This window comes from Salmo salar, chromosome ssa19, assembly GCF_905237065.1.
Source record: "Salmo salar chromosome ssa19, Ssal_v3.1, whole genome shotgun sequence".
In the NCBI taxonomy this organism is placed as follows: domain Eukaryota; kingdom Metazoa; phylum Chordata; class Actinopteri; order Salmoniformes; family Salmonidae; genus Salmo; species Salmo salar.
This window is the reverse complement of record NC_059460.1, coordinates 7,619,630-7,683,956: the sequence shown is the minus strand read 5'-3', so window position 1 is coordinate 7,683,956 and position 64,327 is coordinate 7,619,630. Positions and strand designations below refer to the sequence as shown.

General features: G+C 41.5%; 1 protein-coding gene across 1 annotated transcript; it reads left to right on the top strand.

Moving 5' to 3' along the window:
* Nucleotides 1-10,747: 10,747 nt before the first annotated feature.
* Nucleotides 10,748-47,092, top strand: LOC106578369 (RPE-retinal G protein-coupled receptor). Its single transcript, XM_014157088.2, has 7 exons — nt 10,748-11,097; nt 11,435-11,591; nt 13,023-13,144; nt 21,382-21,535; nt 31,803-31,920; nt 44,792-44,905; nt 46,851-47,092. The coding sequence occupies exons 1-7, from the start codon at nt 11,019-11,021 to the stop codon at nt 46,992-46,994; spliced, it is 888 nt and encodes a 295-aa protein (XP_014012563.1). The 5' UTR covers nt 10,748-11,018; the 3' UTR covers nt 46,995-47,092.
* The last annotated feature ends 17,235 nt before the right edge of the window (nt 47,093-64,327 follow it).

Here is a 64,327-nt window from a genome sequence, read left to right as displayed (position 1 = left end):
AGTGACTAGTGTTCCGATTATTAAAGTGGCCAGTGATTTCAAGTCTTTATGCTATTAAGTAAGTTACGCTAAAACAGCTACAGTAAATAGGACTCTAGGGGCCTACAGCTCCATGTCATTTCAATAACTTAGCTTCTCAAAGATGCCCTCTAGTGGTCAAACTAGCATTAATGGCAACAATGGCTGACAGTAAAATATTATGACGTCATGCACTACTAAGGACATCTAGCCAACTTGACACAACTGTGGGCTCAGCATCCCCGTGGAACGCTTTCAAGACCTTGTAGAGTCAATGGCCTGACAAATTGAGACTTTTCTATCAAGTGTGCCTTAAAATTGTACCTTATTCAAGCTCAATGACAAACATTTGAAAATCTAAATTAGCCAGATACAATTTGACATATTTTGGGCAGATACAATTTACAGTCCAGAGACATTTGGCATATGTTTTTATATATATACATGGAAAATATCAAAATGTTAAGTGCCCAACAAAATTGCATAGGTTAAAAATGATCAGTGATATATTTTGACAGAGTCAAATGTTGGAAATACATTTTATTTGTGGGTCAGATATAATTAGAGGAAAATATTGTTGGAAAATATTTTTGTTTTTTCATGAAAAATATGTTTTTCATGACTGCCAAAAAAACCCATGTGCAGATGGCAATTTCTCTGTACACCTAAAGCCAGCCATACTGAGGTCAACAACGGACAGATGGATTTGTGAGCTTGGCTTTAATATTAGAGACAACTAAAAGCTATGCTATAAACAGATCAGTTCATAATAACACAAATCTGTGTCAGACAAGTCATATTAGAGACTCATACATAGCCTAGTTTTTATCACAAATTCCATAGCCTCAGATCTGAATAAACATGCATTAAAACATGTAGTGTATTTATTTTGGTCACAGACCAAAACAGACACCGAAAGCACACATCTAAATCAGTTAATTAAAATACACAATACGTGAAACATTACAGAATCCTAATTGACCTCATTTAGTAATGATGATTTGTGTGGTCATATGCAGCCATTTTTATCTCAATATCAAATCCGTTCTGGGTAAAAATGACGTATCTTACTTTGATTGTTTTCTATTAAAATTGTCAAATTAAAAAAAAATCTCTTCTTAGCAAAGAGCAATTTCTCAAGCAAGAATTTTGCTAGGACTGGTCTAACTGGGGACGGGAAAACTTAAAATTAGCTTTTATTGGCAGAGAGGTTTGAAACTCTCTTTCTAATTTATCGCCTGGCGGTGTCACCGGGCAGGCCAAAACTCCATCCCACCAAAACAGGCTTAAATTTCAGGCAGTCTTTTCAAACAGCTCTTACACTAAAAGGGCATTATCATCATTTTCACAATTTCACAGTATTATTCCAACCTCATAGTGTGGAAATAAATATATATAAAACACAGGAAAATCATGTTTTTGGCTGCACTGGGCTTCATGTTTTTAATGACATTTCCCAAGGTTTCCCAATCTGATAATCCAGTTTTGTAGACAAACAATATGACCATTGTTCTCCCCTCTAGCCCTATGGTATGAAAAGCTGCCAATTAGGATGTTGCAATTATAGCATGTTCCACTAAAGAATAGATGGTATAATTTATGGCAAGTTGTGGCTTTTGTATCTCTCACACCTTTGTCAGAAAGCATCTCGTCATCTCGCTCAACTAAGCCTCCTTTTGTATTACGGAACTATAGCAACATTTACAGAGTTGACTTTCCAATTAAATTTGTTTATTCATGAAGTTATGAACATGGATCTCATAACGTTAAATTTTTTTGCAGTTATCTGATTCTCCTGCTTTCTTACAGTCAAATCTAAGAATAGTTAATTGTCTTTCAGTTTCGCAGTGAGGTCAGTGTCTCACTGAGATGAGTGTCTGAAATGTGTATGTGTGTGTGTGTGTGTGTGTGCACATGTCAGTTACCATTTTAAAACGTAAGGGAAAAAATGAATTACTTATTAACTTGTTATGGATAGGGGGCAGTATTTTCACGGCCGGGATAAAAACGTACCCGATTTAATCAGATTATTACTCCTGCCCAGAAACTAGAATATGCATATAATTATTAGCTTTGGATAGAAAACACCCTAAAGTTTCTAAAACTGTTTGAATGGTGTCTGTGAGTATAACAGAACTCATTTGGCAGGCCAAAACCTGAGAAGATTCCAAACAGGAAGCGCCCTCTCTGACCATTTCTTGGCCTTCTTGATCATCTCTATCCAAAACAGGGGATCTCTGCTGTAACGTGACATTTTCTAACGCTCCCATAGGCTCTCAGAAGGCGCCAGAACGTTGAATGATGACTTTGCAGGCCATGGCTAAAAAACAGTAGCGCACTTGGTAAGCGGTCGATCTGAGAACAATGAGACTGGTGCGCGCGTGCATGAAAACAACGACTCCCGGTCGGAATATTATCGCTTTTTTACGAGAAAAATCGCATAAAAATTTATTTTAAACAGCGTTTGACACGCTTCGAAGTACGGTAATGGAATATTTTGAATTTTTTTGTCACGAAACGCGCCGGGCGCGTCACCCTTCGTTACCCTTCGGATAGTGTCTTGAACGCACAACAAAACGCCGCTATTTGGATATAACTATGGATTATTTGGAACCAAACCAACATTTGTTATTGAAGTAGAAGTCCTGGGAGTGCATTCTGACAAAGAACAGCAAAGGTAATCCAATTTTTCTTATAGTAAATCTGAGTTTAGTGAGTACCAAACTTGGTGGGTGTCAAAATAGCTAGCCCGTGATGGCGAGCTATCTACTCAGAATATTGCAAAATGTGCTTTCACCGAAAAGCTATTTTAAAATCGGACACCGCGATTGCATAAAGGAGTGCTGTATCTATAATTCTTAAAATAATTGTTATGTTTTTTGTGAACGTTTATCGTGAGTAATTTAGTAAATTCACCGGAAGTGTTCGGTGGGAATGCTAGTTCTGAACGTCACATGCTAATGTAAAAAGCTGGTTTTTGATATAAATATGAACTAGATTGAACAAAACATGCATGTATTGTATAACATAATGTCCTAGGAGTGTCATCTGATGAAGATCATCAAAGGTTAGTGCTGCATTTAGCTGTGGTTTTGTTTTTTGTGACATTATATGCTAGCTTGAAAAATGGGTGTGTGATTATTTCTGGCTGGGTACTCTGCTGACATAATCTAATGTTTTGCTTTCGCTGTAAAGCCTTTTTGAAATCGGACAGTGTGGTTAGATAAAGGAGAGTCTTGTAGAAACTTTAGAGTGTTTTCTATCTAAATCTAATTATATGCATATTCTCATTTCTGGGCAAGAGTAGTAACCAGTTTAAATCGGGAACGTTTTTTATCCGGCCGTGCAAATACTGCCCCCTAGCCCCAACAGGTTAAACATGTGGCCTATTTTAGCTTGCTAGCTAGTCTACTAGCTACGGCTAACACATTGACGCCCTCTGCACCCTAGACCCACTTCAATTTGCTTACCGCCCCAATAGATTTGCACTGTACACTGCCCTATCCCTTCTGGACAAGAGGAATACATATTTAAGAATGCCGTTCATTGACTATAGCTCAGCATTCAACACCATAGTACCCTCCAAGCTCATCATTAAACTTGGGGCCCTGGGTTTGAACCCTGCCCTGTGCAACTGGGTCCTGGACTTCCTGATGGGCCGCCCCCCAGGTGGTGAAGGTAGGAAAGAACACCTCCACTTCGCTGATCCTCAACACAGGGGCCCACAAAGGTGCATTCTCAGCCCCCTCCTCTACTCCCTGTTCACCCATGACTGCGTGGCCACACATGCCTCCAACTCAAACATCAAGTTTGCAGATGACACAATAGTAGTAAGCCTGATTACCAACAATGACGAGTCAGCCTACAGGGAGGAGGTGAGGGCCCTGGGAGTGTGGTGCCAGGTAAATAATCTCCCACTCAATGTCAACAAAACAATAGAGCTGATCGTGGACTTCAGGAAACAGCAGAGGGAGCACCCCCCTATCCACATCGACGGGACCGCCTTGGAGTAGGTGGAAAGCTTCAAGTTCCACTCAGCGTACACGTCACTGACAAACTGAAATGGTACACCCACAGAGACGGTGTGGTGAAGAAGGCACAACAGTGCCTCTTCAACCTCAGGAGGCTGAGGAAATTTGGCTTGGAACCTAAATGCCTCACAAACTTTTACAGATGCACAATTGAGAGCATCCTGTTGGGCTGTATCAGCGCTTGGTACGGCAACTGCACCGCCTGCAACCGCAGGGCTCTCCAGAGGGTGGTGCGGTCTGCCCAACACATCACCGGGGACAAACTATCTGCTCTCCAGGACACCTACAGCACACGATGTCACAGGAAGGCCAAAAAGATCATCAAGGACAACAACCACCCGAGCCACTGCCTGTTCACCCCGACCTCCAGAAGGCGAGGTCAGTACAGGTGCATCAAAGCTGGGACCGAGAAACTGAAAAACAGCTTCTATTTCAAGGCCATAAAACTGTTAAGTAGCCATCAGTAGCACCTTAGCGACTGCTACCCTATATACATAGTCTTGAAATCACTGGCCACTTTAGTAATGTAACACTAGTCACTTTAATAATGTTTACCAACAATTACATATTTTGCATTACTCATCTCATATGCATTCCAGGTGACTACGTCATGAAGCTGGATGAGAGAATTCCAAGTGTGCAAAGCTGTCATCAAAGCAAAGGATGGCTACTTTGAAGAATCTCAAAAAATATATCTATTTTGATTTGTTTAACCTCTTAGTGATCCCTTCACGCACCAATCCCTTTAGCAGGATCGATTTGACAACATTCGGTGAAATTGCAGAGCGCCAAATTCAAACTACAGAAATATCAATATTCAACATTCATGAAAATATAAGTGTAATACATCAAAATAAAGCTTAACTTCATGTTAATCCTGCCCTGTGTCAGATTTCAAAAAGGCTTTACGGCAAAAGCACACCATGCGATTATCTGAGGACAGCGCCCCGCATATAAACACATGAAAATCCTTTTTCAACCAGGCAGGTGCAACTCAAAAGTCAGAAATAACGATATAATAAATGCCTTACCTTTGAAGATCTTCTTTTTGCAGTCCCAAATGTCTCAGTGACACAATGAATGGTCGTTTTGTTCAATAAATTCCTTCTTTATATCCCCAAAATGTCAATTTATTTGGTGCGTTTGATTCAGAAATACACAGGTTCCAACTCGCCCAACATGACTACAAAGTATCTAATAAGTTACCTGTAAACTTGGTCCAAACATTTCAAACAACATTCCTAATCCAACCTCAGGTATCCTAAAATGTAAATAATTGATACAATTTAAGACGGAATAATCTGTTTCCGATACAGAAGACAAATAACAATGGGCACGCTCCTGTTCACGCGCAACAAAAGATGGGGGACCTTCAGAGTGACACGTACAAAGAACAGCACTACTTCATTTCTCAAAAGAAAAACATTGACCAATTTCTAAAGACTGTTGTTTTGCCTGCCAAATCAGTTCTGTTATACTCACAGACATTATTCTAACAGTTTTAGAAACTTTAGTGTGTTTTCTGTCCAAATCTACCAACTATATGCATATCCTAGCTTCTGGGCCTGAGTAACAGGCAGTTTACTTTGGGCATGCTTTTCATCCGGACGTCAAAATACTGCCCCCTACACTTTTTTGGTTACTACATGATTCCATATGGGTTATTTCATAGTTTTGATGTCTTCACTATTATTCTACAATGTAGAAAATATAAAAAATTAAGAAAAACCCTTGAATGAGAGGTGTGTCAAAACGTTTGACTGATGTATTCTATTCTACTGTGTCTTAGTCTATGCCGCTCCGACATTGCTCGTCCAAAGATTTATATATTCTTAATTTCATTCCTTTACTTTAGATTTGTGTGTATTGTGTGTATTGATGTGACATTGTTAGATATTACTTGCACTGTTGGAGCTAGAAACACAAACATTTCGCTACACCCGGAATAACATCTGCTAAACACATATATGTGACCAATAAAATTTGATTTGATTTGTAGCTGCATTTTCGTTTGTTAAAGCTGTTTTCTATTGACCATTATTTAGATGGATCCATAACAATGAGCTGATGATACCCAATTTTTCCTGGTATAGTGCATTCTCGTCAGGACACTCGTCGACACTGTTCATTATGAGGAGATCACATTGCATATCAAACAATAGGCTACAAGCTTGCTAAATTGTTTGTTGTTAGCAAACCTGCCAATATGACAATATAATTAAAAAATATCAGTTGATGAAAACAGCTGGTCAAGCTAGACATTTCATGTCAGAGAATTTATGTAAAGTGCCACTTGCGCCATGATTACAGTAGGAACCAGAGAACTCCATGTTCATCACTCACCACTCACCACATTAGGTCATCAGATGCTCCAAAAATAAGTTTTTCTTTATTGGACCTGCGTTTATCCAATTTCGGTTTGTGTGATTGTTGCTTTTTGTAACTTTGTTGCGAGTACGGTCTACACATGTTGGCACATATTGCGTCATGATTACAGGGTGTCCTGATACCTTTTCCAACTTTCCCCATATATTTTTGAACGGTCCGTTATCTGGTTTTAATGTCCATTCTAGAAACGAGTATTCAACAATGCTGTGGTATAATATTACTTATTCCATCTGTAGCCTAATAAACTGCATGCTTTACCAGGTTGTAGTGGGAGGACCACACACCATATCATCACGTGACTTCAATATGATGGTTATTATATTTTACTCTCTGTTCCAAACGAGCTAGACGGCCAGTTCGCATAGCCTTTAGCCATACCCTTATCCTATTTCTCCTCTGTTCCTCTGGTGATGTGGAGGTTAATCCAGGTCCTGCAGTGCCTGGCTCCACTCCCACTCCCCAGGTGCTCTCATTTGTTGACTTCTGTAACCGTAAAAGCCTTGGTTTCATGCATGTTAATATTAGAAGCCTCCTCCCTAAGTTTGTTTTACTCACTGGTTTAGCACACTCTGCCAACCCGGATGTCTTAGCTGTGTCTGAATCCTGGCTTAGGAAAACCACCAAAAACCCTAAAAATCTCCATCCCTAGCTATAACATTTTCCGCCAAGATAGAACTGCCAAAGGGGGCGGTGTTGCAATCTACTGCAAAGATAGCCTGCAGAGTTCTGTACTACCATCCAAGTCTGTACACAAACAATTCGAGCTTCTACTAAAAATTCACCTTTCCAGAAACAAGTCTCACTGTTGCCGCTTGCTATAGACCACCCTCTGCCCCCAGCTGTGCCCTCGATACCATATGTGAATTGATTGCCCCCATCTATCTTCTGAGCTCGTGCTACTAGGTGAACTAAACTGGGACATGTTTAACACCCCGGCCATCCTACAATCTAAGCTTGATGCCCTCAATCTCACACAAATTGTCAATGAACCTACCAGGTACAACCCCAAATCCGTAAACACGGGCACCCTCATAGATGTCATCCTAACTAACTCGCCCTCCAAATACACTTCCGCAATGAGGCAGTGATCTCAGTGATCACTGCCTCATTGCCTGCATCCGTAATGGGTCTGTGACCAAACGACCACCCCGTCACTGTCAAACACTCCCTAAAACACTTCTGCGAGCAGGCCTTTCTAATCGACCTGGCCGGGGTATCCTGGAATGACATTGACCTCATCCCGTCAGTAGATGATGCCTGGCTATTCTTTAAAAGTGCCTTCCTCACCATCTTAAATAGCATGCCCCACTCAAAAAATGTAGAACTAGGAATAGATATAGTCCTTGGTTAACTCCAGACCTTTCTGCCCTTGACCAGCACAAAAACATCCTGTGGCGTTCTGCATTAGCATCGAATAGCCCCCGTGATATGCAACCTTTCAGGGAAGTTAGGAACAAATATATACAGGCAGTTAGAAAAGCTAAGGCTAGCTTTTTCAAACAGAAATGTGCATCCTGTAGTACTAACTCAAAAAAGTTCTGGGACACTGTAAAGTCCATGGAGAACAAGAGCACCTCCTCCCAGCTGCACACTGCTCGGAGGCTAGGAAACACTGTTACCACCAATAAATCCACTATAATTGAGAATTTCAATAAGCATTTCTCTACGGCTGGCCATGCTTTCCACCTGGCTACCCCTACCCCCGTCAACTGCCCGGCACCCTCCACAGCAACCCGCCAAAGCCCCCACCATTTCTCCTTCACCCAAATCCAGATAGCTGATGTTCTGAAAGAGCTGCAAAATCTGGACCCAAACAAATCAGCCGGGCTAGACAATCTGGACCCTCTCTTCCTAAAATGATCTGCCGAAATTGTTGCAACCCCTGTTCAACCTCTTTCATATCGTCTGAGATTCCCAAAGATTGGAACGCTGCCACAGTCATCCCCCTCTTCAAAGGGGCGTGACACTCTAGACCCAAACTGCTGCAGACCTATATCTATCCTACCCTGTCTTTCTAAGGTCTTCGAAAGCCAAGTTAACAAACAGATTACCGAACATTTCGAATCCCACCGTACCTTCTCTGCTATGCAATCTGGTTTCAGAGCTGGTCATGGGTGCACCTCAGCCATGCTCAAGGTCCTAAACGACATCATAACCGCCATCGATAAGAGACATTACTGTGCAGCCATATTCATCGACCTGGCCAAGGCTTTCGACTCTGTCAATCACCACATTCTTATTGGCAGACTCGACAGCCTTGGTTTCTCAAATGATTGCCTCGCCTGGTTCACCAACTACTTCTCTGATAGAGTTCAGTGTGTCAAATCGGAGGGCCTGTTGTCCGGACCTCTGGCAGTCTCTATGGGTGTGCCACTAGGTTCAATTCTCGGGCCGACTCTCTTCTCTGTATACATCAATGATGTTGCTCTTGCTGCTGGTGATTCTCTGATCCACCTCTACGCAGACGACACCATTTTGTATACTTCTGGCCCCTCTTTGGACACTGTTAACTAACCTCCAGACGAGCTTCAATGCCATACAACTCTCCTTCCGTGGCCTCCAACTGCTCTTAAACGCAGGTAAAACTAAATGCATGCTATTCAATTGATCACTGCCCGCACCGGCTCGCCCGTCCAGCATCACTACTCTGGACGGCTCTGACTTGGAATACGTGGACAACTACAAATACCTGGGTGTCTGGTTAGATTGTAAACTTTCCTTCCAGACTCACATTAAGCATCTCCAATCCAAAATTAAATCTAGAATCGGCTTCCTATATCGCAACAAAGCATCCTTCACTCGTGCTGCCAAACACACCCTCGTAAAACTGACCATCCTACCGATCCTCGACTTCGGTGATGTCATCTATAAAATATCCTCCAACACTCTACTCAACAATCTGGATGCAGTCTATCACAGTGCCATCCGTTTTGTCACCAAAGCCCCATACACTACCCACCATTGCGACCTGTACGCTCTCGTTGGTTGGCCCTCGCTTCATACTCATCGACAAACACACTGGCTACAGGTTATCTACAAGTCTCTGCTAGGTAAAGCCCCGCCTTATCTCAGCTCACTGGTCACCATAGCAGCACCCACTCGTAGCATGCGCTCCAGCAGGTATATCTCACTGGTCACCCCCAAAGCCAATTCCTCCGTGGCCGCCTTTCCTTCCAGTTCTCTGCTGCCAATGACTGGAACGAACTGCAAAAATCTCTGAAGCTGGAGACTCATATCTCCCTCACTAGCTTTAAGCACCAGCTGTCAGAGCAGCTCACAGATCACTGCACCTGTACATAGCCCATCTGGAAACAGCCCATCTATCTACCTACCTCATCCCCATACTGTATTTATTTATTTATCTTGCTCCTTTGCACCCCAGTATCCCTACTTGCACATTCATCTTCTGCACATCTACCATTCCAGTGTTTAATTGCTATATTGTAATTACTTCGCCACCATGGCCTATTTATTGTCTTAACTTACCTCATTTGCACTCACTGTATATAGACTTTTTGTTTTCTTTTGTTCTATTGTATTATTGACTGTATGTTTTGTTTATTCCATGTGTAACTCTGTGTTGTTGTATGTGTCGAATTGCTACGCTTTATCTTGGCCAGGTCGCAGTTGCAAATGAGAACTTGTTCTCAACTAGCCTACCTGTTTAAATAAAGGTGAAATAAAAAATAAAAAAATAAATATCAATATTTGCCAATAAAGACATTTCCACTGCCATAATACATTTTACAGACACAAAAATATCCCACCATATGGAACAAATAAATTATGATTTTTATACAGTATGACTTTACAAACACAACTGTGGATGGAAACCTGAGTGAGTCTGACCACCAGTCAGAGACCACTATGATGACCCACCAAATGTGTTTGACGGATCCTTTTTGTCTTCTTCTAATGCCTCTTAAGGGGAAAGTAATCCAATAGTAACTGAAAGTAATCCGATTATGTTCGGCTAATCCAAAAGTTACGTTATTTTGGACAGGTAACTAGTAACTATAACAGATTACATTTAGAAAGTAACCTACCCAACCCTGCCTAGGTTATACTGTTTATAGGCCTATACATGTTATGTAGCCTATATATCTGTAAAGGGTGCTGTATATTACTGCCATGCAAACACTTCAGTAGCCTACAAAAAGCCTACAAAAAGCATGAATGAATGGATGTATATGGCTGGGTGCTGAACATCTTTCAACAGAGTTGTAACAGAGTTGCACCAAACATGTGCATTTGACATTAAGGTCATCCTTCTCCAGACGGTGGTCTTACACAGACAGAAAGGCTTGTTGTGTAACTAGTAGAGAGCTTTAGAGTAGCGGTGTGTAAATACGTATTAGGGGACAGCGGGTTGTGTTGTTACGTTCATTAAGACATTCTTGTGCGGATTGGGGCAAGAGAGTGAGAGAGCTTTACATAATTGCATGCATGCTTTTTCATGTGAAATGCCCCTTTAAAAGTGGGATCAGTTAGGTTAGAGGCACATTGTAAAGCAAGCGGACAGTGAAGAGTAAGTAGATCTGTGATTTCTGCACTTTACTGGTGTGAAAAATCGCATTGAAGATGGTGTCTTCCTACCCTTTACCGGATGGTTTCTCAGACTTCGATGTATTCTCTTTGGGATCTTGTCTGCTAGTGGAGGGTGAGTGATGGAATTCATCCATAAATGCGGTAGCTATGCTTCAATATGCTATGTTAGACCTGATGCTCCGTGTTCAGGTTTGGTGGCCTGTTCACGCACTCTTTAACAAGGAGTGGTAGCAGTGCAGTTATGTGACCTGATGCAATATGGATGAAATGCTGATTTTGTCCAGAAAATTGCATGATATATCCTATAATTTCACATTCAATAGCCTGGAATAACACATTATTATTGTTTAAACAGGCTTCCAAAAGAAAACTTCTCATCATGGAATATGTGCTCTGCCATGCACACTGCCACTGTGTTTATAACCTATTCTGTGTTATGTCCCTTAAAGGTCTTCTGGGATTCTTCCTGAATGCTGTGACAGTCGCTGCTTTCCTCAAAATAAGAGAACTGAGAACCCCCAGCAATTTCCTAGTCTTGAGTTTGGCATTGGCCGATATGGGCATCTCTGCGAACGCAACCATTGCCGCTTTCTCCAGTTTTCTGAGGTGAGTGACATAGCATACTAATCCTCTCCATCACCTTATTCACTTTTTACTCAAACTGACTCATTGTTGCAACGTTTTGCCACTGCAAAATACCATGAATTGAATATGGAATATTATATACTGGGGGTTCTCAATACCATAGCGGACCAACTCAAAGGAGAATATGTGTCTCTCTCTCTCTCTGACATATTCCAATCAATAGCCTAATCAATATCTCTGGTTTTAGAGTAGTAGATTGATAATTCCGGGGCAAAGGCCAACGGGGTAGGGTCATAACAGACCTCCCGGGGACTGTGCTGTGATGCATAAAGGCGGAGGATTTAGAACTCTTTAATCGGGGGGATGAACGATGATGCTCTGGGTTGGCGTCTAGGTGGTTTAGGATTAAAACAGGCACCAGATTCACTTCAAATTCAAATGGTTATTAATAGATGACCATGGCCAATGCAAAATATCATAAACAGACACTGGCCTTCCCTGCAGTCTAGTTCTATGCACTGTAAAGTGTTTGCCATTAATCTGACAGTATCTTACAGGCATCTCGGTGGTGAGTAAAATTCTGTATTTCATATTGCTGTACACCTACTGTAATATAAATACAGTATCAAAGCAAGTACTGTGTAATGACACACAGTACACTACCACAAATTGACTGTACACTTGACCATATTATACTATAAAAAAGTAACTGCTACTGTAATCGGAATGAATTAATTAATGGATGAATGAATGAAATTCATTGAGGGGAGGAGTTTGTATTTCACTGTAATTACAAGTGATTAGTGCAAGCAGGTTGGCTGCTATTATATTACAGTATATGAATTTATATTTCATGTTTTATATCACTTGCACTTCTAGAGGCCTTCTCAAAGGCTTCCAAACTGACAGAGACTGCAGGGTAAAACAGACCAAAAGGACATGACATAATGCTCAACACTTAAAGCTTTGAGACTTGCTGCCATTTCAATCTGTCGACTACACATTTTAAATTGGTGGAGCACTATAACCACATACGAGTTAAATTGGTACAGCATTCTCACTCATGGCTGCAACAAATATAGCTTCTTACAAGGTACGCCTCAAAATATGTTCATGAGCCAGAAACAAACATACCATGCATCCCTTAGTGGTCAAAAGGTTTTTAGGGCTCAAACAATACAATACGGTATGGTACTGCATTCTGTGGGGTGGAATTACAGTACCATTTGAAATATGCCAATTTTCCCACAATGCACCATCATTTACAGCATGCTGCAGTAAAATGTTTTAAAGTTTATTTTTGTTGATAATACTAAAAATGGCCATATAAATGACAGTTTTCTGTTACATTGTGCTCTACCAGTCTATCAATTCACTGTTGAACACAATAAAAAGAATAACAATGTTAAGGCCTAATGTATTGTCTTTCCCCCTCTTTACGCTCTTCTCCAGGTACTGGCCTTATGGCTCTGATGGCTGCCAGACTCACGGCTTCCAGGGTTTCGTGACAGCTCTCGCCAGCATCCACTTCATTGCTGCCATTGCATGGGACAGATACCACCAGTACTGCACAAGTAAGTGGCATGAGTCTCATCGGTCTCTTAGGTCTCATACATCTCCATAGACACACGCACACACAGATACACACACACATCCATCCCCAACAACAAATGCACACTAAACTGGACTAATCTTTGTGTACAGCTGTTCTTGGGGCCTCACAGCATCCTAAAAGGCCATCTGGCCTAAGAGTCTACTGGTCTGTGATGAGGTCACTCATCTACATGGTTATAATGACCTCTCACAAAGACATAATCTGCAGATTACACCCACACTGACACACTTTCTATTGTGTTATGACCTTGTCAAACTATACATTGAGTGTACAAAACATTAAGGACACCTGCTCTTTCCATGACATAGACTGACCAGGTGAATCCAGGTGAAAGCTATGATCCCTTATTGATGTCACTTGTTAAATCCACTTCAATTAGTGTAGATGAAGGGGAGGAGACAGGATAAAGAATGATTTTTAAGTCTTAAGAATATTGAGACGTGGATTGTGTGTGTACCATTCAGAGGGTGAATGGGCAAGACAAAATATTTAAGTGGATTTGAACGGGGTATGGTAGTAGGTGCCAGGTGCACCAGTTTGTATCAAGAACTGCAACGCTGCTGGGTTTTTCACGCTCAACAGATTCCTGTGTGTATCAAGAATGTTCCACCACCCAAAGGACATCACAACTGTGGGAAGCATTGGAGTCAACATGGGCCAGCATCCCTGGGGAACGTTTTTGATATATACAGTTGAAGTCAGAAGTTTACATACACTTAGGTTGGAGTCATTAAAACTTGTTTTTCAACCACTCCACACATTTTTTGTTAACAAACTGTAGTTTTGACAAGTTGGTAAGGACATCTACTTTGTGCATAATTTTTCCAACAACTGTTTACAGACAGATTATTTCACTTATAATTCACTGTATCACAATTCCAGTGGGTCAGAAATGTACATACACTAAGTAGACTGTGCCTTTTAACAGCTTGGAAAATTCCAGAAAATGATGTCATGGCTTTGGAAGCTTCTGATAGGCTAATTGACATCATTTGTCACACCCTGACCATAGAGAGCCCTTGGAGAGCCCTTGGAGAGCCCAGAGCGTGACTATGGGGGTGTTCTAGTCATTCTATTTCTATGTTGGTGAGTTGTATGGTTCCCAATTAGAGGCAGCTGGTAATCGTTGCCTCTAATTGGGGATCATATTTAGGAAGCCCTTTCTCCCACCTGCTTTGTGGGATATTGTTTTGTGTTGTGCATGTTGCAGCACGTAGTTCACTTTGCATTAATGCACGTAGTTTCACTTTGCATTAAATATGTGGAACTCAACTCACGCTGCGCCTTGGTCCGTCTTTCATCACGAGCGTGACATCATTTGAGTCAATTGGAGGTGTACCTGTGGATGAATTTCAAGGCCTACCTTCAAACTCAGTGCCTCTTTGCTTGAAATCATGGGAAAATCAAAAGAAATCAGCCAAGACCTCATAAAAACAATTGTAGACCTCCACAAGTCTGGTTCATTCTTGGGAGAAATTTCCAAATGCCTGAAGGTACCACGCTCATCTGTACAAATAATAGTATGCAAGTATAAACACCATGGGACAACGCAGCCGTCATACCGCTCAGGAAGGAGACGCATTCTGTCTCCTAGAGATGAATGTACTTTGGTGCAAAAAGTGCAAATCAATCCCAGAACAACAGCTTAGGACCTTGTGAAGATGCTGGAGGAAACAGGTACAAAAATATCTATATCCACAGTAAAACAAGTCCTATATCGACATAACCTGAAAGCCCGCTCAGCAAGGAAGAAGCCACTGCTCCAAAACCGCCATAAAAAAGCCAGAATATGGTTTGCAACTGCACATGGGAACAAAGATGAAACAAAAATAGAACTGTTTGGCCATTTTGAACATCGTTAGGTTTGGAGGAAAAAGGGGGAGGATTGCAAGCTGAAGAAAACCATCCCAACCGTGAAGCACGGGGGTGGCGGCATCATGTTGTGGGGGTGCTTTGCTGCAGGAGGGACTGGTGCACTTCACAAAATAGATGGCATCATGAGGGAGGAAAATTATGTGGATATATTGAAGCAACATCTCAAGACATCAGTCAGGAAGTTAAAGCTTGGTCGCAAATGGGTCTTCCAAATGTACAATGACCCCAAGCATACTTCCAAAGTTGTGGTAAAATGGCTTAAGGACAACGAAGTCAATGTATTGGAGTGGCTATCAAAAAGCCCTGACCTCAATCCCATAGAAAATGTGTGGGCAGAACTGAAAAAGTGTGAGCAAGCAAGGAGGCATACACACCTGACTCAGTTACACCAGCTCTGTCAGGAGGAATGGGCCAAAATTCACCCAACTTATTGCGGGAAGCTTATGGAAGGCTAACCGAAACGTTTGATCCAAGTTAAACAATTTAAAGGCCATGCTACCAAATACTAATTGAGTGTATGTAAACTTCTGACCCGCTTGGAATGTGATGAAAGAAATAAAAACTGAAATAAATCACTCTACTATTATTCTGACATTTCACATGCTTAAAATAAAGTGGTGATCCTAACTGACCTAAGACAGGGAATTTTTACTTGGATTAAATGTCAGGAATTGTATATAAAAAAATATTTTAAAAAATATTTTAAATGTATTTGGCTATGGTGTATGTAAACTTCCGATTTCAACTATATATATATATATATATATATATATTTTTTTTTGAGGCAAAGATGGGGGTCGAGTGATAAATGGCAGATATGTGAGGGCAGAACTAATAAACGGGCTCTGCCCGATCACTAAAATGGCCACCCCGATCAGAACTACAGATCACAAAATGGCCAACTGCCAAAACTACAATTCCCAGAAGCAAGGGGAACCCTCAGAAGGTGGAGCCGACCCACAGATAAAGGGTCAAGAAAAACCAGGAAGAGCGAGAGAGGGCGGGAAGGTTCTATGAACCATAGAGAAAGAGACAATCTACATTGGCTGGATTTACCGTGTATGAGCTGGACTGTTTTGGACTTACCTGTTGGCGTTTAGACCTGGACCTACCGAGAACCAGATTTGTGTACCGAACCCTGCTATCCTTGACCTTACCTGCGGCCTGGGTGGACCAGGACAACGAAACAAACACACAGGTACTGTCATGTTCGAAAGAACTTTCATTCTGGGCTGACTTTGGTGACAGTTTCCCACTTAATTTGTGACAAACGCTCCTAACTTTGAAAAGGTTTGCCACAATCTATCTATCTATCTATCTATCTATCTATCTATCTATCTATCTATCTATCTATCTATCTATCTATCTATCTATCTATCTATCTATCTATCTATCTATCTATCTATCTATCTATCTATCTATCTATCTATCTATCTATCTATCTATCTATCTATCTATCTATCTATCGACAAGGTAGAGAGGGTATAAAAAAATATAGTATACAGAAGACCAAGTCCATATTATAGCAAGGATAGCTCAAATAAGTAAAGAGAAATGACAGTCCATCATTACTTTAAGACATGAAGGTCAGTCAATATTGAAAAGTTCAAGAACTTTGAAAGTTTCTTCAAGTGCAGTTGCAAAAACCATCAAGCGCTATGATTAAACTGGCTCTCATGCGAATTGCCACAGGAATGTAAGACCCAGAGTTACCTCTGCTGCAGAGGATAACAATCTGGACCCTCTCTTTCTAAAACTATCCACCGCCATTATTGCAACCCCTATTACCAGCCTGTTCAACCTCTTTCGTATCGTCCGCGATCCCTAAAGATTGGAAAGCTGCCGCGGTCATCCCCCTCTTCAAAGGGGGTGACACCCTAGACACAAACTGTTACAGACCTATTTCCATCCTGCCCTGCCTTTCTAAAGTCTTTGAAAGCAAAGTTAATAAACAGATCACTGACCATTTCGAATCCCACCGTACCTTCTCCGCTGTGCAATCCGGATTCCGAGCCGGTCACGGGTGCACCTCAGCCATGCTCAAGGTTCTAAACGATATCATAACCACCATCGATAAAAGACAGTACTGTGCAGCCATCTTCATCAACCTGGCCAAGGCTTTCGACTCTGTCAATCACCGTATTCTTATCGGCAGACTCAATAGCCTTGGTTTTTCTGACTGCCTCGCCTGGTTCACCAACTACTTTGCAGACAGAGTTCAATGTGTCAAATCGGAGGGCATGTTGTCCGGACCTCTGGCAGTCTCTATGGGAGTACCACAGGGTTCAATTCTCGGGCCACAGGGTTCATTTCTCGGGCTGACTCTTTTCTCTGTATATATCAATGATGTCGCTCTTGCTGCGGGCGATTCCATGATCCACCTCAATGCAGATGACGCCATTCTGTATACTTCTGGCCCTTCCTTCGACACTGTGCTGACAAACCTCCAAATGAGCTTCAATGCCATACAACACTCCTTCTGTGGCCACCAACTGCTCTTAAACTCTAGTAAAACCAAATGCATGCTTTTCAACCGTTCGCTGCCCGCACCTGCCCCCCCCGGCTAGCATCACCACCCTGGACGGTTCCGACCTAGAATATGTGGACAACTATAAATACCTAGGTGTCTGGTTAGACTGAAAACTCTCCTTCCAGACTCATATTAAACATCTCCAAACCAAAATCAAATCTAGAATTGGATTTCTATTTCGCAACAAAGCCTACTTCACTCACGCCGCCAAACTTACCCTAGTAAAACTGACTATCCTACTGATCCTCGACTTCGGCGATGTCATCTACAAAATAGCTTCCATTACTCTACTCAGCAAACTGGATGCAGTCTATCACAATGCCATCCGTTTTGTTACCAAATCACCTTATACCACCCACCACTGCGACCTGTATGCTTTAGTCGGCTGGCCCTCGCTACATATTCGTCGCCAGACCCACTGGCTCCAGGTCATCTATAAGTCTATGCTAGCTTAAGCTTCGCCTTATCTCAGTTCACTGGTCACGATAACAACACCCACCTGTAGCACACGTTCCAGCAGGTATATCTCACTGATCATCCCCAAAGCCAACACCTCATTTGGCCGCCTTTCCTTCCAGTTCTCTGCTGCCAGTGACTGGAAGGAATTGCAAAAATGGCTGAAGTTGGAGACTTATTTCCCTCACCAACTTTAAACATCAGCTACCTCTGCTGCTAACCGATCGCTGCAGCTATACATAGTCCATCTGTAAATTGCCCACCCAATCTACCTACCTCATCCCCATACTGTTTTTTATTTTATTTACTTTGCTGCTCCTTTGCACACCAGTATTTCTACTTGCACATCATCATATGCTCATTTATCACTCCAGTGTTAATCTGCTAAATTGTAATTATTCGCTCCTATGGCCTATTTATTGCCTACCTCCTCATGCCTGTTGCACACACCGTATATAGACTTTATTTTTTTCTACTGTGTCATTGACTTGTTTATTGTGTTATTGGCTTGTTTATTGTTTACGCCATGTGTAACTCTGTGTTGTTGTCTGTGTCACACTGCTTTGCTTTATCTTGGCCAGGTCGCAGTTGTAAATGAGAACCTGTTCTCAACTAGCCTACCTGGTTAAATAAAGGTGAAATAAAAAACATTTAAAAATAAGTTCATTAGAGTTACCAGCCTCAGAAATTGCAGCCCAATTAAATGATTTACAGAGTTCAAGTAACAGACACGTCTCAACATGAATTGTTCAGAGGAAACTGTGTGAATCAGGCCTTCATGATTGTATTGCTGCAAAGAAACCACTACCAAAGGACACCAATAAGAAGAAGAAACTTGCTTGGGCCAAGAAACACAAGCAATGGACATTAGATCTGTGGAAATTTGTCCTTTGGTCTGGAGTCAAAATTTTTGGTTCCAACTGCCCTGTCTTTGTGAGATGCGGTGTGGGTGAACGGATATATTTCCCTCCATAAAGCATGGAGGAGGTGGTATTACGGTGTGGGGGTGCTTTGCTGGTGACACTGCTATTTTACCAAGAAGGAGAGTGATGGAGTGCTGCATCAGACTACCTGGCCTCCACAACCCCTCGACCTCAACCAAATTAAGATAGTTTGGGATGAGTCGGACCACAGAGTGAAGCAAAAACAGCCAACAAGTGCTCAGCATATGTGAGAACTCCTTCAAGACCGTTGGAAAAGCATTCCAGGTGAAGCTGGTTGAGAGAATGCCAAAGCTGTCATCAAGGCAAAGGGTGGCTATTTGAAGAATCTCACATGTAGAATATAATTTGATTTGTTTAACAGTTTTTTTTGGTTACTACATGATTCCATATGTGTTATTTCATAGTTTTGAATGCACTATATATACACATACACACACTACCATTGAAAAGTTTGGGGTCACTTAGACATTTCCTTGTTTCTGAAAGAAAAGCACATTTTATGTCCAATAAAAAACATAATTGATCAGAAATACAGTGTAGACATTGTTAATGTTGTAAATTACTATTGTAGCTGGAAACTGCTGATTTTTAATGGAATATCTACATGGGCGTACAGAGGCCCATTATCAGCAACCATCACTCCTTTGTTCCAATGGCACGTTGTGTTAGCTAATCTGTCACGAGCGTCGTAAGGAGTGGACCAAAATGCAGCGGGTATATTTATCATCTTCTTATTTATTGAAGGAAAAACACTTAAACAAAACAAACGATGAAAACACTCCCGTTAGTTGCACAGACTATACAGGAAACAACCACCCACAAAACACAAGTGAAACAAACCCCAACTAAATATGGCCTCCAATTAGAGGCAACGACAACCAGCTGACTGAAATTGGAGGTCCTACCAAAATCCCAACACAGAAATAGAAAATGTAGAACATAAACCAAAAAAACCGAACCACACAAAACAAATACCCCCTGCCACGCCCTGACCAAACTACAATAACCAATAACCCCTTTTACTGGTCAGGACGTGACATAATCCAAGTTTATCATTTTAAAAGGCTAATTGATCATTAGAAAACCCTTTTGCAATTATGTTTGCACAGCTGAAAACTGTTGTTTCTGATTAAAGAAGCAACAAACTGGCCTTCTTTAGACTAGTTGAGTATCTGGAGCGTCAGCATTTGTGGGTTTGATTACAGGTTCAAAATGGCCAGAAACAAAGAACATTCTTCTGAAACTCGTCAGTCTACATTTACATCATTTAGCAGACGCTCTTATCCAGAGCAACTTACAAATTGGTCTAGTCTTGTTCTGAGAAATGAAGGCTATTCCATGCGAGGAATTGCCAAGAAACTGAAGATCTCGTACAACGCTGTTTACTACTCCCTTCACAGAACAACGCAAACTGGCTCTAACCAGAATAGAAAGAGGAGTGGGAGGCCCCGGTGCACAACTGAGCAAGAGGACAAGTACATTAAAGTGTCTAGTTTGAGAAACAGACGCCTCACAAGTCCTCAACTGGCAGCGTCATTAAATAGTACCCGCAAAACACCAGTCTCAGTCAACATTGAAGAGGTGACTCCGGGATGCTGGCCTTCTAGTCAGAGTTCCTCTGTCCAGTGTCCTTTTGCCCATCTTAATCTTTTCTTTTTATTGTCCTGTCTGAGATATGCCTTTTTCTTTGCGACTCTCGTGGGGCCTCCCACTCCTCTTTCTATTCTGGTTAGAGACAGTTTTCAACTGTGCTAACATAATTTCAAATGGGTTTTCTAATGATCAATTAGCCTTTTAAAATGATAAACTTGGATTAGCTAACACAACGTGCCATTGGAATGCAGGAGTGATGGTTGCTGATAATGGGCCTCTGTACGCCTAATGTAGATATTCCATAAAAAAAATCTGCCGTTTACAGCTACAATAGTCATTTACAATATTAACAATGTCTATACTGTACATCTAATCAATTTGATGTTATTTTAATGGACAAAAAATGTCCTTTTCTTTCAAAAACAAGGACATTTCTAAGTGACCCCAAACATTTGAATGGTAATGTATTTTTAATCAATTTTAGAGTAAGGCTGTAAAGTAACAAAATATGGAAAAAGTCAAGGGGTATGAATAATTTCTGAATGCACTGTACATATGTCTAGTCCTGGAAAGCCATATGCCTGATGGAATATTTCATTTTTCCATTGGCATGATGGAGAGTAACTGTGTTTGTTTCTAATAGCATAGCACACACTTTTACTCTCCCTCTCCATTTCAATTGGAAATAGAAATTCCCAAAATATAATCTATTCTAATCGTTCCACTTCCATGGCTTCTATAGATTATTGAAATAGTCTATCATAATCATTGTATTTCTATGGTTGTGCTTTTCATCAGGGACAAAGCTACAGTGGAGCAGTGCCATCACTCTGGCTATTTTCATCTGGCTGTTCACCACCTTCTGGTCTGCCATGCCCCTCATCGGCTGGGGAGAGTATGACTACGAACCCCTCAGGACATGCTGTACCCTGGACTACAGCAAAGGAGACAGGTGACAAACACACCCACGTTTCAAGTTTCAGGTTTCAAGTTTTAAATGTCACATGCATAAGAACAGTTAAATGCCTTTCTTGCAATCTCTAAACTCAACTTTGCAGTAATCAATAACAATATAATACTACAAATAACAAGGTAGAACAAAAACACACGAGATATAAAAATAATAAAATTAATAATAACACAAAGTAAGTAAGCATATTATATACATGGTCAGTTCCAGAACCATATTTATAATGTGCAGGGATACTGGAGTGATAGAGGTAGATATGTATAGGGGTAAGGTGACTAGGCATCAGGATATATGTAGAGTAGTAGCAGTGCATATGATGATTGTATGTGAGTGGGTGTGTGTAGATTCAGTACAAGTGTATGAGCAAATTATGTAGTGAGTGTTGAAGTATCAGTGTGCGAAGTGTATAGGGCCCTGTGAGTGTGCATAGAGACAGTGCAAGAGTAAAATACAAAGGTAGACTCAGTCTGTGTAGCCATTTTGTTGGCTACTTCGTTAGCTATGTAGCTGTCTTATGGAATGGGAATAGAAGCTCTTCAGGAGCCTGTTGGTGTCACTCACTCACATGCACACAAACCCATTCTGGTGGGAAGCTGCTATAGACCACCAAGTGCTAACAGTCAGTATCTGGATAACATGTGTGAAATGGTTGGTAGTGTGTGTGAAATCAATAGAGTTATATTTTCTGGGTGATTTTCTGGCTACCCACTCCAGAGAAAGCTTCAAACTGCAACCTGGTTCAGGTTATCATTCAACCAACCAGGGTAGTTACAAACAGCACAGGAATGAAATCATCAACATGTATTGATAACATCTTTATTAATGCTGCAGAAATTTGTTTGAAAGCAGTATTCAAATCCATTGGATGTAGTGATCACAATATAGTGGCCATATCTAGGAAAACCAAAGTTCCAAAGACTGGGCCTAATATAGTGTATAAGAGGTCATATTTCGGGTGGCAGGTAGCCTAGTGGTTAGAGCGTTGGACTTGTAACCGAAAGGTTGCAAGATCAAATCCCTGAGCTGACAAGGTAAAAATCTGTCGTTCTGCCCCTGAACAAGGCAGTTAAACCACTGTTCCTAGGCCGTCATTGAAAATAAGAATTTGTTAAGTGACTTGCCTAGTTAAATAAAGGTCGTATTTATTTATATATATATAAAATTAGGTTTTGTAGCTATTCCTATGTTTTTGAAAGGCAAACCCCACTCCATTATTCATTGAATCAAATGATTCAATCATTACAAAACCCACTGATATTGCCAAATACGTTAATGATGTTTTCATTGGCCAGATTAGCAAATTTAGGCATGACATGCAAGCAACAAATGCTGACACTTCACATCCAAATATACGGTATCTGACCAATTAATAAAAGACAAACATTGTGTTTTTGAATTCTGTGAAGTATGAAGAGGTAAAAAAATGATTGTTGTCTATCAACAATGACAAGCCACATCTTCGATGGAAAATTACTGACGATAATAGCAGATTATATTGCCACTACTATTTGCCATATCTTCCATTTAAGCCTACTAGAAAGTGTGTGCCCTCAGGCCTGGAGGAAAGAAAAAGTTATTCCCCTACCTAAGGATAGTAAAGTCCCATTTACTGGCTCAAATAGCCGACCAGTGAGTCTGTTACCAACCCTTCGTAAACCTTAGGAAAAAATTGTGTTTGACCAGATACATTGCCATTTTACAGTAACAGACTTTTTGCATGAAGGACATTCAACAAGCACGGCACTTACACAAATGACAGCTGAGAGAAATTGATGATAAAAAGATTGTCGGGTTGTTTTGTTAGACTTAAGTGCGGTTTATGACATTATCGATCATAGTCTACTGCTGGAAAAATGAATGCGTTATGGCTGTACACCAACTGCTATTTTGTGGATAAAGAGTTACCTGTCTAACAGAACACAGAGGGTGTTATTTAATGGAAGCCTCTCCAACAAAATCCAGGTAGATTCAGGAATTCCCCAGGGTAGCTGTCTAGGCCCCTTACTTTTCTCAGTCTTTACTAACGACATGCCACTGGCTTTCAGAATGGGTGGCAAGGAATAAGTTTGTCCTAAATATTTCATAAACTAAAAGCATTGTATTTGGGACAAATCATTCACAAAACCCTAAACCTCAACTAAATACTGTTATGAACAGTCCCTTCTGGATTTATCAACATTTTGTGATTTCTGCAGCCAAAAATGCTTGATTTTGCGGCAGCTTTTCTGAAATTCTGTGATACATTTCACAATGTTTTTTTTATATAAAGCAATAAAAGTCAAATGTGCTCAATTTTAGGATGATTTTAAGCAGAATACATAATATTAAAAGTGCAAAAAGGCAAGTGTTTATGTTTCTGAATAACAATGAGCAACAGCTAAATGTGCATTTTAAAGTGAGGCATGGGGAGGGGCTCTATGCAGGGTTTTCCAGCACAGATAGTCTATGATGTTTTGAGTGTGAGGATTTGGGGCATAAGAGCTTTGCGTGCCCACATAAAGGCCGTAGACAAGGTGAGGGCACAAGCGCCAGTGGGGGAAATCTAGGTCAATGGGCAGGGGGTAATGAGATGCAGACAGCAGAGGCTGGGCCTAGTCATGCCAGGGATGATGGTGTAGATGAGGCTGGGCCTAGTCATGCCAGGGATGATGGTGTAGATGAGGCTGGGCCTAGTCATGCCAGGGATGATGGTGTAGATGAGGCTGGGCCTAGTCATGCCATGGATGGTGGTGTAGCTGAGGCTGGGCCTAGTCATGCTATGGATGGTGGTGTAGATGATGCTGGGCCTAGTCATGCTATGGAGGGTGGTGTAGATTAGGCTTGGTCTAGTCAGGTTATGCTAGTGGACAAGGAGAGTATAGTGGGGAAGTGTAAGAGACTAGGGGGAGGAGGGGGGTGTCAAGCGTAAAAGGAAAAAGGGTGTGGTCAAAGGCACCATGGAACCTTTTGCCTGGTGCTGGCGGGAAGGCCCTGACCAGAGAGGAAGGGCAGGTGGCCAGGATGGGAGATGGAGATGAGGAGGAAAGTGAGTCTGAGGAAGAGGAGTTATTTTTTTTCAGACTCCTCTTCAATGGGTCCGGAGCTGACAGCCAGTCAAGCAGAGGGTTCAAAGTACATGTTGAGAGAATTGACAAGGTTCCTGAATGAGACCAAGGGGAAAAAAGTTAATCTTGAGGCTTTTTTTCTGATCCGGGAAAGTTTGTAAGATCAGTACAACATGCTATAAAAAATCAGGGGCATGATGTCCTCTCACCCAGGAAACGGTTTAGGTTGAGGAAGTGGGTCACAACAGTGCGTAACGGTCTACCTTCAGAGACTGTTTAGATGTATAGTTTCTTTCTGACACTGGGGCTTTTTGAGCTTTGCTATTGGTCTCTTTCTTTGCTGGCTTTTCTCCCACTTCTTATGGAGACTCTTTGGGTAGGCTCGCTTAATATAAATGGCGCCAGAGATGCGGGAAAGAGTGTTGGGTGAATATGTAAAACAAAAAAAAGTACTGGTGTTGTTTCTGCAGGAGACGCATGGGGGGGATAGGGCCCCTCTGCTTCCTGGGGGTTTGCAGTGGGGTTGTGAAGGGTTTAATGTGTTGGGGGTGTACCTGGGCTTGGAGAGGTGGGTCAGGAAGAACTGGGAGGGGCTGTCACAGGCAGTGGTGTCAAGACTGGCCAGGTGGAGTTGGCTCCTTTCCCAAGTGTCATATAGAAGGAGGGTGCTGATAATCAACAACCTGGTGGCATCTTCCCTGTGGCATAAACTGTCTGTCTGCTCGCAGACCTGCAACACAAGCTGGTGGACTTTTTCTGGTCGGGCCTTCACGGGCTGAGGACGGCAGTGTTGTACATGACCGTCCACGAAGGAGGACAGGGCCCAGTGGAACTGGAGAGCAGGGTGGCTGCTTTCTGACTAAAGGCGGCGCATAGACTGCTGTACCATACTGATGTTGACTGGAGGAATCCAGCATGCGCACTGCTGAGGAGAGCTGGCGGATAAGGGTTGGACCGGCAGCTGTTCCTCATGAAGCTGGAGAGGCTGAGAACAGCAGGTCTCTCAGATTTTTTCTCTGCAGTGCTGAGGGCCTGGCAGCTGCTAAGGCCCACACGAGAAGGGGGTGTGGAGCCTGGGGTGTGGGAGGAGCCTATTTTCCACAATCCAGCCATCCCTTTGAGATCGGTTCAGTCGGCCACCCTGCAGAGGCAACTGATGACCTGCGACTGCTGGGAGAGGAGGGGTGGAAAACCCCGGAAGTCCTGGCAAACAAACAGGAATAACGTCTCTTAGGCTGCTGGAGAGATTCCTGGAGAAGGTCCAGGAGGCACTGTCTGAGCCGGTAAGGGGGGGGGTGTTTGAGCGGCCAAAGGGGGAGGGGCCACCAATGTTTCCGCCACTGCAGGTGACGGCAGATACTGGAGACTGGCAAGGGGGTCTGGAGGACTTGTTAGATTTTTACACTCCGAACCTGTGGGAGTTTGAAGGGGTGGGAGGTAAAGCCCTCTACAACCTCTGTGTTAAGGTAAGGAACATTAGGAGCCTAACAGGGGTGAAGGCACATCATTGGCAGGGGGTATGTGGGACGGAGAGTATGGTGGGTTTTAGATGGAGGGGGCTTTACAAGTACCAAAGTGGTCAGGGGACCTCCAGTGGAGGGTTCTTCATGGAACCCTGGCCACTAACAGCTGGTTGGTACAGGTTGAACTGGGAATCAGGCAGGGGTGTCCTTTCCGTGTTATGAAAGAAACTGTGACTCATTTTTCTGTGTGCGCCAGGTAAAGCCCTTGACGGTTGCCTAGGATACGGGGCGCTACAGCGATTTAAAAAAAATAAAAAAAAAAAGTGCCCATTTTAAATGGCCTCCTACTCAAACTCAGAAGCTAGGATATGCATATAATTAATACTTGTGGATAGAAAACACCCTAAAGTTTCTAAAACTGTTTGAATGGTGTCTGTGAGTATAACAGAACTCATATGGCAGTCAAAACCCCGAGACAGATCGTAACAGGAAGTGGAATTCTGAATTGCGGACTCAACTTCATCACTTTGCCTATAAATCACACCATGAGCAATGGTTCATTGAGCACTTCCTATTGCTTCCACTACATGTCCCCAGTCTTTACAAAGTGGTTTGAGCCTTCTACTGTGAAAACTGACACAATGAGTCTGTGGAACGTGGTCACATGAGGAGGGCCATCACCATTATGACGCCGGCGCCCCTGGCTACCCTCCCCTTTCGAAACGTTTTGAAAGACAATGCAACCGTCCCCCTTGAATGTTATTGGAGCTCTGGTTGAAAAAGGCCCTAAAGATTTATGTTATACAACGTTTGACATGTTTGAACGAACCTAAATTTAAAAAAAAATGCATTTTGTTGAAAGAGGAGTCCTGCGCACGACGGAGCTTTTGGAGCAGCCTTCAGAACGCGCTGCAAGAACAAGCTATTGGAACATAAAGGATTAACTTTTTCAAACGAAAATACATTTGTTGTGGACCTGGGATACCTGGAAGTGCCTTCTGATGAAGATAATCAAAGGTAAGGGATTATTGACAATAGTATACAAGAGTAGATTTGATATGCGATTGTTCCAAGATGGCGCTGACCTGTAACGGTAGCCTATTTTTCTGAGTATCGCATCCCCTTTTATCGCAAAGTGTGATTACCCAGTAAAGTTATTTTTAAATCTGGTATTGCAGGTGCTTTCAAGAGATATTCATCTATAAATCTTAGAATGACAATATTACATTTTAAAAATGTTTTCGAATAGTAATTTAGTAAATTGTAGCGCTGTTTCACCGGATGCATTTGAGGGAAAATAGTTAGTCAACGTCACGCGCCAATGTAAAATGCTGTTTTTATATATAAATATGAACTTTATCGAACAAAAGAATGCATGTATTGTGTAACATGATGTCCTAGGAGTGTCATCTGATGAAGATTGTCAAAGGTTAGTGCTGCATTTAGCTGTTTTTTGGTTATTTGTGATGCATGTGGTTGGTCGGAAAATGGCTATGTGGCTACTTTTACGATATACTCCTCTAACATAATCTAATGTTTTGCTTTTGCTGTAAAGCCTTTTTGAAATCGGACAACGTGGTTCGATTCAGGAGAGGTGTATCTATAAAACGATATAACATAGTCCTATATATGAAAAAAATATATATATTACATTTCGTTATGCTAATGGCGATAGGATTTTTCGCATATGGGACGGAGCCCGTCCTGAGGTTAATGCCATTAATGTCTCTGTTGGAATGTCTGTGTGAGAGGTTGGGGGTAGTTTTTAACTGTTGGGATGTTTATAATGGGGTACAGGTATTCGAATAAGGAGAAGGCCAAATGTCTTTTGTTGAATTTTCTGTTTACTCATGCGAAGTTGGCTATTTGGCTAACAAGGAGGAACAGGGTCAAAGGTGGGGGGATAACAGACCCTTTACTATTATTTAATGGGATGGTCTCTGCGCGCCTTCGGGTAGAATTTGAGTTCTATAGAATGATAAAAAGTTTGGAGATGTTTCAGGAGATATGGTGTGTTGGGGGGGCTGTCTGTATAGCTGGGGAAGATGTATTGGACATCTTGTACAGTTGTAAAAGTGGCAAGGTTTTTTGGTTATTGTGATGTGTGGTGTTGTTTTGTATCGTGTGGTAGAGGGAAAGGTGAGTATGGTACATGTATGCAGTACAGGATATATTTGTGTTTTATTTTTAAGGGGGGGGGTTTTTTATGAAATGAGAATGTTTCATTAAAGAAAGACAAAAAGTCTCTCTCTTAAAAAAACAGATTCAAAGCTGATGAATCACTTTCAATTTGAGGATCGATATTCCTTTCTAATAAATTGTCTTCAAAATTCTTGATTGTGATTTTTTTTTTTCTGAAAGGGTTGTAAGGGAGATAAAGAACAGAACACGGAAAAATAGAGTTGTGGTTGATTTATTTTTTTTTAAAATCCAGAAAGATTGTGCTTTCGTGATCTGTGTTAAATTTTACAGAGTTCAAAACGGCAATGCTGACAAATTGCACTCTGTGATTTGAGCAGCGCTCTCCATAGTCAGAATGGGGAGAGCAGAATGCAGACCACCCTTCTTAAGCCAAGGTTAGCAGAGTAAAAGTTTGAGTAAAACGCCACTCCAAAAAAAAACGGATAAAAAAATACACCTTATGGAACAGTGGGGATTGTGAAGCAACACAAACATAGGCACAAACAAACGATAACATACACATGGATTTTGTGTTGTAGATATGTGGTAGTAGGGTAGGGGCCTGAGGGAACACACTTAATATGTTGTGAAATCTGTTATGAATGTAGTATAATGTTTTTTTTAAATGCATAACTGCCTTAGTTTTGCTGGACCCCAGGAAAAACACACACACACCTTCACATATTGCAAAAAGACTGACTGATGGACACACACACACACACACACACCATTGCCAAAACCTTCAGCCCTGCCATGTCTAGCCAAACATCAACCTTAGTACAGTACCTGGTTTTACAGATACATATCAGACATACAGTGCCTTGCAAAAGTATTCATCCCCCTTGGCGTTTTTCCTATTTTGTTGCATTACAACCTGTAATTCAAATGGATTTTTATTTGTATTTCATGTAAGGGACATAGTCCAAATTGGTGAAGTAAAGTGAAAAAAATAACTTGTTTAAAAAAATCTACAAAATAAAAAACGGAAAAGGGGTGCATGCATATGTATTCACCCCCTTTACTATGAAGCCCCTAAATAAGATCTGGTGCAACCAATTACCTCCAGAAGTCACATAATTATTTAAATAAAGTCCACCTGTGTGCAATCTAAGTGTCACATGATCTCAGTATATTTACACCTATTCTGAAAGGCTCTAGAGTCTGCAACACCACTAAGCAAGGGGCACCACCAAGCAAGCGGCACCATGAAGACCAAGGAACTCTCCAAACAGGTCAGGGACAAAGTTGTGGAGAAGTACAGATCAGGGTTGGGTTAAAAAAAAATATCAGAAACTTTGAACATCCCACGGAGCACCATTAAATTCATTATTAAAAAATGGAAAGAATATGGCACCACAAAAACCTGCCAAGAGAGGGCACCCCACCAAAACTCACGGACCAGGCAAGCAGGGCATTAATCAAAGAGGAAACAAAGAGACCCCTGAAGGAGCTGCAAATTTCCACAGCGGAGATTGGAGTATCTGTCCATAGAACCACTTTATGCTGTACACTTCACAGAGCTGGGCTTTACGGAAGAGTGGCCAGAAGAAAAGCCATTGCTCCCACGCTCAGGCAAAACTCACCCAAAAATCAAAACTCAAATTTTTCAAAAATACAACTATGTAACATCTCCTTAATCTAAATCAAAATTTAAATTTTTAAAGTTTTACCTACTTTTACCCCCTAGCATTATAATTTTTGTAAGCAGTACATTTTACAGCCAAACTAAACCAGTAAATAACCTTTTACAATCTTTGAAGTTTTTTTCTTAATCATATTTATATACAAAAACGTTATTATATTGCCCAAATCTTGCCAGATTTAAAAATAACCTTACTGGGAAATCACACTTTGCAATAATCTGAGCACTGCGCCCAGAAAAATACGCGTTGCGATACAGACTAGACGTCATGTTGGGGAGATCTAAAATCGAAAAATACTATGTAAATAATCCATTACCTTTGATTCTCTTCATCAGATGTCACTTCCAGGTATCACAGGTCCATAACGAATGTAGTTTTGTTCAAAAAAGCTCATCATTTATGTCCAAAAATCTCCGTCTCGTTAGCACATGATGTAAGCCAGCCGGACTTCTCGTCATGAACGAGGGGAAAAATATATTTCCGTTCGTTCAAACATGTCAAACGTTGTATAGCATAAATCATTAGGGCCTTTTTAACCAGAACATGAATAATATTCAAGGTGGACGAATGCATAGTCTTTTATAACGTATTGGAACGAGGGTACCCAACATGAAGTAGCGCGCCAGGTGTCTAATGGGACATCACCGTTCCATGGCTCTTGTTCGGTCAGATCTCCCTCCAGAAGACTCAAAACACTTTGTAAAGGCTGGTGACATCTAGTGGAAGCAATAGGAAGTGCCAAAATATTCCTAAACCCCTGTGTTTTTCAATGGGATAGGTTTAAAGTCAATACAACACATCAGGTATCCACTTCCTGTCAGAAAATGTCTCAGGGTTTTGCCTGCCAAATGAGTTCTGTTATACTCACAGACACCATTCAAACAGTTTTGGAAACTTTAGAGTGTTTTCTATCCATATATAATAAGTATATGCATATTCTAGTTACTGGGTAGGATTAGTAACCAGATTAAATCGGGTACATTTTTTTTATCCAGACGTGCAAATGCTGCCCCCTAGACCCAACAGGTTAACGAAAAAAAATAAGCAAACATGTTTGGTGTTTGCCAAAAGACATGTGGGAGACTCCCCAAACATTTAGTCAGATGACACTAAAATTGAGCTTTTTGGCCATCAAGGAAAATGCTATGTCTGGCGCAAACCCAACACCTCTCATCACCTCGAGAGCCCCATCCCCATCGGCAGGACCTGGGAAACTGGTCAGAATTGAGGGAATGATGGATGGCACTAAATACAGGGAAATTCTTGAGGGAAACTTTGTTTTCAGTCTTCCTGAGATTTGAGACTGGGGCGGAGATTCACCTTCCAGCAGGACAATGACCCTAAGCAAACTGCTAAAGCAACACTTGAGTGGTTTAAGGGAAAACATTTAAATGTCTTGGAATGGCCTAGTCAAAGCCCAGACTTCAATCCAATTGAGAATCTGTGGTATGACTTAAAGATTGCCGTACACCAGCGGAACCCATCCAACTTGAAGGAGCTGGCGCAGTTTTGCCTTGAAGAATGAGCAAAAATCACAGTGGCTAGATGTGCCAAGCTTATAGAGACATACCCCAATAATTGCTGCAAAAGGTGGCTCTACAAAGTATTGACTATGGGGTGAATAGTTTTGCACTCAAGTTCAGTTTTTTTGTCTTATTACTTGTTTGTTTCACAATAAAAAAATATTTTGCATCTTCAAAGTGCTAGGCATGTTGTGTAAATCAAATGATACAAATCCCCCCAAAATCTATTTTAATGCCAGGTTGTAAGCCACAAAATAGGAAAAATGCAAAGAGGGGGTTAATACTTTTGCCAGCCACTGTAGAGTATTGTCTCTTTCTGTCTTGTGAAACATTCATCTTTGCTCCCCAGGTGCACTTGTTTCATAACATCATGTGTTCTTTCTTCTTCTAAACAGCAACTATGCATCCTACCTGATCCCCATGGCCATTTTCAACATGGCCATCCAGACCTTTGTTGTCATGTCCTCCTACCAGTCCATCGGCCAAAAATTCAAGAAGACTGGAAACCCCAGGGTAAGAAGCATGTCTGCTATTATTTTCATTCATGGCTAAGCCCTGTTCCAATACTGTATTTTTATTTGTATTTATTATGGATCCCCATGCCAAGGCAGCAGCAACTCTTTTTATTTTTTATTTAACCTTTACTAGGCTATTCAGTTAAGAACAAATTCTTATTTACAATGACGGGCTACCAAAAGGCAAAAGACCTCCTGCGGGGATAGGGCCTGGGATAAATAAAGAAAATATAGGACAAACACGCATCATGACAAGAGAGACAACACAACATAAAGAGAGACCTAAAACAACAACATAGCAAGGCAGCAACCAATGACAACACGGCATGGTAGAAACACATGATAGCAGCACAACTTGGGGCAGCAGCACAACATGGTAGCAGCACAAAACATGGTACAAAAATTATTGGGCTCAGACAACAGCACAAAGGGCAAGAAGGTAGAGACAACAATGCATCCTGCAAAGCAGCCACAACTGTCAGTAAAAGTGTCCATGATTGAGTCTTTGAATGAAGAGATTGAGATAAATCTGTCCAGTTTGAGTATTTGTTGCAGCTCGTTCCCTTCACTATTGACTTTGAGACTGGTGTTTTGCGGGTACTACTTAATGAAGCTGCCAGTTGAGGACTTGTGAGGCGTCTGTTTCTCAAACTAAACACTAATGTACTTGTCCTCTTGCTCAGTTGTGCACCGGGGCCTCCCACTCCTCTTTCTATTCTGGTTAGAGCCAGTTTGCGTTGTTCTGTGAAGGGAGAAGTACACAGCGTTGTACGAGATCTTCAGTTTCCTGGCAATTTCTCGCATGGAATAGCCTTCATTTCTCAGAACAAGAATACTGACGAGTTTCAGAAGAAAGTTGGTTTCTATCCATTTTGAGCCTGAAATCGAACCCACAAATGCTGACGCTCCAGATACTCAACTAGTCTAAAGAAGGCCAGTTTTATTGGTTCTTTAATCACTAACAGATTCTGTGCTACCATAATTGCAAAAGGGTTTTCTAATGATCAATTAGCCCTTTTTTAAAATTATTATATTTTATTTCACCTTTATTTAACCAGGTAGGCTAGTTGAGAACAAGTTCTCATTTACAACTGCAACCTGGCCAAGATAAAGCAAAGCAGTGTGACACAGACAACAACACAGTTACACATGGAATAAACAATTAACAAGTCAATAAACAAGTCAATGACACAGTAGAAAAAAAGAGTCTATATACAGTGTGTGCAAAAGGCATGAGGAGGTAGGCAATAAATAGGCCATAGGAGCGAATAATTATAATTTTGCAGATTAACACTGGAGTGATAAATGAGCAGATGATGTGCAAGTAGAGATACTGGTATGCAAAAGAGTAGAAAAGTAAATAAAACCAGTATGGGGATGAGGTAGGTAGATTGGGTGGGCTATTTACAGATGGACTATGTACAGCTGCAGCGATCGGTTAGCTGCTCAGATAGCTGATGTTTAAAGTTGGTGAGGGAAATAAAAGTCTCCAACTTCAGTGATTTTTGCAATTCGTTCCAGTCACTGGCAGCAGAGAACTGGAAGGAAAGGCGGCCAAATGAGGTGTTGGCTTTAGGGATGATCAGTGAGATATACCTGCTGGAACGTGTGCTACGGGTGGGTGTTGTTATCGTGACCAGTGAACTGAGATAAGGCGAAGCTTTACCTAGCATAGACTTACAGATGACCTAGAGCCAGTGGGTCTGGCGACGAATATGTAGCGAGGGCCAGCCGACTAGAGCGTACAGGTCGCAGTGGTGGGTGGTATAAGGTGATTTGGTAACAAAATGGATGGCACTGTGATAGACTGCATCCAGTTTGCAGAGTAGAGTATTGGAAGCTATTTTGTAGATGACATCGCCGAAGTCGAGGATCGGTAGGATAGTCAGTTTTACTTGGGTAAGTTTGGCGGCGTGAGTGAAGGAGGCTTTGTTGCAAAATAGAAAGCCGATTTCTAGATTTGATTTTGGAATGGAGATGTTTAATATGAGTCTGGAAGGAGAGTTTTCAGTCTAGCCAGATACCTAGGTATTTATAGTTGTCCACATATTCTAGGTCGGAACCGTCCAGGGTGGTGATGCTAGTCGGGCGGGTGGGTGCGGGCAGCGAACGGTTGAAAAGCATTAATTTGGTTTTAAAATGATCAACTTGGATTAGCTAACAACATGCCATTGGAACACAGGAGTGATGGTTGCTGGTAATGGTTCTCTGTATGCCTATGTAGATATTCCATAAAAAATCTGACGTTTCCAGCTACAATACTAATTTACAACATTAACAATGTCTACATTGTATTTCTGATCAATTTTATGTTATTTTAATGGACCAAAAAAATTGCTTTTCTTTGAAAAACAAGGACATTTCTAGGTGACCCCAAACTTTTGAACGGTAGTGGACATCCAAGGGCAAGCCGTGCTGCCCTGTTCTGAGCTGATTGCAATTTTCCTGACCACACGACTGAACAGTGGTTCAGGTGCAACAAAACTAGGGCCTGTAGGACCTGCCTTGTTGATAGTGCTGTAAAGAGTAACGTTTCATTATGGACAGACTTCTCCCCATCTTAGCTACTGTTATATCAATATGTTTTTACCATGATCGCTTACAATCCATGGTTACTCCAAGCAGTTTAGTCACCTCAACTTGCTAAATTTCCATATTATTCATTACCAGATTTAGTTGAGGTTTAGGGTTTAGTTAATGATTTTTCCCAATGCTTTTAGTTTTTGATATGTGACTCACCACCTGGATTTGGTCTTATGTAGCAACGTTTGAATTTCAGTTTTTTTTTTACATCGGATAAAAGTAGAGACTCAGAGCTACAAAGTGATATATCATACACTGCATTTGAGGAAACAATGGGAAAGTAATTCTGCTTTGAAAGTGGATCAACTTGTAAACTCACTTTTGAGAACTGTCTTTCAATGTTTTGGTACTGCTATTGGAGAGCCCTTTGTCTACACCCATTCAGCATTGTTCACACCCTCTTAAGCCTTAGCCCACCCATCTCTTTAAGGGTTGATCCGAGCGTTCTGTACTAACTTGCCAGTTTCTCTTAAATGTCTGGAAGTGAGAGAGAGAGAACAGCTCACTGAACATTACTCACCCTAGCAGAGCTGGTTAGGCTGTTATGTTATCCAGAGCGTTGGTGACTTCAACTGTGCAGTCAGATTGTCCGTTTGTAAATGCAGAGCGTTTCGCGTTCAAGGCACACACTGGACGCTCAGGCCAATAAGTAGGGTTGAGCCGAAAGCTCTGACCCCACGATGAGAGTCAAGCACCCAAGCTAACTGGCTAACATTGGCTAGCTACTTCCAGACACATAATGAGAGAACACCCCACTCTGACCATTTTACTCACCCTAGCAGAGCTGGTTAGGCTGTTTTCATGTTATTCATAGCATTGGTGACTTTAACAGTGCTGCTGGCAACAATTGAATTACGCTTTGTTTGCCGACGTTTAGTGACACCGAACATATTCAACGGGTGTTCAGCGTTCAAAAATTAATCAGTTATTCTGCACTCTGGCACACTAAGATTAGTTTTTGTTAAGAAGTGTAGCTAGATAGCTAGCTAGGTAAACAATGAATCCCAACGCATGACAATGTTAGTTAGCGAGTCAACCAGCTAACATTAGCTAACTAGCAGTACACTTGAAATAAATACTTTGTCAAAATTAGAAACGTGTAATATCTGAAAATGTAGCAAGCTACATTATCTTATCCGTGGTCTGAAATCGGAGTAGATAGCCAGAGCCAATTTACCAGCTAGTACATCTAACAGTTGCAGTGACATTGTACTGAAATAGATACTTGCATGGTGGAGTCTTTGTTTATAAGACATGTAGCTAGCTAGCTAAACAATGGACCATAATCACAACTCATGATGTTACTACCCTGCATGAATTTGCAGGTAGATAACCAACCAATTCTATGGCTATAACTTGTCAAGCAAATGTGTCTGAGATACAAAGATCATACACATAACGTTAGCTAGCGACCCAGCCAGATGACATTAACTAGCTAACAGAACACTTGAAATTAAACCACTCTCTGTCAAAATTAGAAATGTGTAATATCGGAATGTAGTTAGCTAGACTATCTTACTCGTATACATCATGGTTGGATGCGTCTCCTGTCTGATGCCATGCATGGTTGCCCTTAGTTTGAAGATGTAATCCAGACTGGTGCTTTCTCCATCTCCTTAGCTATCATACTCGAATTCCACTGATTTTCAAAACTCGGTCCTCCAGACACATAACATTAGCTCGGTCCTCCCTACACATAACATTAGCTAGTGAGCCAGCCAGCTAACGTTAGCTAGCTAACAGTACGCATTAACTTGACATTAGGTTTATGCAGTTTTACTACGTGATACATTTAAAAAAAACTTGTTAGACATGATTACCTAGACATACTGACCAGCTCCAATAGACAGGTGCGTGCTACATGGCAGACCAATCCAAACTCATCTCTCAGCATGTCCAGCCCACTTATCTCAGCCAATCATGACTAGCGGGAAGGTTGCTTACTTTTTCTGTGGCAAAACCAACTAGGCTCGTAATTTAACCAGGTTACTGAAAAAGTAATTGCCCCCTTACACTCAATAACTGGCATAAAAGTTTGATATTAAGGCACATGAAAGTTCACATGTTCGAGAAGGCATTTCTGCCCAAAAAAAACGCATTGAAAAAAACATTTTTTTACCTTCAAACTGCTCTCCTGCGAAGTCATTACTTGCAACATATGCCTAGTTTCCTGAATCGGGTCACTAATTTAGGACTAACTTATTCCTTGCCACCCATTCTGAAACTAACTGCATCGCTTTGTTAAGTGTAGCAGTCATTTCAATCACTGTATTACCTCCCGAGTGGCGCAGCGGTCTAAGGCACTGCATCTCAGTGCTAGTGGTGTCTTAACTTCTCTAGGGTAGGGGGCAGTATTTTGACGTCCGGATGAAAGGCGTGCCCAAATTAAACTGCCTGCTACTCAAACTCAGAAGGTAGGATATGCATATTATTAGTAGATTTGGATAGGAAACACTCTGAAGCTTCTAAAACTGTTTGAATGATGTCTGTGAGTATAACAGAACTCATATGGCAGGCAAAACCCTGAGAAAAATCCAACCAGGAAGTTGAAAATCTGAGGCTTGAAGTTTTTTTAATTGATTCCCTATTCAAACTACAGTGACTTAGGGGTCATTCTGCAGTTCCTAAGGCTTCCACTAGATGTCAACAGTCTTTAGAACATTGTTACAGGCTTCTACTGTGACCTGGAAGGGAATGACAGTCATTTCAACCAGGTGTCTGGCTGAGTGCCATTAAATCATTCATGCGTGTGGCCGTCAGCATGAGGTGCTTTCTTTTTCCTTTCTGAAGACAAGGATTTGTCCGGTTGGAATATTATCGAAGATGTATGATAAAAACATCCTAAAGATTGACATGTTTGACATGTGTCTAAAAACTGTAGTATAACTTTTTGGACTTTTCGTCTCAACAAAATGCGCTAGCATGGCGCATTTGGATAACTCGACTGAACGGGCGAACAAAACAGAGGTATTTGGACATAAATATGGAGTTTAGGGAACAAAACAAACATTTCTTGTGGAAGTGGGAGTCCTGGGAGTGCATTCCGACGAAGATCAGCAAAGGTAAGTGAAGATTTATAATACTGTTTCTGACTTTTTTTTACTCCAGAACTTGGCGGGTAACTGTATAGCTTGCTTTGATGGCTGAGCTCTGTACTCAGAATATTGAAAAATGTGCTTTCGCCGTAAAGCTATTTTGAAATCTGACACAGCGGTTGCATTAAGGAGAAGTGTATCTATAATTCTTTCAATAACTGTTGTAAAGTTTATCAACGTTTATGATGAGTATTTTTGTCAATTGATGTGCTCATTCACCGGAAATTTTGGAGTCTATACATTTTCTGAACATCACGCGCCAATGTAAAATGGGGTTTTTGGATATAAATATGAACTTGATCGAGCAAAACCTACATGTATTGTGTAACATGAAGTCCTATGAGTGCCATCTGATGAAGATCATCAAAGGTTAGTGATTCATTTTAGCTGTATTTCTGGTTTTTGTGACACCTCTCCTTGCTTGGAAAATGGATGTGTGACTTTTCTTGTTTACATGCTGTCCTAACACAATCTAATATTATGCTTTCGCCGTAAAGCCTTTTTGAAATCGGACAATGTGGTTCGATTAATCAGAATCTTATCTTAAAAATGGGATATAATAGCAGTATGTTTGAGAAATTTGAATTATGAGATTTTTGTCGTTTTTGAATTTGGCGCCCTGCTATTTCACTGGCTGTTGAATAGTGTGTCCCACAGGTGGGACGGTCACGTCCCACATACCCCAGAGAGGTTTTAACAGACCCTGGTTTGATTCCAGGCTGTATCACAACCGGCCATGATTAGGAGTTCCATAGGGCGGCACACAATTGGCCCGATGTCGTTAGGGTTTGGCCGGGGTAGGCTGTCATTGTAAATAAGAATTTATTTAGTTAATTAACCTCTTGAGCGTCTCGTCCCGCAAGCGGGATCAACATCCAGCGAAGAACTCCTAGCGACATTAGCATAACGAAATTTAATATATATTTTTTTCAAATATAGGCCTGTCTCATATCGTTTTATAGATACACCTCTCCTGAATCGACCCACGTCGTCCGATTTCAAAAAGGTTTTACAGGAAAAGCAAAACATTAGATTATGTTAGAGGAGTACATGGTAAAAGTAGCAACATAGCAATTTTCCGACCAACCACATGCATCACAAATAACCAAAAAACAGCTAAATGCAGCACTAACCTTTTACAAACTTCATCAGATGACACACCTAGGACATCATGTTACACAATGCATGCATTCTTTTGTTCAATAAAGTTCATATTTATATATAAAAACAGCAGTTTACATCGGCACCTGACGTTGACTAACTATTTTCCCTCAAATGCATCCCGGGAAACAGTGCTACAATTTACTAAATTACTATTCGAAAACATTTTTAAAATGTAATATTGTCATTCTAAGATTTATAGATGAATATCTCTTGAAAGCACCTGTCATACCAGATTTAAAAATAACTTTACTGGGTAATCACACTTTGCGATAAAAGGGGATGCGATACTCAGAAAATTAGCTGGTAAACCAAGCTCGGCGCCATCTTAGAACAATCGCATATCACATCTAATCTTGTATACTATTGTCAATAATCCCTTACCTTTAGTTGTCTTCATCAGAAAGCACTTCCAGGTGCTGCATACATTTTTTAGTCATTTGGCAGACGCTCTTATCCAGAGCAACTTACAGTAGTGAATGCATACATTTCATACAATTTCATTTTTTTTTTTCTGTGCTGGCCCCCCGTGGGAATCGAACCCACAACCCTGGCGTTGCAAACACCATGCTCTACCAACTGAGCTACAGGGAAGGCATACTGGACCCTATTCCAACTAAACTACTGAAAGAGCTGCTTCCTGTGCTTGGCCCTCCTATGTTGAACATAATAAACGGCTCTCTATCCACCGGATGTGTACCAAGCTCACTAAAAGTGGCAGTAATAAAGCCTCTCTTGAAAAAGCCGAATCTTGATCCAGAAATTATAAAAAACTATCGGCCTATATCGAATCTTCCATTCCTCTCCAAAATTTTTTTAGAAAAAGCTGTTGCACAGCAACTCACTGCCTTCCTGAAGACAAACAATGTATACGAAACGCTTCAGTCTGGTTTTAGACCCCATCATAGCACTGAGACTGCACTTGTGAAGGTGGTAAATGACCTTTTAATGACGTCAGACCGAGGCTCTGCATCTGTCCTCGTGCTCCTAGATCTTAGTGCCGCTTTTGATACCATCGATCACCACATTCTTTTGGAGAGATTGGAAACCCAAATTGGTCTACATGGACAAGTTCTGGCCTGGTTTAGATCTTATCTGTCGGAAAGATATCAGTTTGTCTCTGTGAATGGTTTGTCCTCTGACAAATCAATTGTAAATTTCGGTGTTCCTCAAGGTTCCGTTTTAGGACCACTATTGTTTTCACTATATATTTTACCTCTTGGGGATGTCATTCGAAAACATAATGTTGAATTTCACTGCTATGCGGACGACACACAGCTGTACATTTCAATGAAACATGGTGAAGCCCCAAAATTGCCCTCGCTAGAAGCCTGTGTTTCAGACATAAAGAAGTGGATGGCTGCAAACTTTCTACTTTTAAACTCGGACAAAACAGAGATGCTTGTTCTAGGTCCCAAGAAACAAAGAGATCTTCTGTTGAATCTGACAATTAATCTGGATGGTCGTACAGTCGTCTCAAATAAAACTGTGAAGGACCTCGGCGTTACTCTGGACCCTGATCTCTCTTTTGAAGAACATATCAAGACTGTTTCAAGGACAGCTTTTTTCCATCTACGTAACATTGCAAAAATCAGAAACTTTCTGTCCAAAAATGACGCAGAAAAATTAATCCATGCTTTTGTTACTTCTAGGCTGGACTACTGCAATGCTCTACTTTCCGGCTACCCGGATAAAGCACTAAACAAACTTCAGTTAGTGCTAAATACGGCTGCTAGAATCCTGACTAGAACCAAAAAATGTGTTCATATTACTCCAGTGCTAGCCTCCCTACACTGCCTTCCTGTTAAGGCAAGGGCTGATTTCAAGGTTTTACTGCTAACCTACAAAGCATTACATGGGCTTGCTCCTACCTATCTTTCCAATTTGGTCCTGCCGTACATACCTACACGTACGCTACGGTCACAAGACGCAGGCCTCCTAATTGTCCCTAGAATTTCTAAGCAAACGGCTGGAGGTAGGGCTTTCTCCTATAGAGCTCCATTTTTATGGAATGGTCTGCCTACCAATGTGAGAGACGCAGACTCAGTCTCAACCTTTAAGTCTTTACTGAAGACTTATCTCTTCAGTAGGTCCTATGATTAAGTATAGTCTGGCCCAGGAGTGTGAAGGTGAACGGAAAGGCTGGAGCAACGAACCGCCCTTGCTGTCTCTGCCTTGCCGGTTCCCCTCTTTCCACTGGGATTCTCTGCCTCTAACCCTTTTACAGGGGCTGAGTCACTGGCTTACTGGTGTTCTTCCATGCCGTCCATGGGAGGGGTGCGTCACTTGAGTGGGTTGAGTCACTGACGTAGTCTTCCTGTCTGGGTTGGCGCCCCCCTTGGGTTGTGCCATGGCGGAGATCGTTGTGGGCTATACTCGGCCTTGTCTTAGGACGGTAAATTGGTGGTTGGAGACATCCCTCTAGTGGTGTGGGGGCTGTGCTTTGGCAAAGTGGGTGGGGTTATATCCTGCCTGTTTGGCCCTGTCCGGGGGTATCATCGGATGGGGCCACAGTGTCTTCTGATCCCTCCTGTCTCAGCCTCCAGTATTTATGCTGCAGTAGTTTATGTGTCGGGGGGCTAGGGTCAGTCTGTTACATCTGGAGTATTTCTCTTGTCTTATCCGGTGTCCTGTGTGAATTTAAATATGCTCTCTCTAATTCTCTCTTTTTCTCTTTCTGTCTTTCTCTCGGAGGACCTGAGCCCTAGGACCATGCCTCAGGACTACCTGGTATGATGACTCCTTGCTGTCCCCAGTCCACCTGGCCGTGCTGCTGCTCCAGTTTCAACTGTTCTGCCTGCGGCTAAGGAAGCCTGACCTGTTCACCGGATGTGCTTGTTGCACCCTCGACAACTACTATGATTATTATTATTTGACCATGCTGGTCATTTATGAACATTTTAACATCTTGACCATGTTCTGTTATAATATCCACCCTGCACAGCCAGAAGAGGACTGGCCACCCCTCATAGCCTGGTTCCTCTCTAGGTTTCTTCCTAGGTTTTTGGCCTTTCTAGGGAGTTTTTCCTAGGGAGTTTTTCCTAGCCACCGTGCTTCTTTCACATGCATTGCTTGCTGTTTGGGGTTTTAGGCTGGGTTTCTGTACAGCACTTTGAGATATCAGCTGATGTACGAAGGGCTATATAAATAAATTTGATTTGATATGATTTGAAGGCTGTATCCAAATGCTCCGTCGGGCGCAGGACAGCAATTTCGAAAAATAACAGAACTCCTCTATGCACTCGATATGTCCGATTTTAAAATAGCTTTTTGGTGAAAGCACATTTTGCAATATTCTAAGTACATAGCCCAGCCATCACAGGCTAGCTATTTAGACACCCGGCAAGTTTAGCCTTCACCAAAATCAGATTTACTATAACAAAAATGTTATTACCTTTGTTGTCTTCGTCAGAATGCACTCCCAGGACTTCTACTTCAATAAAAAATGTTGGTTTGGTCCCAAATAATCCATTGTTATATCCAAATAGCGGCGTTTTGTTCGTGCGTTCAAGACACTATCCCAAGTGTAAATCAGGGTCGCGAGCATGGCGCAATTCGTGACAAAAAAATTCTAAATATTCCATTACCGTACTTCGAAGCATGTCAACCGCTGTTTAAAATCAATTTTTATGCAATTTATCTCGTAAAAAAAGCGCTAATATTCCGACCGGGAATCTCCTTTTCGGTAAACAGAGGAAAAAACACAAAGACGGGGGAGGCCAGTGCACGCGCCTAAGCCCACAGTCCCTTGATCGGCCACTTGAGAAAGGCGATAATGTGTTTCAGCCTGGGGCTGGAATGACGACATTCAGCTTTTTCCCGGGCTCTGAGAGCCTATTGGAGCCGTGGGAAGTGTCACGTTACCGCAGAGATCCTTTTTAATGGAATGAGATGTCAAAGAAAGACAATAAATGGTCAGACAGGCCACTTCCTGTAAAGGAATCTCTCAGGTTTTGACCTGCCATTTGAGTTCTGTTATACTCACAGACACCATTCAAACAGTTTTAGAAACTTTGGAGTGTTTTCTATCCAAAGCCAATAATTATATGCATATTCTAGTTACTGGGCAGGAGTAGTAACCAGATTAAATCGGGTACGTTTTTTATCCAGCCGTGTCAATACTGCCCCCTAGCCCTAACAGGTTAACGAGAGTCTTGTCTTTAAATAGCTGCAAAATAGTCATATGTTTGAGAAATTGAAGTAATAGGATTTTTCAGGTATTTGAAAATCGCGCCACTGGATTACACTGGCTGTTGCGTAGGTGGGACGAATTTGTCCCGCCTAGCCCAGAGAGGTTAGAAAGTAAGGGGCCTAGACAGCTTCCCTGGGGAATTCCACCTGGATTATGTTGGAGAGGCTTCCATTAAAGAACACCCTCTGTCAACATGCCCAATCCCTATAGTGCCAATGTTAATCTATTTAGTTTTTTTGCCCTGTAACGTGTAGAGCATCAAGGCCCCCGGGAGAAGGGATTAGGTGAGTTGGTTTGAAATGCAACCACTGTGCCGTAAAGGAAGCCACTGTACTGTTAAATAAACACAGTAGACTACACTACTATACATACGTCCCGCGGGACTGGAGCGACTGAATCAGGTTGCCTCTTCCTCTATATGTTGCATAAGCCATTTACTCATGGTGCTGTAGCTAGGTCTAAGACCGCGCTAGTCGGAGCATAAAGGTGACTATGCTGCAGGAAAGCGTGAGCTTTTCTCACTAAGGCAGCACTGTTACTGTTATGTAACCTTCAAATAGCATCACTCACACAGACATGCTCTCTCTGTGTCTCTCTCTCACACACACACACACACATCCAATACCTGAAATCCACGCATCACCTCATCATTATTTTTGAAAAACAAAGCCCCCTCTCCGCTCAGACGCCCCTGACAAACAGTGTTGGGTTTCTACTAGAAATGTCTACAAAACTGTAAACTATGTTATTAACATTCCTTTATGGATACGAAGGCTGTACACATGGCAATCCAGTCTTTGTGTCATGTGTACTCAAAAAGAACACATACACAAACAAACCTGTTACCCAAGTATATTGCAGTATGAATATGAAACTTGGGATTACTCAATGGTCAGTGAACAACGTTTCCCTGTGTACCTGTTTTGGTGCATGATGTCTTTGTTTACGAGCTGAACTCGGAATGTAGTTCATCATGAAATTATGGTAAGCTAGATATTGTGTTTCTATCCCAGCCGTTATCCCATGCTTGTGACCAGACCATCACATGCATGTAAGCCCCATGATCCGAGATTGTTTTTTTTCTTTTTTTGTTCTCTTCATGGCTGAACAGTAACAATTCCTTCTTTCTCTCCCTCACCATCTCTCTGCTCTCTCTTTCTCCCTTTGCATGTTTTGGAATGTTTTTTTATTCTGTACAGGCTGTCTTCTTTTCATTCTGTCTGTTAGGTTAGTATTGTGGAGTAACTACAATGTTGTTGATCCAACCTGTATCTTTGTAGCGACTGGGTGTATTGATACACCATACAAAGTGTAATTAACTTCACCATGATCAAAGGGATATTCAATGTCTGCTTTTTTTTAACCCAACCATCAATAGGTGCCCTTTGTGAGGCATTGGAAAACCTCACTGGTTTTTGTAGTTGAATCTGTGTTTGAAATTCACTGCTCCACTGAGGGAACTTACAGATAAATCTATGTGTGTGGTACAGAGATGAAGTAGTCATAAAACATTATGTTAACACTATTGCACACAGAGAGTCCATGCAATTTATTATGTTACTTGTTAAGCAAATTTTTACTCATGAACTTATTTAGGCTTGCTATAACAAAGTGGTTGAATACGTATTGATTAAAGACTTTTCAACTTTTCATTTTAAATACATTTGTAAACATTTCCCCTTTGATATTATGGGGTATTGTGTGTAGGCCAGTGACAAAAAAAATCAATTTAATCCATTTTAAATTCAGGCTGTAACACAACAAAATGTTGAAAAAGTCAAGGGGTGTGAATACTTTCTGAAGGCACTGTAAGTAATATACTGTCAATCTCTCTACAGTTTAACACTGCCACTCCCCTGAAGACATTTTTGTTCAGCTGGGGACCATATGGAGTCCTGGCCTTCTACGCTGCTGTTGAGAATGCCAACTTGGTCTCTCCCAAAATTAGGATGGTAAGGACAACACACACACATACGCGTGCGCACACGCACTGCATCTAATCTGACAGTAAACTTCATATAGATTTCTCAAGGTCATATGACTTTGTGTATGCCGACGGTCTTTTACTCCATTTACCAAATATACTAACTCCCTACAGCAAATGCAATACTCAGGGTTTGTGTAATATAGTAGTTATTAATCGCACTGCTTGATTATATACAGTGCATTCAGAAATTATTCAGACCCCTTGACACATTGTCACGTTAGTCTTATTTAACTTATTTTTCCCCCCTCAATCTACACACAATTCCCCATAATGACAAAGCAAAAATAGGTTTTTAGAAATGTTTGCAAATGTATTAAAAATTTAACTGAAATATCACATTTACATAAGTATTCAGACCCTTTACTCAGTACTTAGTTGAAGCACCTTTGGCAGCGATTACAGCCCGAGTCTTCTTGGGTATGAAGCTACAAGCTTGGCACACCTGTATTTGGGGAGTTTCTCCCATTCTTCTCTGCAGGTTGGATGGGGAGCATCACTGCACAGCTATTTAAGTCTCTCCAGAGATGTTTGATCGGGTTCAAGTCAGGGCTCTGGCTGGGCCACTCAAGGACATTCAGAGACTTGTTCCGAAGCCACTCCTGTGTTGTCTTGGCTGTGTGTTTAGGGTTGTTGTCCTGTTGGAAGGTGAAACGTTGCCCCAGTCTGAGGTCCTGAGCGCTCTGGAGTAGGTTTTCATCAAGGATCTCTCTGTACATTGCTCTGTTAATCTTTCCCTCAATCCTGACTAGTCTCCCAGTCCATGCCGCTGAAAAACATTCCCACCGCACCGTAGGGATGGTGCCAGGTTTCCTCCAGATGTGACGCTTAGGATTCAGGCCAAAGAGTTCAATCTTGGATTCATCAGACTAGAAAATCTTGTTTCTCATGGTCTGAGCATTTTTAGGTGCCTTTTGGCAAACTCCAAGTGGGCTATCATGTGCCTTTTACTGAGGAGTGGCTTCCGTCCATAAAATTATGCAGAGATGGTTGTCCTTCTGGAAGGTTCTCCCATCTCCAAAGAAGAACTCTGGATCTCTGTCAGTGACCATTGGGTTCTTGGTCACCTCCCTGACCAAGGCCCTTTTCCCCTGATTGCTCTAGGAAGAGTCTTGGTGGTTCCAAACTTCTTCCATTTAAGAATGATGGAGGCCACTGTGTTCTTGGGGACCTTCACTGCTGGAGAAATGTTTTGGTACCGTTCCTTAGATTTGTGCTTCGACACAATCCTGTCTCGGCGATCTCCAGACAATTCCTTCAACCTCATGGCTTGGTTTTTGCTCTGACATGCACTGCCATCTGTGGTACCTTATATAGACAGGTGTGTGCCTTTCCAAATCATGTCCAATCAATTGAATTTACCACAGGTGGACTCCAATCGAGTTATAGAAGGATAATCAGTGGAAACAGGATGCACCTGAGCTCAATTTCGAGTCTCATAGCAAAGGGTCTAAATACTTATGTAAATAAGGTGTTTCTGTTTTTGATTTGTAATAAATGTTCAAACAATTAAAAAACCTGTTTTCGCATTGTGATTGAGGTACTGTGTGTAGATTAATGAGGATTTGTTAAATGTTTTATTCGTTTTAGAATAAAGCTGTAACGTAACAAAATGTGGAAAAATTCAAGGGGTCTGAATACTTTCCAAATGCACTGTAACTCATGGTCCTTTGGTTCCCAAAGCAATGTGCATTTAACACATACTTGTATAGTGTATTGCCCATTCAGGAATCAAACTCACAACTCTGGTGTGCCAAATGTCATTCTCCAACCAAATGAGTCATTCAACCCTCTATGTATATCTGTATTTTAACAAACTTGTTGTACAGTTCTTTGACACAAATGTACATTTTTTTTCTTCTTGAGCTTGTACTGAGACATTGCAATTGTTCTGTTTGGTCTTCTGTTTGCAGTTGGCTCCTATTCTGGCAAAGACCTCTCCCACCTTCAACGTTTTCGTGTACGCCCTGGGCAATGAGAACTACAGAGGAGGCATCTGGCAGTTCCTCACTGGGGAAAAGACTGAAGTGCCTCAAATTGAGAACAAGTTCAAATAAACTAAGCATGTGATAATCACACACAAACTGTCCTCTTGGTTTTACAAAAGGTACGAATGTTGTTGTAGATTCATTAAAGTCACTGGACCTGGACTTCAGTGTGTGTGTGTGTGTGTGTCAGGTATGGGTAAATGGTTATAAAGGAGTTGGGTGCAGGAGAGCAGATATGGTGTAGCCAACGGAGCCTTTTATTTTGGCGAACCAAAAACACAAGGCAAAGTGAACACGAAGTAACAATACGGGTTAACATAACCCAGCGCAACAGACTAACATGCGCAATACATGAAACAGAATAAACAATACCACACAAAGGCATGAGGGAAACAGAGGGTTAAATGCACAACACAGAATGAGGGAAATGAGAACCAGGTGTGTGGGAAAACAAGACAAGACAAATTAAAAATGGATCGGCGATGGCTAGAAAACCTGCGACGCCGACCGCCAAGCACTGCCCGAACAAGGAGAGGCATCGACTTCGGCAGAAGTCGTGACAGTGTGTGTGTGTGAGTGAGACATTTTAGTCTGGGGTTAACATGGAGTGTTGTGTTTGTTCTGGCATTGGGATATATTTATGTTCACTCTAGTTTAGGATGGGCAGTAGACACACGCCAAGCCAGACTGGTGAAAAACTATATTAGTAGATATTGATATTATAAATTATGACATTTAATTATGAATTCCTGTCCAGCTCAAATAGCCTATAACAGATTTTCTCTAAATGGACTAAAATATAGATCTATTTTTAAGACTTCTTTAGTCTACAGGTATAATGCTTCATCACTTTATGATGTCTTGTTATCATCTACAGACAATTCCTTCGACCTCATGGTTTGCTTTTTGCTCTGACATGCACTGTCAACTGTGGGACCTTATTTAGACAGGTGTGTGCCTTTCCAAATCATGTCCAATCAATTGAATTTACCACATGTAGACTCCAATTGAGTTGTAGAAGGATAATCAGTGGAAACAGGATGCACCTGAGCTCAATTTCGAGTCTCATAGCAAAGGGACTAAATACTTATGTAAATAAGGTATTAATTTCTGTTTTAGATTTGTAATAAATGTTCAAACATTAAAAAAACCTGTTTTCGCATTGTGATTATGAGGTATTGTGTGAAGATTAATGAGGATTTTTTACATGTTTTATTCATTTCAGAATAAAGCTGTAACATAACAAAATGTGGAAAAATTCAAGGGATCTGAATACATTCCAAATAACTCATGGTCCTTTGGTTCCCAAAGCAATGTGCATTTAATATTATGAGATGCTAATATAATGGGTCATACATGTGTATAACCTCTCTGGGCCAGTGGGACGTTAGCGTCCCACTCTAGTCAACAGCCAGTGGAATCGCGTGGCGCGAAATACAAATACCTCAAAAATGCTATAACTTCAATTTCTCAAACATATGACTATTTTACACCACTTGAAAGATAAGACTCTCATTAATCCAACCACATTGTCCGATTTCAAAAAGGCTTTACAGTGAAAGCAAAACATTAGATTATGTCAGGAGAGTACCCTGCCAAAAATAATCACACAGCCATTTTCAAAGCAAGCATATATGAGACAAAAACCAAAATCACAGCTAAATGCAGCACTAACCTTTGATGATCTTCATCAGATGACACTCCTAGGACATTATGTCATAAAATACATGCATGTTTTGTTCAATCAAGTTCATATTTATATCAAAAACCAGCTTTTTACATTAGCATGTGATGTTCAGAACTAGCATACCCACCGAAAACTTCCGGTGAATTTACAAAATTACTCATGATAAACGTTGACAAAATACATAACAATTATTTTAAGAATTATAGATACAGAACTCCTTTATGCAAACGCTATGTCAGATTTTAAAATAGCTTTTCGGCGAAAGCACATTTTGCAATATTCTGAGTACATAGCTCGGCCATCACAGGCTAGCTAATTTGACACCCACCAAGTTTGGGGCAACCTAAACTCAGAATTACTATTAGAAAAATTGGTTTACGTTTGCTGTTCTTCATCAGAATGCACTACCAGGACTTCTACTTCAACAACAAATGTTGTTTTGGTTCCAAATAATCCATAGTTATATCCAAATACCTCCGTTTTGTTCGTGCGTTCAGGTCACTATCCAAAGGGTAACGCGCGAGCGCATTTCGTGACAACATTTTTTCAAATATTCCATTACCGTACTTAGAAGCATGTCAAACGCTGTTTAAAATCAATTTTTATGTTATTTTTCTCGTAAAATAGTGATAATATTCCAACCGGACAACGTTGTATTCATTCAAAGACTGAAAGAAAAAAATGGAGAAGTCTCGTGAATGCGCATCTCAGTCTCACTGTCCCCAGGCAAGCCACTTACAAAGTCTGCTGCTGTACTTTGCCCAGAGACAGGAGACACGTCATTTCGCTTTCTGAACGCTTTAGAGAGCCAATGAAAGCCTTAGAAAGTGTCACATAACAGCACGGATGCTGTAATGTTGATAGAGATGCAACAGAAGGACAACAAATTGTCAGACAGGGCACTTCCTGCATGGAATCTTCTTAGGTTTTGGCCTGCCATATGAGTTCTATTATACTCACAGACACCATTCAAACAGTTTTAGAAACTTTAGAGTATTTTCTATCCAAATCTACTAATTATATGCATATTCTTGTTTCTGGGCAAGAGTAGTAACCAGTTTAAATTGGGTACGTTTTTTTATCCGGCCGTGAAAATACTGCCCCCTAGCCCCAACAGGATAACACCTGTTGCTCTAACAATTCATTATAACCACATCAAAATGCATCCTACTTGCAGGCTTTAGGCAAAGTGTTCCCAATATTTTCACTCATCAAACATGATACTACTTTGCATTCCTTTGAAGCTGGATAAGTTAATGTAAAGAGTAGAAATCCCCTGATAGAAATACTTTATAGCTCTAGTACCAGTAGAAGCCATAATGTCATACAGAGATTGGGCATTCCAATCTTGCTTTGTAGGTTATTACAGGCAAAGGTCCTGGTTGAGCTACCAAGCAGAATTAGTAGAGCAGCAACACTCTGCAATCCTACCAAAAAGGGTGTTTTTCATGAAAACACATCCCTCCGGCCACCCTGAGATTATAAGAAAGAAAGAAATGTATTGTGCATGCTCTTCTCTCCTCCAGGCTCAGTTTCAAAGGCAGTAATGTAAAATGTTATCCTATTTCACATAGAAGTATTCTTTTTTGTTAGCACATCATTCATGTTAGAAAGTAAACTACTAAAATTGATTTTCATTGTTGACAGGTGATACATGGTCGGACAGGTTATTACTGGTCAGTAAACTGGAAAGTACTGGAAAGTAAACAATCGCCTTCATTATGATGCACCAAATGTGACATTAGACATTGCACGTCATTGATTAAGGTGATGTTACTAAGGTAAAGTTCCTTGACAATAATTGATTCTAATTTAAGAGCACAAGGTAGTGTTTGAGACCCGTTCATTCCATCCAACTCTTCGATTTTTATGTATGATTCAGTTTACGTGGAGAGAACAGTTTAGCAACCAGCATCGGTTAACATCTGTTTCCTTTTCAACATTATTACCACAATACTTCGTACGTACCTTGTCTGATGGTTGATGCTCAGAAAAGAAAGAATGTATACAATACTTTCATAGGAGAGTATGGGAGATAAGATAGATACAATAAAGAATAACAATGACAAGGTAGTAAGATATAAAGTGACCCCATTGATACAGTGGTAACACTTTACTTAAAGCCTGCTTTATAACATGTATGAATGAGGCTTTCTAATGTCTTATAAAGGTTATATCTCTATATCAACCTTTCAACTGAATAAAAATGGGTGTTATCTAGTCAAGATTATTATGAGATGATAACAAGACATAAGGGATCATACATGTTTATGAAAAGTCTTACAATGTATTATAACTACATTATAATGCACCATACCTCCAGGCTGATAGGGTACCATAGGTCAGACAGAGAGAGAGGCAGTTACCATAGCAGATGATAATCAATGACAATGATGATAATCAAACATAAAATCCTTTTGTTATTATAGCAATGTGTAAGCATCTATACATAGAAACCACATGAGCTGTTCAACTATCTAAAATGCAAAGTGAAAACGGTCCTTCTTACCATTCCCGTCCTTGATTGACAATCATCTATACAATGTCACGTGTGTTATCAGTGACATCAGAATAGCACAGTCATTTGGTCCTTCACAAACTGACCTTTCCAAATCAATCATGTAATCTTAATACGATTTAAGTGCTGTTACATGCTGTTTTCTAATACGATTGCAACTTCTTAGAATTCCAAAACATAAACAGCAACAGTTATAGTAGCTGTATTTTTGTGTTTTGTGGGGAGGTAAAACTCCCTGTTACGTACAATTCAGTCAAATACTTGCATCAGGGTGTTTATAGCCTAGTGGTTAGAGCGTTGGGCCAGAAACCGAAAGATTGCTGGAAGGTAAAAATCTTTCATTCTGCCCCTGAACAAGGCAGTTTACCCACTGTTCCCCAGTAGGCCATCATTGTAAATATGAATTTGTTCATAACTGACTTGCCTAGTTAAATAAAGGTTAAATATCAATATATAGAATCACATTGGTGTAAAGAAAGAGTAATTGCCATCAAACATAGTCCATTTAAATTATTGAATGAATCAACTATAAAAATCATAGTTCTAAGAAATATTTAAGACATATTAGGTATGTGTGCATTGAAATTTTAAACCCCACAGTCTAATCAGTGAAAGGTGCAAGTGACTTGTGAACACCCGTCAGCTTTGTGGATGTCTCTGATCGAAAGTTGCTCATATTTTGAAACAGCTTCATATAAATTATTATTAATGTATTATTGATACTTTTCAGTAGACTTCCCCACATGCTTCCCCAAGTGCTTTTTGTGACAAATCACTATTCTGTCAAAACATATTCTGCGAGTTCTATTAAAAAACGAAAATAGGTTACTATTTGCATCAGCTTTTTGAATATTTCCAACATGAGGTATTCTTATGTATAATACACTTAACTTTTGTTGTTCCACAAACAACAATATACTAATTCCAGCATTAAAAAAATGGCTTATATCCAACTTGTTTTTTATCAATTACAAAACTGTTATTTCTCATTAGATCTACTTATAGTTTTTGACCAGTTATTTTCAGTGATAATGACGTAATGTTAAAAAAAGCCATTTGAACCCACATTATAACGTGCAGGCTTAAATCATCACAGAAAGGGAAACAAATGGCATCAGCCTAGTCTCTAGGTAGTGTCGGGACCAAGGAGATGTCCCACTTTATTCTAGCTGCGCTTGCCGGTTCATGTAGTCTGACACATTCAAGTTTCTCCCTAAGGATAACATGGGTTTACAGGTTATAATCTAACTCTGCTTCTGTGCAGGCAATTTTCGAAATTCCGTTTAGCACATGTTCATGGTCACCTGTACCTCTACAGATATCAACATGAAAAGATTTGATGGTCCCCTTCATATCCTACAGGGGAAGTATGAACTTTACCATCAAATTGGGCTGAATTCCAGAAATGTGCAGGCTTAAATCATCACAGAAAGGGAAACAAATGGCATCAACCTAGTCTCTAGGCAGTGTCGTGATCAAGGAGATGTCCCACTTGACCGTAGCTCGCTCGTGCTGTCCGCAGCGACCGTGCAAATAGTAGGCCCTGAATGAAGCCTGACTAGAAGTGATTTAATGATGCTTTGGACATATTGCGGCCTCTGGGTCACACAGAGACACGCCATTTTCGATGGGCTCATCGGGGCGAGGTTGGGGTGGACAAGCCACAAAGATATTCAAGCTGCACGCGCCGGTTCATGTAGTCTGACACATCCGTGTTTCTCCCGAAGCATAACATGGGTTTGCAGGTTATGCTCTAACTCTGATTCTGTGCAGGCAATTTTCAAAATTCCTTTTAGCACATGTTCAGGGTCACCTGTACCTCTACAGATAACATGAAAAGATTGAATGGTCCTCTTCATATCCTAAAAGGGATGTATTGACTTTGCCATCAAATTGGGCTGAAATCCAGAAAATGTGCAGGCTTAAATCATCACAGAAAGGGAAACAAATGACATCAACCTAGACACTAGGCCATGTCGATATCAAGGAGATGCCCCACTTGACTGTAGCTTGCTCGGTATGACTGAAGCGATCGTGCAAATTGTAGGCAAAGAATGAATCCTGACTTGTAGTGGTTTAATGATGCTTTAGATATATTCAGGCCTCTAGGTCACATAGAGATACGCCATTTTCGATGGGCTCATTGGTGGGAGGTTGGGGTGGATAAGCCACAGAGATATTCTAGCTGCGCGTGCCGATTCATGTAGTCTGACACATCCGAGTTTCTCTCTAAGGATAACATGGGTGGGTTTACAGGTTATGCTCTAACTGTAACGGTTGTCGTCGGGAATGGAGGACCAAAACGCAGCAGGAATGTGGATGCTCATCTTGTTATTTATTTTTAAATAAAAAGAACACCAAAATAACAAAACGAAAAAAACGCACGAACAACAAAACAGTCTTGTCAGGCTCACACAGGCAAAACAAGAAACAATCTCCCACAACACTACACCAACAAATTACCCATATAAAATATTCTCAATCAGAGGCAACGAGAAAGCACCTGCCTCCAATTGAGAGTCCAACCCCCCTACACATAGAAATACCACAACCCAGAAAGAACATAGAAATACAAAACATAGAACATAGACCAAAACCCGGAAATAATAAATCAAACACCCTACTACATAAATCACCACCCCGAACCACATAAACAAAATACCCTCTGCCACGTCCTGACCAAACTACAATAACAAATAACCCTTATACTGGTAAGGATGGGACAGTACCCCCCCCCCCAAAGGTGCAGACCCCGGATGCACCTCATAAATAAATAAATAAAAAACAACAACAACAAAAAATCCCCCTAAACTAAAGGGAGGGAAGGGAGGGTGGCTGCCGTCACCGACGGCACTTGTGCTACACCCCCCCCCTCCCCAACCCACCTATACAGGAGGTGGTTCTGGCTCCGGCCTACTATCCTCCAGAATGCAGACAGACTTGCTCAGTTTTGGGCCGTAGGCAGACTCCCATCGTTCCGGATCGTAGGCAGACCTCTTCCATTCCACACTGTAGGCAGACTCATTTGATACACAGTTAATCATATTTAGTTCCGGATCGTCAACAGACTTACTCAGTTCCGGGTTGCTGATAGACTCCCTTGGTTCCGGGTCATAGGCAGACTCACCCGGTTCCGGGTCGCAGGCAGACTCCCTCGGTTCCGGGTCGCAGGCAGACTCCCTCGGTTCCGGGTCGCAGGCAGACTCCCTCGGTTCCGGACTAGACACTGGTGCCGGATACTCTGGACTGCACACTGGTGCCCGGATTCTCTGGACTGCACACTGGTGCCCGGATACTCTGGACTGCACACTGGTGCCCGGATACTCTGGACTGCACACTGGTGCCCGGATACTCTGGACTGCACACTGGTGCCCAGATACTCTGGACTGCACACTGGTGCCCGGATACTCTGGACTGCACACTGGTGCCCGGATACTCTGGACTGCACACTGGTGCCCGGATACTCTGGACTGCACACTGGTGCCCGGATACTCTGGACTGCACACTATTGCCCGGATACTCTGGACTGCACACTATTGCCGAACTCTTGAGGCTGGGCTGACGCACTGGAAGCCTGATGCATGGTACTGGTACTGGATGTGCCAGTCTGGGGACACGCACCTCAGGGCTAGTGCGGGAGCGGGAACAGGCCGAGTCGGACTGGGTTGACGCACTAGAAGCCTGATGCGTGGTGCTGGTACTGGAGGTATCAGCCTGGGGACACGCACCTCAGGGCTAGTGCGGGGAGCGGGAACAGGCCGAGTCCGACTGGGTTGACACACTGGAAGCCTGATGCGTGGTGCTGGTACTGGTGGTATCAGCCTGGGAACACGCACCTCAGGGCTAGTGCGGGGAGCGGGAACAGGCCGAGTCGGACAGGGCTGACGCACTGGACCGTAGAGGCGTACTGCCGGTCTCGAGCGCAGAACTGGCATCGCTCTTACTGGCTGGATGCCCACTTCCCCCTGGCAAATGCGGGGCGCTGGTACTGCGCATACCGGCCTAAAAATACTTGGCCTCGCCACAGTACCCATTACCCCTGAAGCACGGGACCTGTCCAGTCACTGGTTGCCCAGAAAAGGTACGGGGATTTGGCCTGGGGCTCAATCCTCGCCCAGCCAAACTACCCGTGTGACCCCCCCAAAAAATTTTTTGGGGCTGCCTCTCGGGCTTAAACGCCAGTCGTGTTCCCCTGTAGCGTTCCCTGTCTTCGCTCCACTTCCTCCATGGACCTTCTCCGGCCATAATCTCCTCCCATGTCCACTTCTCACGATCGTCCCTCCATTGCTCCTTCCTCTGCTGCTTGGTCCTTATTTGGTGGGAGATTCTGTAACAGTTGTTGTCGGGAATGGAGGACCAGAACGCAGCAGGAATGTGGATGCTCATCTTGTTATTTATTTTAAAATAAAGAGAACACCAAAAATAACAAAACGAAAAAACCGCACGAACAACAAAACAGTCTTGTCATGCTCACACAGGCAAAACAAGAAACAATCTCCCACAACACTACACCAAACAATTACCCATATATATGATTCTCAATCAGAGGCAACAAGAAAGCACCTGCCTCCAACTGAGAGTCCAACCCCCCATTAATCTACACATAGAAATACCACAACCCAGAAAGAACATAGAAATACAAAACATAGAACATAGACCAAAACCCGGAAATAATAAATCAAACACCCTACTACATAAATCCCCACCCCGAACCACATAAACAAAATACCCTCTGCCACGTCCTGACCAAACTACAATAACAAATAACCCTTATACTGGTCAGGACGTGACACTAACTGTGCTTCTGTGCAGGCAATTTTCTAAATTCCTTTTGCCACGTGTTCAGGGTCACCTGTACCTCTACAAAATAATAACTTGAAAAGATTGAATGCTCCCATTCATATCCTAAAGGGGAAGTATGAACTTTGCCATCAAATAGGGCTGAAATCCAGTCATGTGCAGGTGTAAATCATCACAGAAATGGAAACAAATGGCATCATGCTAGTTTCTAGGGCGTGCCGAGTTCAAGGAGATGCCCCACTTGACCATAGCTCGCTCGGTCTTACCGCAGCGACCATGCAAATAGTAGGCCCGGAATGAAGCCTTACTAGTAGGGATTTAATGTTGCTTTTGACATAATGAGGCCTCTGGGTCACACAGAGACACGCCTTTTTCGAAATGCTCATCGGGAGGAGGTTGGGGTAGATAAGCCACAGAGTTATTCTAGCTGCGCGTGCCGGTACATATAGTCTGAAACATTCGAGTTTCTCCCTGAGGATAAGATGGGTTTACAGGTTATGCTCTAACTCTGCTTTTGTGCAGGCAATTTTTAAATTTCCTTTTGCCATGTGTTCAGGGTCACCTGTACCTCTACAAATATCAGCATGAAACGATTGAATGGTCCCCTTCAGATCCTAAAGGGGAAGTATGAACTTTACCATAAAATAGGGCTGGAATTCAGAAATTTGCAGGCTTAAATCATCACAGAAAGGGTGAAAAAAAATCTACCTAGTCACTACGCCGTGCCGAGTTCAAGGAGATGCCCCACTTGACCGTAGCATTGCAGCGACCGTGCAAATATTAGGCCCAGAACGAAGCCTGACTAGTAGTGAATTAATTGTGTGTTGGACATATTGCGGCCTCTGGGTCACACAGAGACACGCCGTTTTCGATGGGCTCATCAGGGGGAGGTTGGGGTGGATAAGCCACAGACTTATTCTAGCTGTGCGCGCCTGTCAAGCAGTCTGACACATCCGAGATTCTCCCTAAGGATAACATGGGTTTACAGGTTATGCTCTTACTCTGCTTCAGTGCAGGCAATTTTCAAAATTCCTTTTAGCACATGTTCAGTGTCACCTGTACCTCTACAAATATCAACATGAAAAGATTGAATGGTCCCCTTCATATCCTAAAGGGTGTTAGGTCACGTCAATTCGAATCTGGTATCGGAACAAAATAGTCAGCACATAGTAACTTCTGATTTCTTTGTACTTTAATTAATGCAAACACTTGAAGGGTAAATAGGTGGTTCATATATACGGGCTCCCTGTAACACCTCGCAGGGCAAAACAGAGAACTGAGTTACACATCCTTTGCTTCTCATTAAATACTCTGACAGAGATAGTTCCCGCTCACTGCTGGCCTGTCAGAGGGAGGATGAGCGTGGTTTAAACTTACTCATCCTATCGTTGGCGTGCAGGTTGGTCCCAACCTCGAGACGCCTCCTGTTGCCGGGCGTAGTTATTATCTTTGGCAGTCGATTTATCTTGTGACTGCACAATGCACAGTTCTCTAAAACCCCGACACCCCTCTGCATATACATTTCACCCATATCCTGCCCTTATCTTTTAACAAGCTCTTCTCAGGTTTTGGCCTGCCATATGAGTTCTGTTATACTCACAGACACCATTCAAACAGTTTTAGAAACTTTAGGGTGTTTTCTATCCAAATCAAACAATTATATGCATATTCTAGTTTCTGGGCAGGAGTAATAACCAGATTAAATCGGGTGTGTTTTTTATCCGGACGTGAAAATACTGCCCCCTATCCCAAACAGGTTAATGCAACCGCTGTGTCAGATTTCAAAATAGCTTTACGGCGAAAGCACATTGTTCAATATTCTGAGTACAGAGCTCAGCCATCAAAGCAAGCTATACAGTTACCCGCCAAGTTCTGGAGTCAACAAAACTCAGAAATAGTGTTATAAATCTTCACTTACCATTGCTGATCTTCATCGGAATGCACTCCCAGGACTCCCACTTCCACAATAAATGTTTGTTTTGTTTGATAAACTCCATATTTATGTCCAAATACCTCTGTTTTGTTCGCGCGTTCAGATCACTATTCCAAAAAGGCACAATGCGCGAGCGCAAAACACAAGTCGAAAAGTCAAAAAGTTCCATTACCATTTGTAGAAACATGTCAAACGATGTTTACAATCAATCCTTTGGGTCTTTTTAATCATAAATATTCGATAATATTCCAACCGGACAATAGCGTATTCATTACAGAGGAAAAAGGAACAGCGCGCCTGCGTGAATGCGCAGTAAACAACTCATTGTCATCAGGCAGTCCACTTGTTGAGTCAGCTCTTATTCTCTCCCCAGTAACAGTAGAAGCATGAAACAAGGTTCTAAAGACTGTTTACATCTAGTGGAAGCCTTAGGAAGTGCAAAATTAACCCTAAGTCACTTTATAGGCAATCACTTGAAAAACTACAAACCTCAGATTTCCACACTTCTTGGTTGGATTTTTCTCAGGTTTTTGCCTGCCATATGAGTTCTGTTATACTCACAGACATCATTCAAACAGTTTTAGAAACTTCAGAGTGGTTTCTATCCAAATCCCCTAATAATATGCATATCCTACTTTCTGAGCCTGAGTAGCAGGCAGTTTACTACGTGCACGCCTTTCATCCGGACATCAAAATACTGCCCCCTACCGTAGAGAAGTTAACACTTTTTTGGTTACTACATTATTTCATAATGTATGTCTTCCCTATTATTCTACAATGTAGAAAATAGTAAAAATAAAGAAAAACCTTGGAATGAGTAGGTGTGTCCAAACCTTTGACTGGTAGTACATTCAGAAAATATTCAGACCCCTTCACTTTTTCCACATTTTCTTACATTACAGCCTTATTCTAAAATGTATTCAATTGTTTTCCCCCCTCAACCTACACACAACACCCCATAATGACAAAGTGAAAAGAGGTTTTATTTTGTTTTTGCAAATGTATTAAAAATAAGTAACATCTTATTCACATAAGTATGCAGACCTTTTGCTTCAAAACTGAGCTCATGTGTATCGTGTTTCCATTGATCATCCTTGAGATGTTTCTACAACTTGAATGGAGTCCACCTGCGGTAAATTCAATTGATTGGACATGATTTGGAAAGGCACACACCTGTCTATGTTAGAGCAAAAACCAAGCCATGAGGTCGAAGGAATTGTCCGTAGAGCTCAGTGACAAGATTGTGTCCAGGCACAGATCTGGGGAAGGATACCAAAACATTTCTGCAGCAATGAAGGTCCCCAAGAACACAGTGGCCTCCATCATTCTTAAATGGAAGAAGTTTAGAACATCCAAGACTTCCTAGAGCTGGCCGCCAGGCCAAGCTGAGAAATCAGGGGAGAAGGTCCTTGGTTAGAGAGGTGACCAAGAACCCGATGGTAACTCTGACAGAGCTCCAGAGTTCCTCTGTGGAGATGGGAGAACCTTTCAGAAGGACAACCATCTCTGCAGCACTCCTCCAATCAGGCCTTTATGGTAGAGTGGCCAGAAAGAAGCCACTGCTCAGTAAAAGGCACATGACAGCCTGCTTGGAGTTGCCAAAAGGCACCTAAAAGACTCTCAGACCATGAGAAACAAGATCCTCTGGTCTGATGAAACCAAGATTGAACTCTTTGATCACGTCTGGGCGAAACCTGGTACCATCCCCACGGTGAAGCATAGTGGATGCAGCATCATGTGGTGGCAATGTTTTTCAGCGACAAGGACTGGGAGACTAGTCAGGATCGAGGGAAAGATGAACGGAGAAAGTACAGAGATCCTTGATGAAAACCTGCTCAGGACCTCAGACTGGGCGAAGGTTCCTCTTCCAACAGGAAAACGATCCCAAGCACACAGCCAAGACGACACAGGAGTGACCCAGCCAGAGCCCGGACTTGAATCCAATCTAACATCTCTGGAGATCTGAAAATAGCTGTGCAGCGTCGCTCCCAATCCAACCTGACAGAGCTTGAGAGGAACTGCAGAGAAGAATGGGAGAAAGTCCCCACATACAGGTGTGCCAAGTTTGTAGTGTCATACCCAAGAAGACTCTAAGCTGCAATCACTGCCAAAGGTGCTTTGATAAAGTACTGCGTAAAGTGATTGAATACTTACTGTATGTAAATGTGATGTTTCCGGGCGGTTTTTGCAAACATTTCTAAACACCTGTTTTTGATTTGTCATTATGGGGTAATGTGTGTAAATTGATGTCAAAAAAACAATTTCATACATTTTAGAATAAGGCTGTAATGTAACAACGTGGGAAAAGTCAAGGGGTCTGATTACATTGCGAATGCACTATATATATTTTTTTTGGGGGGTGTATAATTGTTGTATTTTAAAAGGCGCATTTGAAAAAGAGACCTGTCTTCCCTGTTAAAATAAAGGTTAAATAAAACAAATACCAGACAAGGGCCATTTCGTGTGGTGAGCCTTGGCCTATTTTTCTCCCTATTGATAAATTGTCGGCTATTTATTGACATAATCATTCCACATAAACCAATGGATGACAGAGAATAAGATGGGGGGTGGGGAGAGAGAGAACGAACACAAAACAAGACATGTATTTGATTAGACACCAATGTTTCTTGACACATTTATTAGGGATCCAAATTTGCTGCTGCCAAGCTACTCTTCCTGACGTCCAAACACATTAAGGCACTCACATCACACATAGAGATAAAACAGTACATCATATAACATTACTACTACACAACTACAATACAAAATGTATAATACCACCATACAAAAATATTACAATGTACGAGTGTGTGTGCATATTAATGATTGTACCTGTATGTGTGTGTGTGTGTGTGTGTGTGTGTGTGTGTGTGTGTGTGTGTGTGTGTGTGTGTGTGTGTGTGTGTGTGTCTCTTCACAGTACCCCCTGTTCCATAAGGTGTACACATCACTGACGATCTGAAATGGTCATCCCACACAGAAAGTGTGGAGAAGAAGGCGCAACAGCGCTTCTTCAACCTCAGGAGGCTGAAGAAATTTGGCTTTGCCCCTAAAACCCTCAAACTTTTACAGATGCAAAATTGAGAGCATCCTGTCGGGCTGTATCACCGCTTGGTACGGCAACTGCACCGCCCGCCCGGCAACTGCACAGGGCTCTTGTCAGTTTACAGCGATTTTTGAAAAAAATTAGTGCCCATTTTAAACGGCCTCCTACTCAAACTCAGAAGCTAGGATATGCATATAATTAATACTTGTGGATAGAAAACACCCTAAAGTTTCTAAAACTGTTTGAATGGTGTCTGTGAGTATAACAGAACTCATATGGCAGTCAAAACTGACAGAATGAGAGGCTGTGGAAAGTGGTCACATGAGGAGGGCCATCACCATTACCACGCCGGCGCCCCTGGCTACCCTCCCCTTTCGAACCGTTTAGAAAGACAATGCAATCGTCCCCCTTGAATCTTATTGGAGCTATGGTTGAAAAAGGCCCTAAAGATTTATGTTATACAACGTTTGACATGTTTGAACGAACCTAAATAAAAAAAATGATGTATTTTATTGAAAGAGGAGTCCCGCGGCCGACGGAGCTTTTGGAGCAGCCTTCAGAACGCGCTAACAAGAACAAGCTATTGGGACGTAAAGGATTCACTTTTTCGAACGAAAATACATTTGTTGTGGACCTGGGATGCCTGGAAGTGCTTTCTGATGAAGATAATCAAAGGTAAGGGATTATTGACAATAGTATACAAGAGTAGATTTGATATGCGATTGTTCCAAGATGGCGCTGACCTGTAACGGTAGCCTATTTTTCTGAGTATCGCATCCCCTTTTATTGCAAAGTGTGATTACCCAGTAAAGTTATTTTTAAATCTGGCATTACAGGTGCTTTCAAGAGATATTCATCTATAAATCTTAGAATGACAATATTACATTTAAAAAATGTTTTCGAATAGTAATTTAGTAAATTGTAGTGCTGTTTCACCGGATGCATTTGAGGGAAAATAGTTAGTCAACGTCACGCGCCAATGTAAAATGCTGTTTTTATATATAAATATGAACTTTATCGAACAAAAGAATGCATGTATTGTGTAACATGATGTCCTAGGAGTGTCATCTGATGAAGATTGTCAAAGGTTAGTGCTGCATTTAGCTGTTTTTTGGTTATTTGTGATGCATGTGGTTGGTCGGAAAATGGCTATGTGGCTACTTTTACGATATACTCCTCTAACATAATCTAATGTTTTGCTTTTGCTGTAAAGCCTTTTGAAATCGGACAACGTGGTTCGATTCAGGAGTGGTGTATCTATAAAACGATATAACATAGTCCTATATTTGAAAAAAACAATTTTTTAAATATTGTTATGCTAATGACGATAGGATTTTTCGCTGGATGTCCGTCCCGCTTACGGAACGGAGCCCGACCAGGGGTTAATAATGTTTAACCTCTCTAGGGTAGGTGGCACCAAATCGTCCCACCTACGCAACAGCCAGTCTAATCCCGTGGCGCGATATTCAAATACCTTAGAACTGCTATTACTTCAATTTCTCAAACATATGACTATTTTACACCATTTTAAGGACAAGACTCTCCTTTATCTAACCACACTGTCCGATTTCAAAAAGGCTTTACAACGAAAGCAAAACATTAGATTATGTCAGCAGAGTACCCAGCCAGAAATAATCAGACACCCATTTTTCAAGCTAGCATATAATGTCACAAACCACAGCTAAACCCAAACCACAGCTAAATGTAGCACTAACCTTTGATGATCTTCATCAGATGACAACCCTAGGACATTATGTTATACAATACATGCATGTTTTGTTCAATCAAGTTCATATTTATATCAAAAAACAGCTTTTTACATTAGCATGTGACGTTCAGAACTAGCATACCCCCCGCAAACTTCCGGGGAATTTACTAACAATTTACTAAATTACTCACGATAAACGTTCACAAAAAGCATAACAATTATTTTAAGAATTATAGATACAGAACTCCTCTATGCACTCGATATGTCCGATTTTAAAATAGCTTTTTGGTGAAAGCACATTTTGCAATATTCTAAGTACATAGCCCAGCCATCACGGGCTAGCTATTTAGACACCCAGCAAGTTTAGCCTTCACCAAAATCAGATTTACTATTACAAAAGTTTGATTACCTTTGATGTTCTTCGTCAGAATGCACTCCCAGGACTTCTATTTCAATAACAAATGTTGGTTTGGTCCCAAATAATCCATCGTTATATCCAAACAGCGGCGTTTTGTTCGTGCGTTCAATAAACTATCCGAAATGGTAAATCAGGGTTATGAGCATGGCACATTTCGTGACAAGAAATTTCTAAATATTCCATTACCGTACTTCGAAGCATGTCAACCACTGTTTAAAATCAATTTTTATGCAATTTATCTCGTAAAAAAGCGATAATATTCCGACCGGGAATCTGCGTTTCGGTAAATAGAGGAAAAAACAGAAAGACGGGGGTGACCAGTGCACGCGCCTAAGCCCACTGTCCCCTGATCGGCCACTCTACAAAGGCGATAATGTGTTTCAGCCTGGGGCTGGAATGACGACATTCAGCTTTTTCCCGGGCTCTGAGAGCCTATGGGAGCCGTGGGAAGTGTCACGTTACCGCAGAGATCCTTTGTTTTGGAAAGAGATGTCAAAGAAAGCCAATAAATGGTCAGACAGGCCACTTCCTGTAAAGGAATCTCTCAGGTTTTTGCCTGCCATATGAGTTCTGTTATACTCACAGACACCATTCAAACAGTTTTAGAAACTTTAGGGTGTTTTCTATCCATATCTAATAAGTATATGCATATTCTAGTTACTGGGTAGGAGTAGTAACCAGATTAAATCGGGTACGTTTTTTATCCGGCCGTGTAAATACTGCCCCCTAGCCCTAAGAGGTTAAATAATGTTTACATACTGCTTTATTCATCTCATATGTATACACTGTATTCTATTCTACTGTATTTTAGTCAATGCCACTCTGACATTGCTCGAGCTAATATTTATATTTCTTAATTCCATTCTTTTACTTTCAGATGTGTGTATTGTTGTGAACTGTTAGATACTACTGCACTGTTGGAGCTATGAACACAAGCATTTCGCTACACCCGCAATAACATCTGCTAAATGTGTATGTGACCAATTCAATATGTCAACCTCTCCTCCACTTTGAGCCATGAGAGATTAACCTGTTGGGGCTAGGGGGCAGTATTTGCACGGCCGGATAAAAAACGTACCCGATTTAATCTGGTTACTACTCCTGCCCAGTAACTAGAATATGCATATAATTATTGGCTTTGGATAGAAAACACCCTAAAGTTTCTAAAACTGTTTGATTGGTGTCTGTGAGTATAACAGAACTCATTTGGCAGGCCAAAACCTGAGAAGATTCCTTACAGGAAGTGGCCTGTCTGACAATTTCTTGCCCTCCTTGATCATCTCTAACAAATA

What these genes read in the sequence shown, in the direction of transcription:
- LOC106578369 (XM_014157088.2), top strand. Translation starts at nt 11,019, where the DNA reads ATGGTGTCTTCCTACCCTTTACCGGATGGTTTCTCAGACTTCGATGTA. An exon ending in ATCTTGTCTGCTAGTGGAGG is followed by an intron (nt 11,098 to 11,434) that starts GTGAGTGATGGA and finishes TGTCCCTTAAAG; the next exon opens with GTCTTCTGGGATTCTTCCTG. An exon ending in GCTTTCTCCAGTTTTCTGAG is followed by an intron (nt 11,592 to 13,022) that starts GTGAGTGACATA and finishes GCTCTTCTCCAG; the next exon opens with GTACTGGCCTTATGGCTCTG.